Here is a 72,089-nt window from a genome sequence, read left to right as displayed (position 1 = left end):
TTCCTGAGGGATAAAGGGATCATGGGATACTGAAGGAGGAGCTGGGATGTAACACAAGTATAGAAAGTTAACCAGGTAATGAGTAAAAACCAACCAGGTCGTGCATGTGAAAGACCGGAGGGCTAGGGCTTCGATAGGAAGGCAGGACTTAAATGGGAAGCCAAGGTGGCAAGGGAGCCCCTTCTGATGATTCTGACAGGTCGTGACCTGTTTGGGCCGCCGCGGGAGCGGACTGCTGGGCAGGATGGACCTGTGGTCTGACCCGGCGGAGGCACTGCTTATGTTCTTATGCTTATGTTCTTATGTTCTTATGTTCATTGGCAGAAATTAATATGTACCATTGACTTTCACATATTCAAAAATTCTAATTTGAGTTAAAAAAAATTTTGAGTGAAATGAATCAAAAACAAATAATAGTAATTAACAAAAGATTTGGGGAGCAAAATCCAAATTTTCTGAAAGCAAATCTTTTTTTTTTCTTCACATCCCTGAATAATAATCACTGTGGATAACCAAAACCAGACTGGCTAGGGAACACCAAAGGATGGACTTGAGAAACCTATAAGATAAACAGACAAATGAAGGTCAGTGATTTGGACAAAGAAGAAATCCATAGAATTAAAAATGCCCATTGCAGACTAGGAACAAGGACATCTAAGTGACCTGAGGCACAAAATAGAAGGAGATGTCAAAGTTGGGGACAACAGTTTGGAATGCAAAATATACAATTTCAAAAGTGTTTTTCTCTGGATCTCTTTTGATATTAAAGCCCTGCAAATGATATATGCAGACTAGAGCAAATTTTCCAGAAATCAGGAAACCCAGTTCTGGAAGGTGCTGTTATTTGTATTCAACAGTGCAAACTAGCATTTGGGATTCTGCACAGAGTTTTCATTACCATTATTTGCATGGACTGTATAGAAAGAAGGTATGGAAAAGGCTGACCAACCTAATGCAGAGGCTAATGGACTTAGCTATGCAAAAAGATTGGACAGATCGATTAGTACTGCTTAGACATGAGAAGACTGTGATGGATAAAGACATTCAGTATGGTAAGCAATTCTCAGGGGAGAGTAGATTCTCCAAACCTGTTTCTTTTATAAAGTGGCAAATGCTTTAGGAAGCTTGCTTAACTATGTATTTTCTTTTTGCTAAAATGACTGTCTTGATAGCTGTTCATTGGTCTTTCATAAGGTTTCTTTTAAATCTACAAAGGAGATGTTGGAGAGTAGAAAATGGAGTATATTTTCCAAAACTGTTTCATTTCCAGTAATTCTGTGATTATAAAGCACCATATTGAAAGTTATCTGTGGAAATCTTTGGATGCTGTGTTTTTATAGTCAAAACACTGAACCAATGACAGTGTCATACATCTTCAGCCCACATGGTGCACTTATGCAAAACAAGTAAACCATATGTGCAATTCAGGTAAACCAGAATTTATTTTCCAAAACAAATATCAGCAAATATATAAATCTCAGCACCACTCTCACTTCCCACAGGAAGAGCCTTATGTATTCAGGCAAAACAGGGCCTTATAACCCTCTCAGTACATCCCAGGATGCACCGGGAACAGGAAGGCCTGCCATTTTGCATAGGCGGGGCCTGCTGGCAAGAGGGAGTGTGCATCCACCTTGCTGAATTTCTATAATGATACCTATAAAAGGTATGGGGGGTGTTCTTGAGCTTGGGGGGTGGTCTAGCCTGACTCCCCCAGCCCAGCAGCCCAGCAGGGCATTCTTTGGGGGACTTTTGTGGGGTAGTGGGAGGAATCAGAAGGAGGGGCCTTTGTGTTGGGGGAGTGTGGGAGAGCCCGGATGCACTAAAACGTGATGTTGCTAAGGTAGGAGAAAGTGGGCATCCCTCCTGCTGACAGTACAGGGGTCTTAGGTGGGGAAGGGGAGGGGGGTCCTGGCATGGAAGGGTTGCAGCATGGAGAAAAGTTTTGTGGGGGGGCCACCTGGTGGCAGGAGTGAGTGGTTATACCTCCTGCTTCTTTTTTTGTTTGGGGCCATTGTCGGTGGGCCATCATCGAGCGGGGGAGCAGCACAGCACCACTTCGGCATGACTTTTTTTGTATGGGGACAGATATTGTGCATATGTAACAAACACATACATCTATGTCCATCACAAAAAAAAGACATAGGGCAGACCTGTCAGTAATTTTAGATCCTTAGCGATGTTAGGGCATTGATCAGAATGATCGTTTTAATATTAATTAGCTCATTTTAATACTAATGAGGTTATTTGCATGGCAAAGTCAGAGAATGAATGAACGCACAGAAAAGCATATAGTGGGTCATTTTGTACGTCAGATCTTCATCATTTATAAATAAGTTAAATATCACTAGTCCCAGTACCGATCCCTGCAGCACTCCACTATTTACCCTCCTCCATTAAGAAAAATGGCCATTTAACTCTACCCTCTGTTTTCTATCTGATAACTAATTCCTAATCCACAACTGAACATTGCCTCCTATGCCATGGCTCTTTAATTTTCTCAGGAGCCTCTCATGAGAAACTTTGTCAAAAGCTTTCTGAAAATCTAGATACACTATAGCAACTGACTCACCTTTATCCACATGTTTATTCACACCTTAAAATAAGTCAAGCAAGTTGGCTGAATCCATGCCGACTCTGTCCCATTAAATCATGTTTGTGTATGTGTTCCACAATTTTTTTAAATAATTGTTTCCACTATTTTGCCCAGTCAGGCTTATCAGTCTGTAATTTCCTAGATCTACACTGGAACCTTTATTAAAAATCAGCATAACATTGGCCACCATCCAATCTTAAGGTACTACAGACGATTTTAGCGACAAGTTAGAGATCACTGGCAGCAGGTCAGCAATTTCATGTTTGGGTTCTTTCAGTACTCTGGGATGTATACCATCAGGTCTAGGTGATTTATCACTTTTTAACTTGTCAGTTTGGCTCAGTACATCTTCCAGATGCACCAAGATTTCATCACCCTTGAAAAGCATTAATGGTTCAGGTAGATCTCTAGGCAAAAACAGGGGAAAAAAACAAAACCACAAACTAAAATTTACCAAAGGCTGAGTGGAATTGTCCAGATCAGAATGATGTGCACTAATGAAAGTGTCCTCCAATGCATCTGATAATATAGGAATCTTTATTCATCCAATGACATAAAAATACATCCAACGACTCAATGACTCAAATCATGAGATTTAACGAACATTTGTTCAAAATAGCACACCAATCATGCAAGAAAGCCTCGTCGTCCAAGAACAGGCGAGGTTCTTTCATGATTCTTAAGCCTCTTGGGATGTGTTTGACTCTACAATATTGTAAAATAGTGGCGTAATGTAACTCATTTTGAATGACATTTCTCTTTAAATCAATAAAGTCAGTCCATTTATCAAATGTGGTCTCCGTATCCAATGTATCCATCTCAGGTTCAGAAATCTCATGTAGAAGCTTGTGTAGGCGATCCTCTGTGTAACTAAGAACATTATCTCAAGGGGCAAAAGACATGGTAACCCCAAGCAAATACAAAGGCAAAAACAGGGGAAAAAAAACCAAAACCACAAACTCAAATGTACCAAAGGCTGAGTGGAATAGTCCAAATCAGAATGATATGCACTAATGAAAGTGACCTCCAATGCATCTGATAAGAATCATGAAAGAACCTCGCCTGTTCTTGGACGATGAGGCTTTCTTGCATGATTGGTGTGCTATTTTGAACAAATGTTTGTTAGATCTCATGATTTGAGTCATTGAGTCGTTGGATGTATTTTTATGTCATTGGATGAATAAAGATTCCTATATTATCAGATGCATTGGAGGACACTTTCATTAGTGCACATCATTCTGATCTGGACAATTCCACTCAGCCTCAGGTAGATCTCTTACATCTTAGAAACATAGAAACATAGAATATGACGGCAGAAAAGGGCCAATGGCCCAACAAGTCTGCCTACTCGAGAACCCTCCCTCCAACTAGTCTGCCTGCTCAAGGACCCTTCTTCCCTGGAATATCTGTCGATTGAGCATAACTCCGTCTTCTTCCATAACTCCATCTTCTTCCATAAAGACCAAAGCAAAGAATTCATTCAGTCTCTCCTCTATGGCCTTATTCTCCCTGAGCACCCCTTTTGCTCCTTGATCATCCAACAGTCCCAAGGATTCCCTCATAGGTTTTCTGCTTCTGATGTACATAACAAAAATTATGAGTTTTTGCTATGAGTTTCTCTTCATATTCTTTCTTAGCTTTCTTTATCAATGCTTTGCATCTAACTTGCCAGGGCTTATGTCTCTTCTTATTTTCTTCATTTGGATCCTTTTTCCATTCTTTAATGAATGGTGTTTTTTGGGGCTCTAATAGCATCTTCACATCACCTTTTAACCATGCTGGCTTTCATTTTCTCTTCTTACCACCTTTGTTAATACATGAATACATCTGGTCTGGGCTTCCACACCAGGTTTACAGTTTTAACCTTTGCCACGGATCCTTTTAGTTTCTTTTAACCATTTTCTTCATGTAACATATATACTCGAATATAAGTTGTTCTGAATATAAGTTGAGACCCCAATTTTTCCTCCCAAAAGGAGGAAAAATGGTTGACCCGAATATAAGTCGGGCAGCTTAATATTCAAGTGTTCTGCCCTGCCAGGATCTGCACCCAGCGCCCCCTCCCTCACCTGTCAGGCTCTGCACCCAGCGCCCCTCCCTCCCCTGTCAGGTTCTGCACAAAGCCCCCTTCTTTTCTTCCTCTGTCAGGCTCTGCACCCAGCCCCCTCCCTACAAGGCACTGCACACAGCCCCCTTCCTTCCCTCCTCTGTCGGGCTCTGCACCCAGCCTCCTCCCTGCCAGGCTTTGCACACAGATCTCCTTCCCTCCATCCCTCCCTCCCTCCCAGGCTCTCCACTATTTCCCCCCTCCCTGCCCTGCCCTATCATACCTCCTCTGCCACTAGAATCCTTGGTGGATTTACAGGAGCCATTCAGGAAGCTGCTTAGCACCAACCAGCAGCGTGAAAGTGCACTTCTGCTCAGTATGGCTCAGCGGTTGGAGGCCAGAATTCCTGGCAGGCAGTGACTGACCGGATTAGCAGTGGGCAGGAGCGCAGAAAGGTCGCTCCTGCCCACTACACCTCTGGACCAGCAGGGATTCCAGCGGGAGAGGAGGTACGATGGGCAGGGAGGGGGGACACAGGGTGCAGAGTCTGGCGGTCTGGCGTAGGCTTGCAAAAAGTTTGGGAGGGGGCAACAGGGCACTGGACGCTGGCCCGAACATAAACAAGAATCCCCATTTTGGGGCTGATATTTTGGCCCCAAAATCCGGGTTTAAATTTGAGTATGTACGGTATATGACAAAACCCCTTCTGAACTGACTTAATATGCCTTTTATCCTTTTGAAGGTGTGGTCTCTAGAAACACACTGGATACTGTAAAAGTTATTTATCACCTTTTCACTGCTGGCCATTTGTCCCACTATGCAAGCAAGCATCTTTGTAGCTGTAGCCTTATCTATATTTTTGGTCACCTTAATATCAACAGATTGGATGACCTCAGATCCTACTTGTATGTACAGAAGAATGTCATCCCCCCATATGTACCACTCCCTTGGGATTTTGCAGCCAAAATTCAGGATCCTGAATGTTTTAGAACTAAATCTTAACTGCTACTCTATGGAGCATTCTTCAAGCTTCCCCCTTCCCTTCATCTACCCTGTTGCAGAGATTGCTATTATTCAAAAAAGACAAACTTTTCTGATAGCCCTTCTGCCGTATCACTTAACAAAAATGTTGCAAAGAACAGGACCATGATCCCTGTGACACAGCGAGGCTAATTCTCTTTTCCCCAGAGTGAACTGAATTTACTAGTACACTTTGTACTTTGTTGCTCCCCCTTAACCAGTTACCGGTACTAACCAAGTCAATCGCTTTAGAGTCCATTTGAAGTGTGCTCAGTTTATGTAGAACTATGTAGCTGAAATCTAAGTATACCACATCTAATGTTCTAAGTATGCCACATCTAATGCTCTTATACCACATCTAATGCTCTTTGGTCACCCAGTTTAAAGAACCAAACAAACCATATTTAACTGTGGTTTTGTAATCACTGAACTCTAGATGCTGATCACTTACTGTAATGCTAGAACTACTTTTTCCTATGTAAATATCAGGTTCATATTGACCACTGTGGATGAGAGCATAAGAATAGTCTTACTGGGTCAGACCAATGGTCCATCAAGCACAGTAGCCCGTTCTTACGGTGACCAATCCAGGTGATTAGTACCTGGCCAAAACCCAAAGAGTAGCAACATTCCATGCTTCCAATCCGGGGCAAGCAGTGGCTTCCCCCATGTCTTTCTCAATAACAGACTATGGACTTTTCCTCCAGGAAATTGTCCAAACCTTTCTTAATACCAGCTACGCTATCCGCTCTCACCACATCCTCTGGCAACGCATTCCAGAGCTTAATTATTCTCTGAGTGGAAAAAAAATTTTCTCCTATTGGTTTTAAAAGTATTTCCCTGTAACTTCATCGAGTGTCCCCTAGTCTTTGTAATTTTTGACGAAGTGAAAAATCGATCCATTTGTACCTGAAAAAATACTCCGTGATCAGAGTCTTGTAATAGATCACAATCTTCCACCAGAAATACTTCTCTTTGATTGCAATCCTATGAATGTTTTTGACTATATTCTGAGAGGCTCACAGATTATGCCAATATAAAGGAGTTCCATTTCCCTTCTCAAGGAGATCGCATAATGCCTCCTTTCTTCCCAGAATCCCTTGCATTATCATTCCTTTATTATTTCTAACATAACTATTTCTCTCACTTTTTTAAATTAACCCAATCTTTTCCGAAAAGAATGCAATCTGATAAGGCTGTCTCTTCTGACTCAGACTACTTACTGCACCCTCTCTGTAATAGCAACAATACCTTCTGAAATAAATTTCTTTTCAGCAGCAGTGATAAAAGAAATAGATCTGATAGCACGCAGTTTATGATTACACTAAGATTTGAATACTTTATATTGACACATTCATTATACATTGGGAATACTGTACATAGATGCACTGCTAAAACTCTGTTTTTAAAGAGAAAGAGGAGGTTTTAAGAATATTTTTGATGTTTCCTCATAAGTACTTTATATACATTTTATAAATGTTACGTACTATCAGACTTCAGGTTATAACACATATATGTAAACCACTTTGACTGTACCCCAGAAAGACAGTACAGTATACCCCCACAAATTTGAGGTTCGCGGACTGTGTTGCTTTTTTATTAATTGTATTAATAATTTAAATGCATTTTAAAAAACATCTATTTTTTCTATTCAGTCATTAAATAATACATTAATTCATTGTACATCTTATTTCATAATACATAAAAATATCAAGTTTCTTATGCAACTTCTCTAAGCAAACCCTCCCTTCCCCACTTCCCCCCTCCCACCCCGCCACCCTGGTGGGAGGATGTGTGCAGGAGATTCATGAAATATAAAAAAATAAGAACCTTCAGTTAGCTATGGTAATATCTTTATGGAGACTAATCCAAGTTTCATATGCCCCCCCAAATTATATTATAGCTATGAATTTGATTTCTCCGAAGAGCGGTCAATTTTGACATTTGTTGTATAAATTGAAGTTTAGTCAGCAATACTCGAAATGCCGGAAAATCTGATTGTTTCCAAGCAGATGCCAAGACAAGTCAACCTGCTGTCACTATCAAATGTATCCATTTCTGCTGCTTAAGAGGGAGATCATCTGGCCCTATATTCAATAAACAGCACCCCATAGTCTTAGGGATCATAATGCCTAATACTTCCTCTATAAAGGAAATCACTTTGTCCCAATAGGTCTGTGCTTTTATACAATATCACCATATATGCTCAAAGGTACCCACTGCTACACATCCTCTCCAACATCTATCCGATCCTTTTCTCGTGGACTCAGTCTTTCATGGTATTTTCTGACCGCCTCTTCCGGGAACTAAAGTCAGGCTACGCCAGGGGTAGGCAATTCCGGTCCTTGAGAGCCAGAGCCAGGTCAGGTTTTCAGGATATTCACAATGAATATGTATGAGACAGATTTGCATGCACTTCCTCCTTGAGATGCAAATCTATCTCATGCATATTTATTGTGGATATCCTGAAAACCTGACCTGGCTCCGGCTCTCGAGGACCGGAATTGCCTACCCCTGGGCTTTGACGCACCAGAGGCGGTTGGAAAATACTAAGAATAATCCTGCACCCGATTTTTAGCACCTGCCGCCCTCTCCTGCCTTCGATCCGCTTCTAAACTGCATTCGCAGCTGCTCCTGGAATGGAACCCCGTGAATTTCGGGGGAGTGCTGTATATTAAATCAAATCCATGACTCTTTGGCTCTTCAATACTTTACTTTTTGTATGTGGATGTTTTGGTTTTATTTCCTTCTACTACTACTACTACTATTTATCATTTCTATAGCACTCAAAGGCATATGCATCACTGTACATTTAACATGTAATAGTCCCTGCTCAGAAGAGCTTACAATCTAATTTGAACATACAGACAAGTCATAAAGGGGTTGGGGAGTTTCTTTCAGAGAGAATGTTGGATGGACATAGGTATCTTATGGTGAATGTGAGTTAGGAGTTGAAAACAGATTTTTTAAAAAAATTATTATTTCCTTAATTGGGACTTTTTATATAAGGATTTGGTTTTCATTATATTATTTATTTTTTACCAGCATATTGATCATTTTCTTTAATTGGTACTGTACACCATCCTGATAGGTTTCCTTTGAGCTTGAATGGCAGTTTAGGAAATGTTAGTAAGTACAATTTTAAAATAAATGCACCAGGTTTCCTTTAATTCATTCCTATGGACTTATTCCAGTACTTACAAGCAGCGTTCTCCTTATGAGCATGACAAACTCACACCTTTCAAGCCATCCACTGAAGCTGCACAATTTGAAAAACCGATCAAAACTGACATGGTAAAAGCATAAGAAAATCCCTGAATCTTAACCTTTTCCTATCGTAATAAATTTTACATTACGTTGGTTCCAATCGTAATTATTTTAGCAAAGTTTTGTATTATTCACTGTTATCATTTACGGCTATTGTAAACATAATGTAAATAAGTCATAAGTTTGTAAATTCAAATATTTTGTGTTCCTATCGTGTACTGTATGTCCCATGCCATGGGACATACGATGGCAATGACATTTTTGGAATGTCCCATCAGCCGGGATACACGATAGGAAAAGGTTAAGAAACATTTTTGAAATAATGAATCTGAAACATAAAGACCCCCACTTCGCATCTTAATTATCTGGCAATTATCTATAATTATCTGTATTTATTCCACAGAAAATGTGTGCAACAATATTAGCCTTATTTGTTTTGCAGATAAGCTGGGCAGCCCTGGGTCTGAGCCAGACGTAAAGAGTGGAGTACAAGGGGGTGCTGTAAAGTTCTCAGCCCAACCAACCAACTTCCTAAATTCTGAGCGTTATTTTGCCACTATAGTTGAAAAAAGTGTTATCTTATTTTGTTAAGTGCCAATTTGCAGAAACAAAATTCTATGCTTTGATATTGTTTCAGATCGTTGCATTGAACCATATCCATTCTCTTCTCGGTTGGGCAGAAAACTTTTCAGCACCCCGTCGTACAGGCAGCTCCTAGTCAGTCATGGAAACCATGGAGAATCAGAGCATGCGCAGTGCTGAGGATCCCTATGGCCCATCCTCTCTTCCTTGTGCACTTCCTGTTTGAAACCTCAATCTTTATTTTGTTCTCCTGACGCAGTGGGCTAGCATCCCGCGAAACAAGGCTGCCCTTGACTGTTGCCTGGAGGGGAGTTCTGTTGGAACAATTATTTTTTCCCTTCTCTTTGGAGTGTCGCTAAATTGTGCCTCGCTGCCCTGTGAAGCTAGCTCTTAGATCCCAGCCAGGAGAGCGACAACTGACAGCTAAGTGAATATTTTTTTAAGTGTCAGCTATCAGCTAATTAACCCCCTCCTTTACTAATGCATAGTGCGGGTTTTAGCGCCAGCAGCGGCGGTAACTGCTCCGATGCTCAAAGGAATTCTATGAGTGTCGGAGCAGTTACCGCCATTGCTGGCGCTTAATCCCGTGCTAGGTGTTAGTAAAGGAGGGGGATTACTGTTTCTCAGCAGTGTGTTGATGTATTTTTGATTTACTGAGACCAGAATAATATTTGTATATACATTGGTACCTTGGATTACGAGCATAATCTGTTCCAGGAGCATGCTCGTAATCCAAAATGCTCGTTTACCAAAACAAAGTTCCCCACTGGGGATAATGGAAACTCAGATGTTTCGTTCTAGAACCCGGGGTCTATACCTGTCGGGTGCCGGGTGCTGCAGCGCCATCTCCTCCATCTGCCTCCTCCGTGGGTCATCTGAAGAACCCCACAGTGCCGCTTCAGGGGGGGGGAATGCTAGCCGCCGGAGAACCTCACAGTGCCACTTCAGGGGGGGGGGATGCCAGCTGCCGGCCAGCCCTCCACGTCGGATGCCCCTCGCATGCTGGAGAGCCCCCACCCAAGCCCATGCAGCCAAGTGCCGCCCCACCCACATGCTGAGCACGACACGCACAACGCCAATGATTGACGCTGTGCGCGTCACACGCAACGTGCAGGCAGGACAGCACCCGGCCGCGCAGGCCCAGACAGAGGTCCTGCAACCTGCGGAAAGCACCCGATGTAGAAGGCTGGCCGGAAGACGGCAGAGGAATCCCCTGTAAGTGCTCGTTGATTGGGGCAGTGCTCGGTTTGCGAGTCAAAAGTTTGCTGAGTGTTTTGCTCGTCTTGCAAAACATTCGCAAACCGGGTTACTCGCAAACCGAGGTACCACTGTATTATTATTTATGGTGGTGCCTTCTATTATCTTTTTTTTTTTTTTTTTTTGGGGGGGGGTCTGAGCATAGAAATTTTCCTCTTTGAGGTACAGTGGTGCCTCACACAAAGAACTTAATTGGTTCCAGGAGCAAGTTTGTTATGCGAAAAGTTCGTTATGTGAAACGCGTTTTCCCATAACAATACATGTTAAAAAAAATAATTCGTTCTGTAGCATAAAATATGCTAAGATGACATAAAAAAAGATAACTTTTTTGTTATTATTTTTATTTAGATACATCTAAAAACATAATTGTTTTTTAAAACAACACACATTTTTTAAATTTAAAGACAGACTAAGTAGAGTCTAATTTTACAGTGAGAGAGGGCAGAGTCTCAGCGGCAAAAACTGGGACTTAACTGTTCATTTTTTTTTTTCTAGCATCAGGGAAGCGGCGAGAGTAGCTCCGCCCCCCCCAACGCATCAGCAGTAGGCGCCGGGCCCCTGCGAGCCGACGGACCGCCACTGCACAGGGAGCCAGGCGGAGAGAGGGCAGTTAAGCGCGGTGCCTGCGCGGAAGGATGCAGCTCGGGCGACTTCGTTGTGTGAAACGAAGTTCGTTGTAGGAAGCAAGACATGAAGTTCGTTGTGCGCAGCGTTCGCTGTGCGAGGCGTTCGTTATGCGAGGCACCACTGTAATTGTCTTTGAGGTAATTGTCAGATTTTTCCAGTCTAATTTGGCCAATGATAATAGCACTGTACTCCATAAGAGCACTGCTGTAGCAACCTTGTGTTGGTTCATTGCTTATTAAGTTTTTTTTGAGGCTATGTTTATACTCATGATTAATAATTGCCCCCTAACCAGTAATATTTTTCTATCATTTTTAGTACAGTGGTTGTAAGCCAGCTATTTTTGTTTTGCTAGTGAACTGCTTCACGGAAGCTGGTTCCTGAAAAATTATAGCCTGCTTAAAAGTAGGTGGTAGCGGCTAGCGTGAGGGGCATTTTAGCGTGTCCTAAGCGCACGCTAAAACCGCTAGTGCGCCTTTGTAAAAGGAGCCCTTAGCTTAATATGTTGTGAGTCAGAAAAACTGCCCTTTTAAAAATTTATCTTTTTTAAAAAAAATAAGATATGCATATGTCTCAGCGCTGCGCCAGCTCTACGCCACTGAGAATGCCTTTGCACAGATCACGTAAAAGTAGGTGCTATCTTATATGTTTTTACATTTTTATACTCCTACCTCCATACAGTTTTATAAATACCTGTTCCATGTGGAAAATATTTTTTGCATATGAGCAAAAGCTTCATAAAATTATCCCATAATCCCCCGATTCTATAAAGTTGGGTGCCCAAATAAGAACATAAGAATAGCCTTACTGGGTCTTACCGATGGTCCATCTCGCCCAATCGTCTGTCCTCATGGTTGCCAATCCAGGTCACTAGTACCTGGCAGAAACCCAAATATTAGTAACATTCTATGCTACTGATCCAAGGTAAGCAGTGGCTTCCCCCATGTCTGTCGCAATAACAGACTATGGACTTTTCCTCCAGGAAATGGTCCAAACCTTTCCTAAAACCAGCTACATTAATCGCTCTTACCACAACAGATGGCAATGTGTTCCTGGCCTTAACTATTGTCTGAGTGAAAAAAATATTTCCTCCTATTGGTTTTAAAAGTATTTCCCTGTATCTTCATCGAGTGTCCCCTAGTCTTTGTAATTTTTAACAGAGTAAAAAATTGATCCACTTGTACCCGTTCTACACCACTCAGGATTTAGTAGACTTCAATCATATCTCCCCTCAGCCATCTCTTTTCCAAGCTGAAGAGCCATAACCTCTCTAGTCTTTCCTCATACGAGAGGAGTTGCATCTCCTTTATTATCTTGGCCACTCTTTTAACTTTTTCTAATGCCGCTATATCTTTTTTTAGATAAGGAGACCAGAACTGAACACAATACTCAAGGTGAGGTCACACCATTGAGTGATACAAAGGCATTATAGCATTCTTAGTCTTGTTAACCATCCCTTTTCTAATAATTCCTAGCATCCTGTTTGTCTTCTTGGTCGCCACCACCACACATTGGACCAAAGACTTCAGCGTATTGTCTACGATGACAACCAGATCCATTTCTTGAGCTCTACAAGGTGGTCCCTAGCATCCGATAACTATGATTTGGATTATTCTTCCCAATGTGCATCATTTTGCATTTGTCCACATTCAATTTCATCTGCTGTTTGGACACCCAGTCTTTCAATTTCCTAAGGTCTTCCTACAGTTTTTCACAGTCCGCATGCGTTTTAACAACTTTGAACAGTTTAGTGTCATCTACAAATGTAATCATCTCACTTGTACTTCCAATTTCTAGATCATATATAAATAAGTTACATAGCACTGGTCCCAGCACAGATCCCTGCGGCACACCACTATTTACCCTCCTCCACTGAGAAAAATGGCCACTCATACCTACCCTACCCTTTATTTTCTGTCTGACCAATTCTTTAATTTACATATTGTTTGCGTTGGTTTTCGTGATAGTTCATTTTCTTTATATTGACTTTGGTTTTTGTTGTTACAGTTACATATTTTATAAAATACATGTGTACAAGGATACCCCCTTGTGGCATGATGTTTCACTTAGAACACAGCATTGTATGTGCAAGTTATAGAATAGGTCAGTTATGCACATAACTTAATTTCCACCCCCCACCCCCACCTTTTTACAAAGTCATGTTAGGCATTTTTATCGCTGGTCACGGTGGTATTAGCTCCAACGCTCATAGAATTCCTATGAATGTCGGAGCCAATACCGTCATGGCCCATGAAAAAAGGTCTAAGACAGCTTTATAAAGGCGTGTGTGTGTGTGGGGGGGGGGGGATAATTTGCCACTAATTGATACTAACAGCCAATAATTGTGTTTCATTGGTGTTTTGGTGCCAATTGGAACTAATTAGCAGTTATATGCATAAATGCACTTGGTTGGCATTCTACAAATAGTGCATGCAATATCCATAATTTACAACTACAAGGGGTGTGGAAGGCAGGTCTAGCCAAGCACGCATGTCCTAGAATACTAGCAGTTACCCATGTAACTACCATTGTTTTGGCTGGTATAAATCCTTGCACTTTTGAACTGGCACACGTTTGCACTTAAAGTTAGGTTCATAGCTGTAGAATTACATTAGTATTCTATAATGGCAATTAACACGGATCATTCTGGCATCTAACTTTAGGTGACCTTTTGAGAATTAAGCCCTATTAAGTACACACATTTCTAGATTATTCAGAGCCGAGGTGAATATATGCAGTAGCTTATATGTTCCACTAAGGTCCATTGTCTGAGTCAGTTTTATAAAGGCACATGGGAGCTTTTCTAACCTCTATAAAACAGAAGCCTTGTCAGAGTATGCACATTACAAAATTTTATCCATGATTAGAGCAGAAGTATTTATGTAATTCCTTATAATACAAGGCATCTTCTAAAAGTTGCTGCACTTTTTTTTTTTTTTTTAAATGCCCATATCTGGATGTCACATCTTTGAGGGGTGGGAGGAAGCCAGTGAACAGGGTCGGATTTTCCTATAGGCTAACTAGGCTTCAGCCTAGGGCCTCAAGATCAAGAGGGGCCTACATTCAAATTGTTAGCAAAATTAAAATTACACTATTCTAAAAACAGTGAACACTACAACACTGAACCGAAAATAAGGAGAAATTCTACGCTTCGGGATCGGAACCAGCTCCGGACGCAATGGGGCGCCGACTCGGCTTCTCCCTTTCTTTTTCTCGCCCTGGGAGGAGGATCAGGGAGGGAAAGACATCAGTCCGGAAACAGCTGGGCAAAGCCCAGCCCCGCGGGGAGAGAGGCAAAACGTGGATCCGTCAGGACAGGGCGGCCCAGACTGGCATCTGGGGGGTGGGGTGGGGTGAGGTGTTTCAGTGGAAAGGGGATGGGAGGCAGGCAGGCTGGCATCGGAAGGGGGGTAGGGGGGTTTAATGGAAGGCAGGCAGGCAGGATGGCATGGGGGGTGTTCAATGGAAGGGGGATGGGAGGCAGGTGGGCATCGGAGGGGGGGATGAGGTGAGGAAGGACGCACTGGGGGCACTATGGACATAGGAAGGGGCAATGTTGTGTGTTATGTTTGATTAGTTATTGTTACAAGTACTATATATGGTGCGGAGAATAAATGTCCAAATAAGTGTTCTCGACTTTTTTTATTTATTATCCGTGTCACATTTTTTATAAAGGTTAGTACCAATAACAACATGTTTCATTTAACATATTGATATATATCACAGTAATGATGTATTTTATTATCTCTCATGTAATTTACAAACTTAAAAATGGGAAGTGAAAGGGCCTCATAAGGAGAATAGCCTAGGGCCTCTTTTCATCTAAATCCGGCCCTGCCAGTAACCACTGAGGGATTAGGGGGTCATGCCTTTATCCCTCCAGTGGTCAGTTGGTCAGTTAGGGTTTTTTCTGAAAGTTGTGACTGAAACAGATCTAAATAAAAACATGCTTCCAATTTTTCTGTTTCATTATCACATAAAAACATTGGGATTTAAAGCCTGCCCAAGTTTCTCCCAAAAAACTTCTCTAACATGCTCCCTTAGGAATTAGATAAACTGCAGTGTAAAATGTCTCAATTCTGAGTTTCAAAAATTGCAACTTAGACATTTTTTGTGAGAAAAACACTTATCTGCCACTTTCTTTTGAATTGGTTTTCTCTTTTGAAAATGAGTGCCATAGTTTATCATCTGATAGGGACCAAAGCAATAGCACCGTGATTTCAAGACTCGTAATAGGTAAGTGGGAGAAACTTTCAAACAACTCAATCTATTAGGAACTTTATAAGAATGTTAATAATTTAGATGCAAGAAGAGTTTTATTATTTTGATTAGCTGTCGACTGAATTATTTTAAGGAGGCAAATTTTTCCCCATCCCCACGGGAACTCATTTTTCCATCTCGTCCTGGCGAGATCTTTTCCTGTTCCTACCCCATTCCTGCAAGCTCCGTCCTCATCTGCACAAGCCTCAAACACTTTAAAATCATGTGTTTGAGGCTTGGGTGGTTAAGGCAGAGCTTATAGGAATGGGACAGGGACAGCGACAAAACTCATGGGGATGGGACAGGGAAATTGAGTTCCTGTGGGGATGGGGAAAAATTTGTCCCCAAGTCATTCTCTACTTCATACCATATAGAAAGATCTCTTGTTTAATTTCCAATAGCTGGAGTGTATGCCAAAAGCACTTGTGGCAGTGCAGCAGTTACAGGAGATGGTGATATAATGATGTGCTTTCTTCCCAGCTACTAAACAGTGGAAATACATGAGAATGGGATCAGATCCGACTACAGTTTGCCAGAAAGTAATTTCTCAAAGCCAACAGTATATTCCAATATTCTTCGGCACCAATATCTGTGCCAATGCAACTGGAAGCTATGATGCTGCCTGCTATAAAGCTCCTGGACTTACTCGGTTTCATTGCATGGTATATAATTTGTTGCTGCAGCAACCATTAGAGAAAGCAGTGGATTGCACGTAGTTTTCAAAATGGACAGTTTTACAGTACCTTTTCAAAGTGTTTCCTTTATAAACTACTAGCATAACTGGGCACTTATTGTATGTGTGTACGAGGGGCCGCAGCCCACGAAGAGAATGATGTGGAGCCATGAAACTTACAAGTTATTCCACATTTTTCTTGACACTTTTCACTTCATTGAGGCAAATGTATCTAGTAAAGGGGCACAAGTACAGGGAAACCAAGCCATTGTGACATCACCGATCAGGTTGGCAGACTGAGGCATTATGACATCACAATACGAGAGGCCACTGAAAAGTTATCAGACCAACCAAGAAGAGAATGATGTGGAGCCATGAAACTTACAAGTTATTCCAAATTTTCATGACACTTTTTGTTTCAATGCAGAGCTGAAGGGTAGCCTAATGATCAGAACAGTGAGTTAAACATCATGAGACCCAGGCTCAAATCTCATTTCAGCTGTTTGTGGGTTTGTTTGTTTGTTTTTGGGGAGGGTTAATTGTGAGCTCTCCAATACCTAGCGTACCTGAATGCACACCTCTTCAATAGCCTTCAGGCTTGCAGGTATCTTATATATTTGGGTAAAATAGGTATTTTTGTATCCCCCAGAAGGTTCACAATTTTTAAAAATGCTGAAGTGGTAATTGAACTTAGGTCCCTTGCTTAGTTCACTGTACTAATAGTTAGGCTACTTCTCGGAGTTGCACAGTATGCTGCTCTGTAGAGTTGTCCAGAAAAACCTAATGTTGAAAAACTGTGCAAATTGAAGTTTTTCCCATGAATTTCATTGTACTTGACCAGAAAATAGTTTTTAAAAATTTTGTAAAGCCCGTCCTGCTTACATAAAGCTCGGTTTTTCTTAAAATTTGCCATTATTTTTGCTTAATGGAGCAAATTTCTTGGGAGTATGGCTATAACTTTTAGGTTTTCATACTTCATCAATGATACATTGATAAAGACATTTTATGTCAAGTTTGTTTTATTGAAAAAGAGCAATAAATCAGTACAATTCAGAGCCAAATTCTATAAACAGCATCCTGATTGTAGGAGGCCAACTGCTGCCTAACCAGCCAATCGGGAAGCACGTTTTTAAAAAAAACAAAACATCCCAAGGCAGGCCGCCTATATTGTAGGTGCTTCCAGGAGCCTAGGGAGGCATGTAGGCCCGACTAAGCTCGCCTAAGAACATAAGAAATTGCCTCCGCTGGGTCAGACCAGAGGTCCATCGCGCCCAGCAGGTTGGACATGAATGTGCCTTTGCTTGGAAATAGCCTTAGACGAGCATAGGCGGCCCTACTTGCCTCCCTAGGCCCGCGGTAGGCGCCTACAATGTAAGCGAGCAATTTCAAGCAGATGTTTAGGGGGTGGGGATCCTGTAAGAGGGACTGGGGATCCCTCCTGTTGGCGATGTTCGGAGGGTGGGTGTGGAGGTTCCGGCATCCCTCCTGCTGGCATTGTTCAAGAGGGGTTCTGGCAGGAGGGACTGGGCATCCCTCCTGCCGGTACTCTTCACGGGTGGGGTTGGGGGGAACGGGTTTCTGCTAATGTTATCGCAGCACGGAGATCCCTTGCCGCAATAAGCTCAGCGGCAACCTAATTCTCTAACAGGCGCTTGTGACATTGATGCCGGTTAAAGAATTGTAGTATTAGGCTGACTTGGGCATCTGTCCATGAGAACAGACATGATTCTATATAGGACGCCCGTGTGCAATTCTCAAAAGCCGCTTAGTTGGCTTCTGAGACTGGGCATCCTATATAGAATCCAGCCCTCAATGTCTTCTTGAGATAGTCAGGTTAAAGCCTGTGATGCTGTTCAACTCCTTGCAACAAGGCCCCCTCTCCCCCTTTCATCCCACGTGAGCCTTTCTTTAAAGGAGATGAACAACAACGCAGGCTTTATCAAGATTACCTCAAGAAGGCATTGAATGTTTGAGTGTTTGGAACGCCATTGGTAGATGACTACACCAAAGTGTACGTGTTTAGCTATCGGCAAAGAATGTTAAATTTCCATAATAAAGTGCAGATATCGAAGGTTCATTTAATATAATACTGCTGGATTTTTTTGCATAAAATATCTTTTATCATTACTTGATGACAGGAGAATGTTTTCCTATTCTTTTTGGTTGTAACACTGTGCTAGTGGGGTTCTAAGGAATCTGACCCAGTTGTTATAATAAATCTATTGGAGACTCTAGTGTTATTTCTGTACTCATTTACCTGTTCTTTTTCAATAAAACAGACTTGACATAAAATTTCTTTCTATCAATATATCATTGCTGAGTGTGAAAACATAAAAGTTATAGCTATAATAGCAAGAAATGTACTTCATTAAGCAAAATAATGGCAAACTCTAAGAAAGACGGAGCTTTATGTAACCAGACTCAGATTCTATAAATGGTGCCATTGTCGGTGGCCACCTTAAAAAGGCCGTCAATCACGCGATGGCACTGTTTATAAAATCATGGCTTTGGAAAAGGTAGGTGCTGGAAATGTAGGCAGGAGTTTTCATGGCCTACATTTCCAGTGCCTACCTTTTACGTGAATCACGCCTATGGAGGCGCTCTATGATGCCTAACGCCACTTCTGGAGTTAGCTAAGCCTACAGTGGCATTAGATTTCATAAAGTGCCTCCGCACCAGTACGCATCTATACTTTTCCTTTTGATTCTTTTTTATTTTTTTAAACGGCGTTTGCAACTTAATTTAAATGCCAGTAGGGCGCCTACCAGCACCTAACTTAAGGTGACATTTATCGAATATGAGCCTCAGTGGCTTTGAGGGACCCCAGGATGGGCTTTAAAAATTTTTTACAAATTCTTTTTTGATCAAGCACAAACAAATTAATGGGAAAAACTTCAATTTGCAATTTTTCCAACTTTAGGTTTTTCTTGACAACCCTACTGCTCCGTTACAAAAATCTATCATTCCTGGAGCTTATTTCACATTCAAGGGAGAGGGGATTAAGGAGGTACCATGTCTTTATTCAGTGGACAATTGCTCAGTCACAACTCCTTTCTGGACATGCCAAGTACCAGGTTTAAATATTGACGCCCATCATTTTAGACATGGAAGTCCCTTCCCCTTCTGTGATCGGAGTTGAACTTCCATATTATGGGCCCTCCCTAGTCCTGCTCGGACCATGCCTCTTTGCGATATGGACATACTTCAATGTTAGATGTCCATATCCTGCCTTTATAAAATTGGAATTTGGATGCTCATGCAATAAGCATGTCTAAATACCAGTTTTTAGATATCCAAAACAAGAATAGAGCTTCTAAATAATAACTCTTGCAGGCACTTATGTGACTTTATAAAATAGCCTTAAATTAGGCATCTTCCTGCCCTATTAATCTAGGCAAAGAGAGCAATTTTATAACAGGGTAAGCAAGGAAGGTACATCAATATAGATGCTGTGGTCATTTTATAAAGACAATGTACATGCCCATATATTTTTTATACCTTACCCTATTCACTGCCTGAAAACTCGTGCATAAAGTTAGGCCCGGAAGGGGCGGGGGAGGGGGGGCAGGGGATAGGGCTGATGCTAAACTATGGGTAGAGATGGTAACAATCGCAAGCAGAACAAGAGGGCCCACCACTAGAATCTAGGGCCAATGTGGGGATCTGGGGGTGGAAAAGAGATTTTCAGTCCTGTACAACTCTCCAGTCATGCTATATGGCTTTGTCATTCCACTGGGACTTGCGTGCATCTGAGAAGCTGAAAGCTGGTAGTTTTGCTACTAGAAGGGCCACCCAAAGCAGACAGGTTTCAGCAGAGATATCAGACTAATCATGTACCATCCATTTGGGCAGCAGCAGATGGGCAGTGTTGGAAGCGGAAGATCACGCTTGATGTGACAACGGTGACAACATGGAATTTATACAATCCGGCAATCGACTTCTGTATTCTGCCATGAAAACTTGATGATGTATCGTGTAATGGTGCGCCCGCATCTGGAATACTGTGTCCAGGCCTGGTCGCTGTACCTCAAGAAGGACATGGCGGTACTTGAGGGAGTCCAGAGAAGAGCAACTAAAGGGTATGGAAAACCTCTCATATACTGACAGACTGAAAAAGCTGGGGCTGTTCTCCCTGGAAAAGCGGAGACTTAGAGGAGACGTGATAGAAACCTTCAAGATCCTGAAGGGTATAGAAAGGGTAGACAGGGACAGATTTTTCAGATTATGGGGAACCACAAGTACAAGGGGGCACTCGGAGAAATTAAAAGGGGACAGGTTTAGAACAAATGCCAGAAAGTTCTTTTTCACCCAGAGGGTGGTGGATACATGGAATGCGCTTCCGGAGGCTGTGATAGGCCGGAGCACGTTACAAGGCTTCAAAGAAGATTTTGAATAGGTTCCTAGAGGATAAAGGAATTGAGGGGTACAGATAGGAGTAGAGGTAGTTTTAGGGATAGTCTGAGACCACTGCTCAGGCAATGGGCCTGATGGGCCGCCGCGGGAGCGGACCGCTGGGCGAGATGGACCTCTGGTCTGCCTCAGCGGAGGCAACTTCTTATGTTCTTATGTTTCTCAAGTCACTAGGACTCGAACATAAGTCGATGGCACTTATCATCATGGAAGGGAAGGAGACTTTATGTACTGCCTTTCTGTGGCTACAGTCAAAGTGGTTTACATATTATATAAAGCTAACTATTTTGTACTAGGGATAATGGAGGGTTCAGTAACTTGCCCAGAGTCAAAAGGAACTGCAGTGGGGGGAAAAATAAATCAACAAAATACATTTACTTGTGCGATTAATCTCGATTCAAATATTTTTCATTGTGTGATTGTGATTAAAATTTTAAATCAAAATGCAGTGTAAAGTAACTACTGTTACAGTACTTGCATTAGAGAATGACATGGAACAAATTTTTCCCCGTCCCGGAGAGTTCTTTGCCTGCCCCTGCCCCATTCCTGCAAGCTCTCTTCTCATCTGCACAAGCCTCAAACACTTTAAAATCATAAGTGTTCGAGGCTTGTGTAGTTAAGGCAGAGCTTACAGGAATGAGGCAGGTATAGCGATAAAACTCACGGGGATTTTTCCACTAACAAATAAAAATTGCATTTCAAAATAAAGATTTTGGGCCCGATATTCAGCCGGCACTGGGCCAGCGCTCAACCTATACACTCAATGTCGGACCGTTTCTGGTGACCAGCATTGAATATTTATTTTTATTTCTTTCATTTGTGCGTTGCACATACCTATACAAGCTCTAGGCAACATTACAGAGGAAAGGGTTAGAAGAGGGTAGGGAGGACTATGGAGGGCAGGAAGGAGTGGAGAGGAGAGAAGTATATAGAATATTTTATAGAAATTCCTAACTTTACAGATAAGAGCATCATCTATATAAATGATATCTAAATGAATTAAAGTAATATGTAAAAAGGAATAGAAGGGAGGAACCGTTAAACAAGAGAATCCAGTTAATAAAATACAAAGAATAGGGGTAAAAACAATGGAATGAAATTTAAAATAATTCATAAACTGGAAGAAAAAAATTGAAAAACAAAATCAAATAAGTCTGGCAGAAGTCCAATTTCCTGAAGCAGCTCTGTTGCCTCAGCATATTTTAAATAATCCCAACGGCAAAAGTCCAGACAGGACAGATATCAGCTCGGGCTTTCCAGCTGCTGCAGCCCCAACTCATCGCTTCCAGGCAGAAGATGCACAGAGATTTTAAAAAATCCAGCGCCGGGCCGCACTGCTCTCAGTGGGTGGCGGATGCTCATGGGCAGCTCCTGAAGAATACAGCACTTTGCCTACATCGGACAACTGGGAGGAGTCGTCCATGGCACGGTCCCACTCCACGGATCCGGAAACACCATCAGCCCCTCCCCAATGAGAGAGCAGACGCTGCCCCATCCTAGGCAACCACCAGCAGTGATCCACCATGCCTCCACTGAATATCTGTTGTTGTTTTTTTGACAGCCATAATTTAACCGGCTCAGTGAAAATTTGACACAGGTCAGTTAACTTAATAGCAGGCAAAGCTAGGACTGCTATATATTCAGTCTGAGTTTCCTGCTATGCTTAGCCAGCCAGTGCTGAATATTCATGGCTACCTGGCTAGCAGCTAGCTACTAACCACAATATTTAGTGGAGATAACTGACTGTCTCCTGCTGAGCATGCTATGTTATATTAATCAGGTTTTCTATTCCGCCTTTACCCATTCAGTTCAAGGTTGGATTACATTACAAGAGGTTGGGTGAGTTACCCAGAAAGTTACACTGGACAGTTTGACATGGGCTTTCAATAGAATTGCTAGTACATGTAGATCAATACAACTATTAATACAGTTAGATCATAGTTTCAACTATATACTAATTACAAGTACAAGTATTTCTTAGTTGGTTCTTTGTTTTGTCCCAGGAGTTGCATTAGGCAGTCTAAAATGGGTTTTAACAATTACCGTTTCAGTTACTTCAGGGTTGGCTCCCTGTCTTGGGATAGAAATGCTTTAAAAAGTTTTCTAAACCCGAGATAGTGGTCACAACAAGATCATAGTGCAAGTGGTAGTTGGTTCCAGCATTTTGCTAATTGATATTGCATGGATAAGGCAATTTGTCTGGTAGACTTTATATTGTTGTATGCTGGGAATTTTAATTCGAAAAGATTTCTGGTGGAATGTCTGTTGGAGGCACCCTGGAGAAGGGTGGCCAACTCTATTAGGTAGTTAAGATCTTAAAGGCAGTGATGCCCAATTTAAACGGTTATGGGCAGCCAATATAGTATAGTAGGGCTGCAGGTGAGCATTAATGGTTAGCTGGCCAAATGCTATTTAACTGGCCATGAGCCAGTTGGCCAGTTAAATAGCGCTAAATATGGGGGTGATGGCCTACAGGCAATTAAGTGATAGTAAATGCATTTAACATACTATCAACGAGAGACTAGAAAAGAACAGAAATGTGATAAAGAATGTTCAAATAACAGGACTTCTTACCTATTATAAAATTTATTAAAATCAGTTTTAGCTACATCTTGCGAATAAAATTATGTTGAAATCTGACTTTGTCTATATAACCAATTAACAGTGATTATCAAAAACAGCAAGATGCTAAGGGGTCCTTTTATTAAGATACAATAAAAAGTGGCCTTAGTGCACCCTAGTGTGGGATTTTCCCGCACACTAAGGTCATTTTTACCACAGCCAGAAAATGGCCAATTTTCCCCGAATTAATGGCCATGTGCTAATGTTACCATTAGTGCATGGCCATTATCAAAAATTAGCACATGAACCCTTACCACCACCTATTTTGTAAGTGGTACGGGCTCGCACGCTAAACCCACACTAATCAGTATGCAGTAATGTGACTGCGCTGATTTGTGCCATCATGCCCACTCTCTATCCCCACTCTCCATCCCTAGACATGCCTCTTCTGAGAAAAATAAAGAAAGAAATTGTAGCCTGTGGTTTGCATGCGCACATTGGGCTTTTACCACAAGACACCTCAGTGCATCCTGCAGTAGGCCCTTTTAAGCTGTGGTAAGCGTGTGTTAAGAACATAAAAATAGCCTTACTGGGTCAGACCAGTGGTCTATCAAGCCCAGTAGCCTGTTCTCATGGTGGCCAATCCAGGTCACTAATACCTGGCCAAAACCCAAGGAGTAGCAATATTCAATGCTACCAATTCAGGGCATGCAGTGGCTTCCTCATGTCTTTCTCAATAACAGACTGACTTTTCCTCCAGGAACTTGTCCAAACTTTTCCTAAAACCAGTTATGCTATCCGCTCTTACCACAACCTTTGGCAATGCGTTCCAGAGCTTAACTATTCTCTGAGTGAAAAAAAATTTCCTCCTATTGGTTTTAAAAGTATTTCCCTGTAACTTCAACGAGTGTGCCTTAATCTTTCTAATTTTTGACGGAGTGAAAAATCGATCCACTTGTACCCGTTCTACTCCACTCAGGATTTTGTAGACTTCCTGAGTGGAGTAGAAGGGGTACAAGTGGATCGATTTTTCACTTAACGCAGCTTAGTAAAAGGAGCCTTAATTAAGGTGCAGTAGAAACTTCTTTATCAAACAATACAATGCTAGCACCATATCTAAGAAAACAATCTACAGTGTTAGTCTGCCTTTCCAGTAAAAAGTAAGCAACCCTTTTCACAAAGCAAGGATGTTAATATGCAAATCAATTACAAGTATAGAGTTATTTCACCTTTTTGTTAGAATAAAAATCTAAAAGTAAGAAAAACACACCCACAAAATACTTTAAATAGTTATTAAGTCTTAGAAGTTCTATTAGCAATGGGTTCCAACAGAGGCAAATGTGGACATCTCACGGCGTATGGTGCTGAAAGGAGAGAGCTCCAGCTCTGTTGTATACTCATTGTCGTTGTCGTCACTTGTCACTGTTGAAGACTTCTGAACGCATTCATCACAACAGCAGCAGCAACAGTCCATAAAGGCCCGACTGAAAGGCTTACAAAGACAGAAGAGAAGGACTGGGGTCACACAGGACTTAAAGAACAACAGAAACTGGCTAATGAGATGAAGAAGATCCATTGTCTGCCTAGAGACCCCTGTGGACATATAAGTAGTCACAATATTGCTGATATTTTCAGGAATTACACAAAAACCATATAAAATAGTCAATGCCACCACTGTACAGTTCATTTGACTTTCCAGGTGAATTTGTCGCTTGTTTCCTCTCACACAAGCCTTCTCTGCTTTGCGGATTTTTCTCGCTGTCACCAAGGAACAGGTAATAGTGAAAAGAGTGGGCAAGCAAAAGTAGCAACCAAAGTACCACCAGAGCCTTGCACTGTTGTAAGTCAGAGCTAACAGATAGATGGTGTCTGGTAGTTCGGGAGAGATTTTTACCACACAACGTTCTTCAGGATGCATTCCGCTCAGTTCAAGATCTTCCTTCGTCAACTGGCGTAAGACGACTTCAGGCAATGCTAACAGAAGAGCCCCAACCCATATGACGGCTAGCTTGGCTGTGGTAGAGGTACAGTTCTCAATCATTTCATAGTACATCTGAACATTAGTGGCAGCACGAAAGCGGTCTATGCAGAGGGCACATAATGTAAATGTCGTAACTCCAAGAGAAGCAACCTATGGAAGAGAAAAAGAGGCATATATGTGTGTTATCAAAAATTCTTTGAAATGCAATAAATTGAATGAACACCAGCCTATGTCATGTTGTCAATTCCACTTAGGCATTATAATTAGGAATGTACTTGAGTATTTATAAAATGGATGGAAGGATAAAATATATTGCCAAAATAAGACAGCTAATAAAGCCCATAATTTTGGATCAACCATTCATTATAAGCGGAAAGTGGGGAAACTCCTGACTATACAACCCCCCTCATTTTTTTCATTAAAATTTGATGTAATTGCCTATCAATAAATTTCTAGGTGAAGTATATAAAATACAGGTTAAAAAGGGATTAAAAATGTTTTAAAAGCTATCCCCCTCTTTTACTAAGGGCTCATTTTACAAAGTTGTGTTAGGGCCTTAACGCGCGGAATAGTGCACGCTAAATTGCTGCACGCGCTAGACCTTAATGCCAGCATTGAGCTGGCGTTAGTTCTAGAAGCGTAGCATGGGTTTAGCGTGCGCTAAAATCCTGCGTGCGCTAAAAATGCTAGCGCTCCTTAGTAAAAGGAGCCCTAAGGCGCGCTAGCCAATTTAGCGCACACTAAATGTTAAAGCATCCATAGAACATAATGGACGCGTTAGCATTTAGCATGTGCTAAATCGGCTAGCGTGCCGCAGTAAAAGGACCCCTATACTGAGTTAAGATAGAAAAGCATCCTTAAATAAGAAACATTTTAGTTTGCCTTTAAATCGATCGAGTACTTTTTCCTCTCTTAGATGCACAAGAGGTTTTTAGCGCCAGCCGGTGTGCTGAATGCTCTATGACCATTGGAGCAGCGCATTCAGCGTGCTGACCAGCGGGCGCTAAAAACCTCTTGTACGGTTTTGTAAAAGGGGGGGGGAGTTATTAATTTCCAATTATGTAACATTATATAAGCCACATCAATTTAGGAGCCGGTGATTCTTTAGCAATTTTATAATCCACAGTCAATACTTTCATCATTCACAGTAAATTATACACACAGACCTATGGATGGCCTACAGGTTTCGTACAAGGTATTTTTCAAGTTGTAAGCCGGCTTTATAAATGACATTCTGTAACTCTGCTGTTGCAGCTTAAAAAGCGTTATTGCACTGAGGTGTCCAAGGTACATTTGCCAATTTGCATGCAGATACTGTGCACTAAAAAAAATATTTTTATTTTCTTGGAAGGGGGCCTGTTTGGGGGTGGATAGTGGGTGTGTCAGTGCTAATCAGTTAGCACATGGAGCACATGCCATGTTCTGATTAGTGCGGGGGGTTAGCATGTGAGCCCTTACCACCTACAAAATGGGTGGCAGTAAGGGCTCACACAATTTTTAAATATCTTTATTCATTTTGAAGCCAGATTCACATACTATTTTTTTTAATGGCTGCATGCTAATTGCACAATTAGCACATGGTCATTAATTCCAGAACTAGGAAAGTCAGAATGAAACTGTTTGCAGTCCATGAAAAATTCAGGGGTATGGAAAAGCAGAAATTGCACATAGGGATCTCCCGTATGAGGAACGGCTGGATAAACTGCAGCTATACTCACTCGAGGAACGCAGAAAGAGGGGAGACATGATCGAGACATTCAAATATGTCACGGGCCGTATCGAAGTGGAGGAAGATATCTTCTTTCTCAAGGGTCCCATGGCAACAAGAGGGCATCCATTGAAACTCAGGGGTGGGAAATTTCATGGAGATACCAGAAAATATTTCTTCACTGAAAGGGTGGTTGATCGCTGGAATAATCTTCCGCTACAGGTAATTGAGGCCAGCAGCGTGCCAGATTTTAAGACAAAATGGGATTGGCACGTGGGTTCTCTTCATAGAGGAAGGTAGAGGTGGGGTATTAGTGTGGGCAGACTAAATGGGCCGTGGCCCTTTTCTGCCGTCAGTTTCTATGTTTCTATTATAAATATGATTTTCTGAATACTTTTAATACTTGAGTACTGTATAAATGGATAAATAACTGAGCACACTTAGGAGGAAATTCTATAAAGTGGGCCTCCATTTAGACATACCAGTACCAAACACGGGATGCAGTGGTGTAGTGAAGGAGGTTGGCAGCCAGGGTGGTGGCGCCCTTCATCGCTGCACCATGTGCCCCCCCCTCCACTCATATTATAAACTGAATGTCCGATAAAAATAATATTGCCTTTAATTGAGCCTTAAATTTCAAAAACGAGCTCTCAGTGCGAAGATAGTAAGATAAGGAATTCCAGAGTATACCATAACTGAAAACGAAGAATTCCTATGAACATCTTGAAAGATGGAACAATTAACAACTGTTATTGAGAGGATCAGAGCGCTCTTTGAGGAGCATAATGAACTATGAGACTAAACAAAAGAAAAAAAAAAAAAGAGGGCAGACCGCTTGACAGTATCTGATAAGAAAGAATATTATATTTAAAAGGAATGCAGTAGGAAATGCTGAGCCCACTAGGTACAGAGAAAGTACCTTCATATAATATATACAGCGTTAAGTACCTCTAGTACTGCTATAGAAATGATTAGTAGACACTTCTCCATCCGGATTCGCGGGGGATAGGGACAGAGCCGGACTGCGAATGGTGAAATACCGTGAACATCTTCTGGTCCGGTTCTGACCCACCCCCGCCTCCCTCCTGCCTTCCCCCCAGCATCCTGGCCTTACCTGGTGGTCTAGCGGGCTTTCGGGGCAGGAGCGATCTTCCTACACTCCTGCCCCATGCAGTTCGCCAATAGAAAATAGCTGCCGTGAGTTCCCGTAATCTCTTGAGACTATGATGAAAACTCCCCACAGCCATTTCCTATTGGCAATCTACACAGGGCAGGAGTGTAGGAAGATCGCTCCTGCCCCGAAAGCCCGCTAGACCACCAGGTAAGGCCGGGACGCCGGGGGGAAGGCTAAACTGTGTGTGTGTGGGGGGGGGTGTCTTTTTTCCCCTCCCCAAAAAATCACGAATATGTGAAATCGTGATTGCCGAAACTGCGAATGAGGAGGGGGAAGTGTAGTAATAATGTTCCAGGCTAGCGTAACACACAGAAACCTTACTGTAAGATTCACCAACCTCAGTATCATGGGTTAGTAAATCCCCAGACAACTGGGCTACTTTACTGTGGGTTAGTAGGGTCTAAGGAACCCTTATTCTAAACTGCATTACCATTTTAAAGTGTTCAAGGCATGTGCAGATGAGGGCAGAGCATGCAGGGATGGGGCAGGGGCTGGGATTTAAATAGATCCCGCGGGGATAGGGACAAGTTTGTCCCCCATGTCATTCTCTATGTGATCTAGATTTAAGAGCAACCAACTAAGGAACCTCAATTTTTTTTTTTTTTTTTTAAGTTTATACCATTATCCATATTCTATTTGTTTCTCACTGCTGGTTTAAAGTCCACTGCACTAACCACTAGGCTGTCCATCTGCTCTGTGGTCATCCTGCTGCCAGATGTCCTTGTTGCTGCTTTTTTGCCATTCATATGTTGGACATTCCAGTTTGTAAAATGGTTGTTCGTGCGGAATGTTCTCAGCACACAGATGAAAAGTTCTGGTCTCCTTCGTTGTTGTTTTCGTGTCTCAGCACACAGATGTCCGTCTCTTGATGTATTTCCTGTTGGACATCCGTTTTAGGTGTTATGAGCTGGATGCTCATGATCTTCCACTTAAATTTAATTTATGAACGTAGATTGAACTACATTGAGCAGAGATGGATTTACAAACTTAATACTGTAACACCTTTTGGCTTAAACCAGGAAATGGAATGGATGTCTTTAATCTGAGCCCTGATTCGCTGCTGTCATGCTATGACTTAGCTGTAGAGGGAGGTTTAAATAAGGATCAAAAAACGCCACAGCCATCTTGAATAGAAGCCTTACATCGGGATGGTGAGGAAAACATTTCAAGTGGTAATTATTATCCACAAAAGATGATATGGATGATTTATAGTCCTTTTATTTGTTCAATGAAGTATTTTATATTGAATCTAATAAGAGTATTACTTATGTTTGCAGGGGACTTATTCTTGAAACATCCTCATGGCGAAACATGTCGGAGTGACAAGTCCCTTCCCGATATAAGCAGCATGAAGTCTTGAGATAAGTTTTAAACTTATATTAAATTAAATTATATTAAATTATATTATATTATATTAAATTATATAATATAATATAATAATTATTATATTATATTAAATTATATTATTTAAATTTAAGTGGAAGATTATATAGATAGATGCAGGTCTTATGACGAGGCTAGTGCCGATAAAGTTGATACTAGCACTGGCACTTTTGAAGACCGTGCAGAGAAAATAAAAACTATATGTGATACTGTATCATACTGTGGATTATATGTAGCAATAACGGTATCAAAATATTACCGGCCATTGGAGAGTTGTATTCTGACTTGGACATCCTTTTGAAAATGCCCCTTTGTGCCTCAAGATAGTAAGACCTCTTACTGTATATATTCAAATATAAACCGAGGTAACCTTTTTCCCCAACAAAAGGAGGAAAAAAGGTTGACTCGAATATAAACCGGGAGGTGGGGTGTGTGTGTGTTAATATTCAAGTGCAGTGCCTTGCCTTGCTCTGCCCCTGTTCCCTCTCCCTTGCTGCTCTGCTTGTCTCTGCAGCCTCACCCCCTCCCTGCCAGATTCTGTACCCTGTCCCCCCTCCTTCCTACTGACTTGCAGGCCACCACCGGCCTGTCATGAGACCTGGCCCAGCCGATCCTAAGAATTTTTACCTCCCTCCCGCCTCCTCCGCGTACCTTTAGTATTCCTCGAGAACTTGTGGCAGCCAATCAGCTAGCGTCTCTGCACAGGCAAGTACAAAGGAAGGTTGCTCCTGCCGCAATTCACCGCTGGACCACCAGGGATACTAAATGTATGCAGGGGAGGTGGGAGGGAGGTAAAGTTTCTTAGAATCAGCTGGGACAGGAGGTGGGAGGGATCCCTCCTATTCTGGCCACCGCTGGACCACCAGGTCTCACGGCAGGTCCAGAAAAGGCCTACAACAGGTTGAGGGGGGGGGGGGGGGGTTGCCTGACCTGACCTGAATATAAACCTAGACCCCCATTTTGGAGCCATTTTTTTTGCCCCCCAAATCTGTTTATATTCGAGTATATCTGGTATTTTTCTCTATAACAAATAAATAGCTGTACAATAATAAATCTTGGCTCATAAATGGTCAATGATATAGCTATAAAATGATCATGCAACAAATATGTGGTGTGATAAGCACTCTTTGCAAATCATGACATAAGTACGACATCAATTTTTATGGTTGGTCAACATGAGGGGTTTTTATGCAAGAAGATAAGCATATTATAATTTCTGAGACAAATGAAATGTTATGGAGCGAAAAAATTTCTCAAAATATTTCCTTAATAAAAATGAGGTTGATATTCAAAGTGAATTAACTGTCCAGAAACAGCTCCTGCCAAGTGAAATCGCTTGTTCCGGGCTTTCTGTCGATATGCAGCGGCACATAACTGATTAGTCCTGCTGAATATCGCCACTGACCACTAAACTTAAAGCCAGCTATTTTGAGAGTGGTCTGGGCCCGGGAAGGCGTCAGCAATTGTGCAGTTAAGTGCCAATATTTAGTACTTAATCATCAGATTGTATAAAAATCAGTCCTATCTTTAGTCCAGATGCTCAAAACCTAATGCCGGTGCTAGGAGCAATTATCTCCGGAACTGCACACATGTTAATGTACAATGCATACACAAACCCCTCCAGCACACATGCTAATCTGTATGTGGGGAATCAATGCACATTGTATTTAAATGTATTTATTTATTATAGGTATTTATATATTGCCTATCAAAGTTATCTAAGTGGTTTACAATCAGGCACTCAAGCACTTTCCCTAACTGGCCCAGTAGGCTCACAATCTGGGGCAATGGAGGATTGAGTGACTTGCCCAGGGTCACAAGGAGCAGCACAGGATTTGAACCCACAACCTCAGGGTGCTGAGGCTGTAGCGCTAGCCACTCCTTCCTCTAAATGCTTTGAAATGGATTCAAAACAGGTGAATAAAATATTCATGCAGGGCCAGATGCTGCAACCAACGTCGATATCGGTCGGCGTCTCCAAAACTAGTGCCAGTTGCATGTCAATCAAACACTGGTGCAGGTTGCAGAATCGCGGCCAGGTCAAACATAGGCACCGGAAATGTAGGTCATGGATTTGAAGGCCTAAATTTCTGGCAGCTAAGTTTGACACGAATCACATCTACAGAGGCGCGCGCTTAAGGTCATTTCCGGTGTCTGTCGACCTCTATATTTTTTTATATTATGAGCCCTGTGCCCTGTTATACATCTGTTGCATGATCATATTATAGATCTCTCATAGACCTGTCTGTGAGCCAAGTTTTATTACTGTATATCAGCAATTTGTTTGTTATAGAATAAAATAAAAAGGATTTTGTTATTTTGTAACAAGGTGTAATTATGTTTATAGCATCAGGTTGCATTCTGCTGTTGTTGAAGGTAAAGTAACAACTACAGGCTTGTCTGTTACAAAAATATGAGTCACAGATTTCCTGTCAGAACAGCTGACTGTAAAATTCTTCTTTAAAGGGAGTGAAAAGGAACAGGTGGGAACAAGTCAGATAAAGAGGAATTAAAGCATTATATATGGTTTAATACGAGGGACCGCTGAAAAGTTCTCAGCCCAGCCAAGCAGAGAATGATGTGGAGCCACGAAACTTACAAGTTATTCCACACTTTTTTTTTGACACTTTTTGTTTCAATGATATGAAATGAAACGGAAAAAGTGTCAAGAAAAGTGTGGAAGAACTCGTAAGTTTCGTGGCTCCACATCATTCTCTTCTTGGCTGGGCTGAGAACTTTTCAGCGGCCTCTCGTAATGGAATAGAAAAAAAAAAAAAAAAGTGGTAGTTTTCTGAAACCTACAGGGTTTTATGTTTGGAAACCATGTAGCTGAGATTTAAAGAATTAAACTGATAAGAACATAAGAAGTTGCCTCCGCTGGGTCAGACCAGAGGTCCATCGTGCCCAGCAGTCCGCACCCGCGGCAGCCCATTAGATCCATGACCTGTTAGGTGGTCCCTGACTTTTCCTATAACCTATATATCTCTACTTCTATCTGTACCCCTCAATCCCCGTATCCTTCAGGAATTTATCTAAACCTTTCTTGAACCCCCGTAGCGTGCTCTGCCCTATCACAACCTCCGGGAGCGCGTTCCATGTGTCCACCACCCTCTGAGTAAAGAAGAACTTCCTGTTCTAAACCTGTTCCCTTTCAATTTCTCCGAGTGCCCCCCTTGTACTTGTGGTTCCCCAAAGTCTGAAGAATCTGTCCCTGTCTACCTTCTCTATGCCTTTCAGGATTTTAAAGGTTTCTATCATGTCCCCTCTAAGTCTCCGCTTTTCCAGGGAGAATAGCCCCAGCTTTTCCAACCTGTCAGCGTATGAAAAGTTTTCCGTATCTCTTACCAATTTAGTCGCTCATCTCAGTAAAAAGAAATAGAACGTTAAAGAACATTCTTTTCTGAATTATTCCCTAAACTGTATGATGAACCAATTTACAGCAGGCATATGATGCCTTAAAGGGCTTTACTACCATTCACTAATTTTTGTCCGATAACATCCAATTTTCCTGTGTTTGTGGCAGAACGTTTACCACTACTAGTGGAAGAGTAGCTTACTGGTTACAGCAGCTACCTCAGCACCCTGAGGTAGTGAGTTCAATTCTCACTCCAGCTCCTTGTGACTCTGGGTAAGTCACTTATCACTTCATTGCCCCAGGTACAAAATAAGTACCTGTCTAAAATAAATAAACCACTTTGATTGAAACCACACAGAAAAAGCAGTACAGTGCTCCCCTCCGAATTCGTGGTCCCAGTCATTCACGGTATTTTTCCGACCGCGAATGACCGGGCAGGAGAGGGCAATTGAAGGAAATCACTCAGCTCCCGACTTTAGTACAGGAAGAGGCGGTCGGAGCATACCACGAGTGATTTCCTTCACTCGCTGGCGCTCCAGCTGCCCTCTCCTGCCTCTCTGGCTGCCCCCTGCTAAAAACCGTATTCACGGTTTTTCAACATTCCTGGAACGGAACCCCCGCGAATATCGGGGGAGTACTGTATATCAAGCCTTTCTACAGCCCTGCCATGAAGTAAACCCAAATGCTGATGATTGAGCATGTTTCAACTGGGAGATTACCAAGAATGTAAACCACAGCAATGCAGTAAGCTAATGATATGGATATTTCAAGGATGCCAAACTTGTGTGCTAATCAGAGGAAGTCTGATGGACATATGTGCACAAAGGTTCTGCAGTGAGGGTTCACATATCCAGAGAAAAAGTGCAAGTAAACATTTGCACTTGAGCCTGAACGTTGTTCTGTGAGGCAGATATTTATGTGCAGAACATGCCAGTTCATGCACTTTTGTTTCTTTTCAGATATGCTTACAGAGCTGTTATCCCCTTTTCTGTCTTTTAAAGTTGCAGATACTTGCTCAGGTTACAGAAAAAAAAAACAACAACACAAAACTGGCATTAGATTATTCCAGCCAACCCTTCTACACTGCCTCAGACCTGGTGATACACTTCCCCCTCCGTATTCGCGGTTTCACTGTACGCGGTTTCGGTTATTTGTGGTTTTTCGTGCAAAGGCTCCGCCCCCCAAATTTACATCACAGGAAGCCGCTGCTCCCAGCGATGCACAGAGAAAAATCGATCCTCTCAGCGTTGTACAGAGAAAATCACGGCACTTTCTTCACAGGAACAGGTAAGGTTATTCGCGGTTTTGTGTCTTTTTCCAGGCTTTTTACAGAAAACCTGCAAATAACATGAAAAGTTATTCACGGTTTTTCTGTATTCGTGGCCATGCTGATCCACTATCTCCGCGAATAAGGAGGGGGAACTGTACTGTTCGTTTTCATACATTGTGCATCCATGTGTACCATGCAAGCTAATTTCTGCGACGACACCCTGTCTGCTTTGTGCACCTGGTAACATGAATGCACAGCTTGTGGTAACTATGCAGGTCTGCTCACAGAAGCTTTCTGCATTGGCCCTTCTGAAAGGAAAGCCATAAAGCTCAATTACTTAAGGGTCCAAGTCAGGATGTACAAAATTAGCAAGGTATTTTTACACAAAACCCACTGAACATTGAGGCTTTGGTACAATAACTTAAAGGTCATGGAAAATATATGTCTTCTGCTTGGCAGTGTGTACAGAGAGCAACTGTTTTACAAAGAAACTCATTTAAAAAAAAGAACAGCTTCACTTGGGGCTTTGAATGTGTAGTGGTAGATCTTGCAAAGTTGGATCTCCCAGGAGATCCAATTAAAGAGCAAAGCTACAAACCACATTCTTTGTGTGTATTTGAGATGGTATTTAATGCCAAAGAGGTAAGCAGATTTGCCCTCTAAATCTCTTCTCCAAAGTCTGAGTGCAAACAATTAGCTGACATGCATGACTAGAAGCAGATATAAATGTTGATTGAGACAGCTTTTAAAGTATGCATGTATTGCTTTTGCAAAGTGGGCAATACCGCCCCCCCCCTCCAAGATTCTATATAGGTCGTTCAAAGTTGGGTGGCCAAATTTGAGTACAGAACCCATGTGGGCACACAAACAAATTAGACAGTTGGGTGATAACAATCAATTAATGGCATTAAGAGGGGATTCATTAAGGTGCTGTAAAAGTTCGCTCTTTACCGCATACTGATGTCCAGCAGGATTCAACAACCTGTGGTATCCCAGTACCGCAGGTTGCTGAATCCCATCTTATAGGAAAAATGCTGCTTGCAAGCTACCTCATGAGCAGCATTATACCTATGGCCATGAGCAATGCCCGGGGAGGGGGGGGGGAGAAGGGATGCCTGCACGCACATGTTGAGAGCCTGAAGCAAGCGTTCGCTACGGGGCTAAGGCGGGAGACATGTTAGTGAAGCATTTCCTCTTCTGCTGCGGGTCCTCGCTACTTTCTGTTTCCGCGAAGGCAGGACCCGGCCAGCATTTCCCCCAACAGTTCCTCGCGATTGCTGGTCGGCCGAAGCATGGAGAGGTTGGGGCGGCGTCGGCTTATGGGCCTGTTATTGGTGGCGGTTTGGGTCCTGGTCCCCGATGGCAGTTTGGTCCCCGATGGCAGTGGCAGTGTCTTGGGGAGAGGGCAGGGAGAAAGAAAGAAAAAGGGCAGGTCAGGGAGACAGAGGAAAGAAGAGAAACAGAAAAAAAGAAGGGAGGCAGGGAGAGAGGAACGGAAAAGTTGGGGGAGGGAATGAGGTGTGGAGGAGAGGAGCATACAGGCTGAAAGAAGGGAAGAAAGACTGGATGCACAGTCAGAAGAAGAAAGTGCAACCAGAGACTCATGAAATCACCAGACAAGGAAGGAAAAATGATTTATTTTAAATTTAGTGATCAAATGTGTCTGAATTATATCTACTGTCTATATTTTACACTAAGGTCCCCTTTTACTAAACCGCAATAGAGTTTTTTTAGCGCAGGGAGCCTATGAGTGTCGAGAGCAGCGCTGGGCATTCAGCGCAGCTCCCTGCGCTCTAAAAACTGCTATCGTGGTTTAGTAAAAAGGGAGGGGGGTATATTTGTCTATTTTTGTATGGTGTTACTGAGGTGATAGTGCATAGAGTCATCTGCTTTGACCTCTTTGAAAAACCCTGGAATAGAATGATGATATTACATTTACTATGGCGTACAGTGTGCGTTGTGTTTTTTTAAAATTTTATTGTGGTAGATCATTTTGACTTGGTCATTTTAAAAGTAGCTCGCAAGCCCAAAAAGTGTGGGCACCCCTGGCCATGAGCATCGGGCCATGTCAGGTCTTACAATAAAGTTGTTCGCCTGTAATTGTGACTGCTAGTTTATTCCATCTGTGGGCTTTTACACTCTTCTTGTACCTAATTTTCAGCGCCGTTTAATAATTCCTCCCTACATGCATACTTCTCAAGTTTGCTAAAACCACACACCCAGAACACATCTCCTTTAAAACTGTACATTGCATTGGCATACCCGTGTAAGTATTGGATTTTCCCAAAAGTGTTACTGACAAGCATTACAATACAAGTAAACCCACTAAGTACATATGCAAATATCAGATCACCCTTTTAAAAGAAACTGTAGTCACGTTCAAAAACTGACAGGGCTGAAAGGCCACCTAGGGTTGTATGTCACTATAAAATCCAGCAGGATAAGACCCTCAGCAGGAGAAAATAACTCTATAAGTAAGATTGTTTTCTCTGACATTCCAGACTTACACTAGTCGGCAAGGTAAATGCTCCGATGCTCACAGAATTTCTATGAGCGTCAGAGCATTTACCTCGTTGGCCCAGAGTAGAAACCCCTACTGCGGCTTTGTAAAAGGGTGTCTTAGGGTCTCCTAGCAGGGTGCCAACACTGCAAAATCTGTCACAGAACTTGCATTACCTTACAGCTTCCCAGTATGAACAGCTAAATGTAACACCCTCCCCAACCCTCCCCCCCTCCAAAATGGAAGAAAATCACTTTGAACTAAAAAGCTGGAGGATTTGTTTCTGAGAATGTTTAAAACTATGGTAAGGCTGGGGGTAGAAATTCCAACCCCACGGGGAGCCAGTAAGGAAGCCGCTCAGCGCCGAGAAGCAGCCCAAATCACGCTGCTGCTCGTGCAGCTCAGATGGCGAAGTTGGATCGCGCAGCTGGTTAGCAGCGGGGCAGGAGTTTGAAAAGCTTGCGCCTGCCCGCTGCACCTCCACCAGCGATCAGCAGAGGACCCGCTGCACCTCCACCAGATCGTCACAAGGTATGAAGATAGGGTAGGGAGGAGGAGGGGGGCAGAACCTGGTGGCGGCGGCCTTAAAAAATTCTGGGAGGGGGCACTGACCCGAATATAAACCGGGAACCCCCCATTTTTGGGCCAATTTTTTGGCCCAAAAATCCCAGTTTATATTCGAATATATACAGAATTCAAATTTCTATACCATTCTCCCAGGAGAGCTCAGAATGGTTTACATGAATTTAATCAGGTACTCAATCATTTCTCTTCTATTTATCCTGGTGGGCTCACAATCTATCTAATGTACCTGGGGCAATGGGGGGATTGGGTGACTTGTCCAGGGACACAAGAAGCTTTGTAGGTTTGAACCCACAACCTCAGGGTGCTGATGCTAGCTTTAACCACTTTGCCACTCTAGAAATCAAAATGTAGTAGAAGTGAGCCAAGTATAGGACAATGAAGCCATTATGACATCACTGATGAGGTTGGCTCTTAGACATTGGTGGAATGAGGCATTATGATGTCACAATACCAGCTCTGGTTTTCATACTATTTATTTATTCAGTTTTCTATACTGTTCTCCAAGGGGAGCTCAGAACAGTATACATGAATTTATTCAGATACTCAAACATTCTTCCTCATCTATCTTGGTGGGTTCACAATCTATCTAATGTACCTGGGGCAATGGGGGGATTAAGCGACTTGCCCAGGGTCACAAGGAGTAGTGTGGGTTTGAACCCCCAACCCCAGGGTGCCGAGGCTGTAGGTTTAACAACTGCACCACACTCTCAGAGAATTGTGATTGCTCTGCTAGTCTACTTGGAGATGTAGAAATGTTGTAGGTGATCCTTTTTCATTAGACTAACTTAACCCCCCCCCCCCTGTAGGATGTGCTAGAGGATTTTAGTGCGGGCTGGTGAGGTAAGTGGTCTGACGCTCAGTGGAAGTCTATGAATGTCAGAGCATTTACTACGCCGGCTCGCACAAAAAAACTCTAGCGTAGCTTCATAAAAGGGGCCCTTAATGTTTATATGACAAGTTTTGAGGATTATCCTATCCATTTAATCAGGGGAGAAACAATACCATTTCCCCAGGTACAAAACCAAACCAAACCCAAAACGTTAGATTGTAAGCCCACTAGGGACAGAGAAAGTATAGCGTAGTGCGGTAGAAATAATTAGTAATAATAATAATGGGGGAGGGAACGGAGACTTGTATACTGCCTTTTTGTGGCTTTGGCATTCAAAGCGGTGGGCACTGGAGGATTGATTGACTTGCCCAGGGTCACAAGGAGCAGTGCTGGGATTTCATCTCACAACCTCTGGGTGCAGAGGCATCAGCTCTCTACCAGTGAGCCACACTGGGTTGAAATGCTGCAGTACAAACTCATCTAGGTCTTAGGTTATCTGCATATGTTAGTATGGCTCAATGAAAAGGAGGATAGGGAGAGGTGATGGGTCAGGAACACTTTACAAATCTAAGGCCCTATATCTGGGTGAGAAAGACAATGTTTCCATTGAGCCCTTTTCAGTGGCATTTCAGAAAGGACTGGAATTGAGATATCCAGGTCAGGATATATCATGTTTCACTAGTATTATAGAACAGGAGCTTCTGTCTTACTACTTGTCTAAAGCACACATTGAAATAGACATTTTTGCACTGGTTAGATGGGACAAGAGCATTCATTTTATATACAGAAATACCGTATTTTTCATTCTATAAGACACACCCATCCATAAGACGCACCCCCCTCCCCCCATAGAGGAGGAAAAACCAAGGGAAAAAGATTTCCTCCTCTACAGGGTGGTGCGTCTGGTGGTCTGGTGCTGGGAAGCCTGAAGCAGTCCACCTGCAGCCTGAAGCAACCCGCCCGCAGTCCACAGCCCGAAGCAGCCCGCAGCAAAAGGAACCTGCCCATAGCCCGAAGCCACCCGCAGCCAAAGGAGCCCACCTGCAGTCCACAGCTCAATGCCGCCCGCAGCCCGCCCTCAGCCCAAAGACGCCTACAGCCTGAAGCCACCCGGTACCTTTTTAAAGTTACCGTGGTCCAGCGCTCTCTCCTGCTGGCTTTGGTAGCAGAGCGTAACCTTTGCATTTCCTGCCTGGTCCTGCATCGCTCAGAAGGGGGGGGGGGGGGAGAAGGTATATTCGCTCCATAAGATGCAACCACTTTCTCACCCCTTTCTTTGGTGTGGAAAAAGTGCATCTTATGGAGCAAAAAATACGGTATCTAAAATATAAAAGGAGTGAAATACAAGTGCATAAACCTTTAAGAACCATTACATGTCCCAGGTACAGATTGTGAGCCTGCCAGGACAGACAAGGAAAAATGCTTGAAGACATGAATAAATTCATCTAAACGGTTCTGAGCTCCCCTGGGAGAATGGTATAGAAAATTAATTAAATAAAATAAATAATGAGCAATAATTGGCTGCTAAACAACCAATAATTGACATTCATTGACACAAATTAGGATTTGTGCATCTGGCTGTGCTCCGATTCTATAAATCCCACAGCATCCAACAAAATAGTGGGGGGAAAAATCCCATATAAACTCTTGAAAATAACCTTCGCACACTTAAACTGAACCCTCCAATATATCGGAAGCCAATGCAATGCCCTCAACAATGGAATAACATAATCGTATTTGTTTTTTTACCAAAAATCATATTGGCCGCTGTGTTCCGAATAAGTTGTAATCTTTTCAAGTTACATTTACTTAAACCAATGTAAAGGGAATTGGCATAGTCCAGATAAGCTAATATTATAGCCTGAACCAATATAGTAAAGTGATGTTGTTGGAAAAAAAAAACAACGAACCCTCCTTAGCATCTGTAAACTAAAAAAAAACATTTTTTTTAGATATGTTATTAATTTGGTTTGTCTCAGAAAGGGTGGAATCCAAAACAAATCACAGGATTCTAGATGAGAATTCAATCTTTTAGAGAATCACCCGAACTTAGGGCTCCTTTTACAAAGCCGCGTTAGCGGTTTAACACACGTAATAGCGCGCGCTAATTTGTTGGCCGCGCTAGCCGCTAATGCCTCCTCTTGAGCAGGCGGTAGTTTTTCAGCCAGTGCGGGGGTTAGTGCGTGCGATAAAGCTGCTAACGCAGTTTCGTAAAAGGAGCCCTTAATCTTATAGAAGAAGGTAAGTTGTGTGTAAAAGGACCAAACCATAACAATTTGGTTTTAGTGGCATTTAACTTCATACGCACAAAAGAAGCCTAGTCTTAAAGTCCTGAAATACGAGAGTTAATATCTACTGTTAAATTTGATAATGATGGATCAACTTCAAGTAAGATGAAAATATCATCAGCCCCCTCCCCCCTTCCCCCTAGTTGTTCACTACCACGAGCAATAACTTTAACGTGCTCCTCCCGAACGCATCGTCTCTCCCACTTCCGGGTGCCATGCATAGGAAGTGACATCAGTGGGAAAGATGACAGGGTCACGAGGAGCACATTGAAGTTCTTGTTCGCAGCGGTGAACTGGAAGGGGAAGGGGGCGCATGTGCGGCAGGGGAGAGCAGGGAAGGAGCGGGCAAGCTGGAGATGAGGGCGGGGGAGTTGCCCCACCACCCCGGGCGCCTCTCACCTTCGCTACGCCACTGAATGCGAAAGCATTTTGCACCTCCTAAGTAGGAGGTGATAAGTACTCCCATGTTAATTGTCTGCAAGTACCAGACACTAATGGTAACATCACCGCATGACCTGCAATAACAAAATAGAGGAAACGCCCCTAAAAGGTGTCAGATTAAATCTGGGCTTAGTGCTCAGTGAAATCATGCACTGTAATGCATTAAGGGCTAGATTCACTAAGCAAACCGATCATGTACCGATTCACTAACCTTCCTCCAGACCCCATCCGCACACGATCCGATCTGCGCATGCAAATAAGTAAAAAGGCATGTAAATTTCTTAACGCGTCGATTCATGAAACCATTCCGTTCAAACCGACTGGCCTTTCCTGTCCAAAAAGTTACGACTGCTGAGGACTAGTCGTTTACAGCCTCGCCGACAATTTCTGCCTAGCAACTGACGCGTGCATGTTAAGAACCCCATTAAAAATATATATCTACCTCTCCAAAAATCCAAAATATATCAAAACTTTTAAATATATATAAACTTTCATGTACATAAGCGTTAGAAATATTCTTTTTATGTTTTTGGAATGCGCTTAGTGAGCACAGGAGTAAATCTCAGATTTGTAATGCGCATGGTGAGAAAATTGCGGATTAACCCCGTTCCTTCCTTGCGCATTGTACATTTCAAATATCAAAGCCAAATTTAAAAAAAAAATCCAAAATCAAATAAAACTTTTATGGGCCAGCTATCCCTCCCCCCTTCCTTCCAGCTGGATTGTCGCATGCATGTGACGTCAGGGTGTCGCTAGTGTTTGCTAAGTGCTTCACGGCAGATAGAGCCGCCCAGCCTCCTGGGATTCGTAGGCTGTATATAACAGCTTGCAAAAGTACTTCAGAAAAATAATGGTTGGTAAGAAGACTTCCTTATATTTCCTTTTTTACGACAACAATGCTTTGCGGTAGGCGCATTTGGAGCCCGCTAATGACGTCTGCGATTAAACCACGTCCCATTTCTACGCAGTGAAGTCCAAAAGAGCTAGCGCATGCGTTATGAGCTTCAAAACCAACAAGGATACAGTGCGCACGTGCGTCGATCGATGTTTCAGCGCTAATAGCGGCGTGTTTACGATTGGATCATTTGCACGGACTGAATCGATTGGCTACAATGACTCAGAAATGGATAGGATACGAATCAGATAGATTTCGGGACTTTAGTGAATCCTGCCCTAAGTCCAAATTCTAGTGCACTTTAATTAAAGGGCCCCAAAGTTATTTCAGTAAAAAGGTGTTATCTATAACTTGTTTTCTGACCCCTTTCCATCTATTGTTTCACAACAGCTGAAAGAAAATCTCTTTCCAGTCTCTGTGGTACAGAAACTAATAAGTCCCAATTTAAGGGCATGCAGTTTCCTGCAAACAACATACAAATGCTAATTTCTTTTAGAAAAACATACTTATCAGATTACCCTTTTTTGCAAATAAGTGGCACTGCTTATAGTCCTCCTTCTGTGTAATGCAGCTAGCCCTCTGTGAACCAGAAGACTGTCACCAACTGAAGCGTAACCCTCTCAGCACAGACACTGTCGGATAATGACCGGCATAAGAGCAGTTTTCAATTACTCTGCACTGTCTTACTTACTCACATGTCTGCTGTGATATAAAATTGACACATCAAATGAACAGGAGTCAGCAAGGGACCCTAGCTGTAATGCATGATGAAGAACGGCCATAAATTACCAACCCATGAAAAACGTGGCCTTCCAACTTCCAAATCGTGCACAAAACTTTATGAGTCATATCGAACAACACATTTGGTACGGCTTACTAACTGACCATGACACTGAAGAAAGCTGTATTTAAAACAATACATCAATACTCATTACTGTTCATTTGATATCCCCTCTCTCTAGTGATATATACGAATATATATTCTCTGCAATGTTTCGAGAGGTGATTCTTGCAAGTCAGCATTGGAAAGAAGCCTATACCTGTCTTTTCACACCACCTGCAACTTCTCTGCAATGAGTTCAATAGCCAGATCTTGAGACCTTGTTCTCGGTAATGCACTCATGTGTACGACTCCCCTAATGGCCAACCCATCCTGATGCCAAATTGACAGTACTATATATTAAACTTATGTGGGAGCACATGGATGTCCTCAGCAAGGTTGCCCAGATTTGGGGGCTAAAATGCAGGGTGCTGAGCGTGAATTCTATTTTGGCCTTTGAGCACCCAGCTTCTATTTTCAAATAAATCAAGAGTTGGCATTTGTGCACTAACATTTAGGCCCAGATTCTCTAAACGTTACCGATATCGGCGGCCGCCTAAAATGCGGCTGCCAATCACGCGGAGGTGCTATTTAGAGAATCATGTCTTCATGAAAGATAAGACGCTGGAAACGTAGGCCAGGGTTTTCAAGGCCTACATTTCTGGCGCCTGTCTTTGCTGTGAATCATGCCTACGTAGGTGCTTTACAGCCACGCCTATAATGGCGTTAGGCACTGGCAGGCGCTTCCAGAGGCGCAATTCTGGTGCCTTTTGTTTTGGGACCAGTAGGCGCTTTACATTTAATATTGGTTGCCGTTTCAAATGATGTTTTCCAATTAACATACCTACCTACCAGCACCTACATTGAGACGCCTTTTATAGAATTTCAGCCTTAGGCACTATCCCTTATGTCATAGTGCATTACATCTAAATGCACATTATTTTTATTTGGCCTTTTTAAACTGACGGGAATTTGGGACTTCAATCTGCATTTATATATTCTTATATTTTTTATTTTCATTTATTTTCAATTAATTTATTTTTAATTTTATTTTATTAATTTAGATTGTTATATATTATGTATTAGGAATGCTACTTTTTTCTTTTTCTTTTCTGTTTAAATTGAATTCTTTTCATAATTTTGATTGAATTATATTGTAAACCGCTTTGATCCTTTTGTGGCTTTATATGCGGTATATATAGATTTTAATAAACAAACATAGTGCACAGTTAATGCAAGCAATGGTGTAGTAAGGGGGGCATTCCACCCCAACACAATTTTAGTAGGGGAGCTGGCACCCCTCCTCCTCTCCACTCCCGCCTTTTCCCACTCCTCTCCTCAGCACGCGCGTGCCCCCTTTCCCTTCCCCCATACCTCTAGTTGTTCACTTCCACGAGCAACAACTTTAACGTGTTCCTCCCGACTGCATCATCTCTCTCGCTGACATCACTTCCAGGTGCTATGCATAGGAAGTAACATCAGTGGGAGAGACGACGGGGTCATGAGGAGCACGCTGAAGTTTTTGTTGTTCACGGCGATGAAGGGGAAGGAGCTGGGGGCCAGAGACTAGGGTGGAGGGGTGCCACCACTGTGGACACCTCTTATCCTCGCTAAGCTACCAAATGCACCTTATGTCAGTGGTCTCCAAAATGTGGCTCCATTACAGCCCTCAAACAATTGGCTGAAATGCTCTTCAAACCTGCAAATGCATTACCGTATTTTTCGCTCCATAAGATGCACCTGACCATAAGATGCACCCTAGATTTAGAGGAGGAAAACAAGGGAAAACCCCCATTCTGAACCAAATTCTCCCTACCAGGCTCTGCACTCAACCCCACACTCCTTGTCAAGCTATGCACCATGTTCCCCCTCCCTGTCAGGCTCTGTACCCTGTCCCCCCTCTGGTGGTCAAGTGGTAGGCCAGGACAGGGCAGAGGGCAGGAAGGCCTAGTGGTTGGCAGGCAGGTAGGGACAGGTCACAGGGAAGGCAGGCCTAGTAGGTGGCAGGCAGGTAGGGACAGGCAGGCCCCGGCTGCCCCCCTGTACTTATTTTTGTCCAGGCCCTCCATCGTACCTTTTTTAATTCTGGTGCCCTCCATCGCTGGACGCGGCTGCCTTTCTTACGGAGAGCGGCACACAAGGCTGCTTGCCTCCTCTTCTCTAGTGCCAGAGCAGTGCACAAGGCTGCCTGCCTGGTCCCGTGCTGCTTCCTGCGAGAATAGTTCTCACGGGAAGCGGCGCAGGTAACAGCCACCATGTCATTCTCTAGTATGAACCTCTTTCCTCTTTAGTTCATCCCCAAAAATTGCATTAAAGTCTAATTTGCAAATAATGCAAAAATTGACATTTGGAAGGTCCCATTTAGAATTTGCCTTAATTATGAGCTTTCCTAAATCTAAGTTCATTAATTTTGATATTATACTAGTTTGTATCTTACATAAGGTAAATCTTGAGGTGTGGTGAGATGTGGTGAAAACTGACATGTTTATGTAAGGAGCTGTGTTTACTATGTTTCTGTTATGTAATTTGTTGGAAATGTTGTAACTATGACCTGGACCTGAAAAAAAGAGCAACAATACATAGAATATTACTGATAAACAGCCACTTTCAGCAAATGCTCTGTTAGATGAACTGAGCCTATACATATGTTTCTAAGTAATCCTATGAATGGACTTGGGCTTCTGAATTTCATTGCCAGATGATTGAAAACAGAAGCCTACAGAAGAATCATAGAATAGACACTTGTAGATATCTAAAGTTCTGCTAAAGTAAGGCAAAACTGATTTATAATAATAATAATAGCAGTTTATATACCGCAGGACTGTGAAGTAGAGAATGACACGGTGACAAAATTCATTACCGTTCCCGTCCCCGCGGATAACCGCGGGAAATAATCCCATGTCATTTTCTAGTGTCTATTTCAACCTCGGTCCTTCTACACCAGCATTCTTCAAAGCAAAGCTTGTGGGTCAGTGGTTGTGCCCAATTATACTCTGATTCTTCCCTATCTCTTTAAAGAATGACATGAAGATGGTTTCCCGTGGTTATCCGCGGGGACGGGAGCGGTGATGAATTTTGTCACCGTGTCATTCTCTACTGTGAAGTTCTATGTGGTTTACAATGATTAAAAAGAATGCTACAATTGAGTAGAACTTACATAGTTGGAGGTTAGTTGTTGTAGGAGAGATTTTGCAGATCAGCTACCTAGGTAATTCAAGAACAGATATGTTTTTAGGTGTTTCCTAAATTCACCATAGTTGTTTGTATGCCTAATTAGTTTTTCTAGGTCTTTGCCCCATGATGCTGCTTGGTAAATACAAGGAACAAGTTTCCTGCTTGGTCAAGTTGAATGTGGAAGAGAATACAAACGGAGTTCATTTGGGGATTCTGGAAATAACTTTTCCATTATTGTGATGGGACGAGTCAACAAGTGAGTTACTAGCTCACCTACTTTCACTATTAAAGAGACTTGGACAGCCACATTAGCATGAAACATTTTGGATCCTGTTACTGGCAATGTTTAGGGTCCTAGTCAGTAAATAACCTGAATGGTGACCAGATTGTGGCCAGCTGGCCACAAGGAAGGTTGGTACAAATTATGGCTTGATGCCCGGAAACAAGCATGTGATTGGAGTCTTTAGAATTATGCAATGCCTAAAAGAAGCAAGTTTGGCACCTTCATATTAAGTAGGTCATTTTTTCCCCTATGTTATCTGAATAAATAAGATGCCTATTGTCCTTCTGTAAAAAGAGATTCAATGAACAAGAAGAGAATTAAAAGATCTGTGTGCTCAGTATTTTAAACAATAGTAAACAATAGTGATCTCACCGAGTGAGACTATAAGAAATATGTGTGTTGGCATTAGTTCAACAAAATTTCCAAGTCACATGAATAACTGGAATTACTCTGCCTGCATACTCAAACTGCAAGAACAAAACAAAAGAAAAATCAAAATATAAAACAAAAACCTATGCTCAGAAAACTTGGGAGGGGGTGGGGAAGGGAGACCTTTGGCTCTGTCCTTTGTATATCTAACCCCTAATTCTATTAACTAACATGCACAATTTTACATTTGGAGCTAGAGTCAAAAAAAAAATAGTGCTCAAACATCAGTGTCAAAAAAAAAAGTCGATCAAAAATCGGTGTAACACTGATCTGCCCATACACCTCCCATGACCGCACCATGCTATTTTCAGCTGCGTGCCATAGGATTTGGCCGCACATTGCTATAGAATAGCATATAGGAAGATATTTGTACAAATCCAAATTGGTGACATTTTAGTACTCAATTTTTGGCAGTAATTTAGTTGGGCGCACAAATTGGATTGGTGCTCAAATATCAACACCCTTATTTGGGCTCCAAATCTAGTAACATTGTGCATGCAAGTTATAGGACAGTGTCAGTTACACACATAACATATTAGCTGCTGATTGGCATTAACAATTATTAGCTATAAATCGGTGTTAATTGGTGCTGACCCTAATTAGCAGTTATGTGCATAACTGCCTCTACTTGGGAGTCTGCAAATTGTGCACACAAAATCCATAGCATGCAACTGCAAGGGGGAGGAGACCTGGGAGGGGCCTCAGCTGTTCAGGGGTGTGTCTAGCCAGTGGCGTAGTAAGGGGGAGCAGATCACCCCAGGCGCCGGCACCTCTCTACTCCCCCATGCCACGCTCGTGCCCCTCCCCTCTCGTACCTCTTTAAATCCTCGCCAGCACTCTGGCCTGCTGCTCGCGCCAGCCTGGCCCCCTCTGAAATCGCTTCCGGATCCAGGGCCAGGAAGTGATATCAGAGGGAAAGCCAATGCTTGCGTGAGCAGAAGGCTGGAGAAGCTTCTCGCGTTGGCAAAGATTTACGGGGTGGTGGCAAGGAAAAAGAAGGAGTGTGGGGGGTGGGGAACCATTGTCCCAGGTGCTTCCTATTAGAAAATGACACGGTGACAAAATTCATCACCGTCCCCGTCCCCGCAGATAACCGCGGGAAACCATCTTCATGTCATTCTTTAAGGAGAGAGGGAAGAATCAAAGTATAATTGGGCACAACCACTGACCCGCAAGCTTTGCTTTGAAGAATGCTGGTGTAGAAGGACCGAGGTTGAAATAGACACTAAAAAATGACATGGGATTATTTCCCGCGGTTATCCGCAAGGACGGGAACGGTGATGAATTTTGTCACCGTGTCATTCTCTACTTCCTACCCTTAAAAGTTAGGTGCGTAACTATGGACTTATACTTGTTTTCTATAATGGCCCTGTCATGCATAATTGCCATTATAGAATTTGCTCTTAGGAGCTGATGCTCTTATGCGCTTGGTGGCACCCAACACTTGAGAGGGTGTTTCTATGGGCGGAGCTAAGCACGATTCTCCAAAAACTTAGGCACCTGAAACGTAGGCCTTTAAAACCCTCGCCTACATTTCGGGCGCCTAAGTTTTTACATAGGCGCTACTAGCCACAATTCTGTAAACGGCACTTAAGCGTGATTGACACACGACTGGCGGTGGTTTTTTTTAGGCACCAGTTGATTTAAGCACCGTTTATAGAATCAGCCCCTTAGTGTGCGCCACTCGGCGCTTAATTTTAGGCAATCTTTGGAGAATTACCCCCCTCAGTCCTCCCCACGTTCAAATTTTGCACAAGGGAGGCATTTGTGTGTGGCTGGACAGTAGCATAAATCTTGAGGTCGTTTAGTGCCCACAAGGTTCCAATTTGTGCCGAGGCAGCCATTTTTTTTCCTGTGAGCGGCTCTGTGTCCCCAAAACTGGCAGCGCATGTTCTCTTGCCCACATTATTTCACAACGGTCGCTTGCACGAGCCTAGTTATGGCAGCTGTCGTGCCTAATCAAAACCACTTTGAGCCTCCAGCAAAGGCTACACGACAGAATACTGTGCCAACACATAACCCAGTTCCTCATTACGTAAAAGTTACCTCAATATATGGTACGATTTTGCAGGAGAAGTCGTCCAGAAGCCACTTTTTGGCGAGCTCATGAAAGATGACCAAAGGCAGACAGAAGAAAATGATCAGAAAGTCCCAGAAAGCCAAGTTGGCTAAAAGAGAGTTCGAGATACTCCTCATGTAATAGTTGTGCCACACTATGCACATAACAGCCATATTGCCCATTATCCCCACGATAAATATAACGACCGAGAGGCACATGACGGCGTAGGCACCGTAGGAATCTTCCGTGAGGGGGTAGAAAGGATTCCTCAGCTGAGGTTTCTTTCCGGTCTTATTTCCCGGTGCCAGCGCCTGATTGATATCCGGGAAGGAGGCAGAGTCGTTCAGGGGGAGGGCACGGACCCCTGCCTCCCTCGCAGCCGAATGGCTCTGAAAGGACTCGTTGACGTGCCCAGCCTCGGTCTCCAGGGCTGCAATTTGTCCTCTCTGTTTCTTGTCGCCGGTGCCACCGACTCCCCTCTTTCTCCTTTCCCTCAGCCGAATTCTTTGACCTCCCGTCCTGGTCTCCAGTAATCCTCTCTCCCCGGCTGGACTCAACTTTGCCTCTGGTCGGGCCCGAGGCCGGGGGTCGGGCCGCCGTCTCGCGCGGCGGCTCTTTCCCGCGCGAGGCGCAAAGGCGGCGGCGGCGGCCGCGTGACTCGGTGTCGCTTGTTTCGCCGGTTCCCGCAAAGCGCCTCGGCCAGCGGCGGAGCCCGAATACGACACCGGCTCGGCAGCGCTTCCTTTCCTCCGCTCCGCTTCGCCCGGGGGGGCGTGCAGCGCGCGACACCGGCTTCCCTCACAGGGACCTTCGCGCGCCGAGCCGGCCGCGTTCGAGCGCAAATCTTGCGCGGCCCCTCGCGCCGCCCCGGCCACGGTCCACAGAATCAGAACCGAAAGCGGCAGCGGCGGAGGGCGTCGCATGGCGACGAAATCCGCAGACCTCCCCCCTCTCCCCAGTTGCAAAGCCGGCGAAGAAGTTGGGGGGGAGAGAGATCAAGACATGGCACCTGAGCCCGGCCTCCGGCTGCGCGCAAAGGTGACGGAAACAACTCCTCAAGGTGAGACCGGTGAGATCTTGCTAAAGCATCACGCCGGGAGCCCTTCCGTGTAAGTTCGACTCATCTCCAGAAGAGTTCACCCAAACCAGCTTCAGAAGAAATAAATCAAAATACCTCAGGCGGGTGGTGTTATTCTAGTCAGGGCTTTACCTGATCTGGAAAAGTTGAGACACGCCTGTGCTTATTAAAGCTCAAGGCAGCAAACGCCCCTACTGGGGTGTTTTGTGTTTTTTTTTGTTTTTTTTTTACATCATGCCTTTTTGTTCATTGGACTTTGCCTGCCTCTTCCTGTCCCTGCCAAGCGCCTAATATCTGCTGCCTGATTGCCAGCAGCGTGGAGCTTGCAGGGGGGGGGGGGACGCTTTCCGCGAGCTGGCAGCTCTCCTTCGCCCCTAGAATGCGCAGTGAAGGGTGAGAGGAAGCCCCCGGGGGGGGGGGGGAGTAAAGAATGGCAGCAAAGTTTCCGGGAGGAGGTTGATGCTGAGCCTGCATCAGCCTGTCGCTTTTTGTCTGCTAAGGCTCGGCTCCTCTCCCTCCTCCCCGCCGCCTCCTGGGTGCTCTTGGGCTGTTAAGGAAACGACTTCCCTCTGGAGGCTGAAAGAAGAAGAATCAGGGGAAGGTCGACGCAAAGATCGACTCCGGTGCAGGCTGCAGCTTCCCGGGAAGCAGAAGGGGGGAGGGGGGGAAGGAGGGGGGAGCACTGCCGCCCTCTTCTACGGGCTGCAGTTGTGCAACAGCTGGCAGGGGCAGCAGAGCTATCACCACCAGGCCGATAGTGGTGGATACCTTCACAGTTGTGCGATTGTTACCAACTTTCAGCATATCATGCAATAGAGCAATCGTCTTTATTATACTCGCACTTGGTATGTATTTAGTCAGATTTGAAGTTGCATTTACTGGGAACATTTTTTTTTTCCTCCCCCTGCCTGGAGGCGCATCATTTAGAGTGGCATAAGGAAAAGCGAAAGGTCACGTCAAGGAGGCTTCATTCACCTCCCCTGTTTCATGTTAAAGAAATGAACCACTGTTAGTGTGCAGAAACACCCCCCCCCCTCCAAAAAACAAAAAAACACCCCAAAAAAACCTGATAAACCTATGTGGTCATTAAGTAACTACAAGCAACGGCTGTATTTATAGAGGCTGTCTTAAATGTGCTCAATTATTATTATCACTGCTTCAAACCTATTCACATCGCACCAGCAAGGACAAAGACCACGCCCTCTTGGTCTTTTCCCGCCTTCTTCAAGTTGTCCTTGTACCATTTGACACGAGTTTCCTCTGCTAAGGGAAAGGGAGTGTGGATTTAGCTCACACCTTTATTGGATAGTGGCTCCAGAAGAGGTGCACACAAGTACAATATAGGGCATAGACAGGGGGTGGGTAAGCAGAGTGGGCAGACTTGATGGGCTGTAGCCCTTTTCTGCCGTCATCTTCTATGTTTCTATGATAGTAAATCACTTTATTACTGCCCCGCTGCGATCCCTGATGTGTTTCTCAGGTAACCCCAATCTCTCATGTATTCTCTCCCCATTTATCTCCAATCTCTCCCTCATGTGTCTCCAATCTCTCCCCATCTTCTCCCCATGTACCTACAATCTATTATGTAATTTTCTCTTCAAGCACTCTGTAATTTGCTGATTGTCCAGCCTTCTTTCATTGTGAACTGCCTAGAAGTCTTTTGACTATGGCGGTATAGAAAAATAAAGTTATTATTATTATTATTACAATAGATATTTTCCAGTCCACCTTGGGGGCTGATACATTAAAATGCTTTGCATATCAGTTAGCTAAACACTAGTGCAGAAGTTTGTGAGTGCCCTAAATAAAACAATAATGATAATAATACGTTTTTGCCCTCAAAAGCTTTGCATAGACACCAGCCACAGCACATAAATCCCCAAAACCTGCACACAATGCTGGGATTCAACACAGGAGTCTGAAGAGAAGTAAAATGCGGTCTTATTCTTCAGTGGTTAGCTTTAGTGAGAATTTCAGGTCTGTTTCTTCTCTTCAGTGCAAATATATCAAGACCCGCCACATTGCTCAAAGTTCTGTAAAGAGCATGGATTAAAAAAAAAATGACAGAACTGAAGGGATCTGCTGGAACAAAGAGCAAAGTGCTGAACTGTACAGAATTGCATGTGTGCACAGGTCTGAATACAAATTATTATATCAGCACTTGGCATTAAATCTGCACATGTGCTGTGATGCAACTCAATACATAAATATTTGTATTGCAAAACGTTTTTGCATAGAATAGCATGCCAGCACATGTCCAGATGTACTTGAATGCTGATACAATTATTTTGTGCTCACACCTGGATGCAAGATAGAGTAGCTGCTAATGCATAAGTATCCAGTATGCTCTCCATGTTAGCACACATTCTCTACACTCAGCCTATTTGCATACTTTTGCATTAAGAAATCATGTGCACATAGATAGCACTAACTTAAGCTTAAGTTTGTACAGGGGGGTGCTGAAACGTTCTCAGCCCAACTTCCTTAATTCTGAGCATTATTGTGCCACTGTAACTGAAAAGAGTGTTACCTTATTTCATTAAGTGCCAATTTTCAGAAATAAAATTATTTGTTTTGACATTGTTTCAGATCATTGATTGAACCATATCCATGTCATTCTCGTTTTAGTCGGGCTGAGAACTTTACAGCACTCCTTCGTACCTGAGGCAATGATTTGCCCAAGAATCACAAGGGACCACAGTGGGATTTGGACTCTGGCTTCCATACTACTGCTCTAACCATTAAGCTACCCTTCCACTGCTAAAAAAAAGGTTGGCCCCCATTGTCAACCTGCTCCCCTTCCAGTCCGTACTCTTCCACAGTCTAGCACTTTCCTCACTCCCATTCAGCATTGCTTCCCCACTTCCCCTCCCCCATTGTGTTCATCTTCTCTCTCATTCCCTATTACCCTTGACCGTATTCTCTGACAGGGCTGGCTTAAGTACTATCTTGGCACAGTTTGCACTTCAGAGACGCCAATGCGTAAAATTTTGCGTGATTTGTTTGTCTTATTAAGTTCAGTTATTGTCCCCCGAGGAAGGTGACTTTGTCGCCAAAACTTGGATCCTAGTTGGGACTACATCTGATATTTCTAATCAAGGACTTGTTGGACAATTATCATTGTCTCAATAAATATATATGTAACTGTTGGTTGGTACAGACATTTCTCTTGCCTCGTTATTGCTGGTTTAAGTACTATCTTGCCATGCTTACATACTATCATTGCTGATAATTCCACACTATGCCAGACATTCCATGCTATACCACACATCTAGCATATATTTATTATTTGCAGGTATGTATTGTACTATCATGTCTTGCACTGTCATGTTCCTGCCATGCTCCTGTATGATTTGTCTGCATACCATGTACTGCCATGCATCCTAATACACTGCCATGCTCTGTTACATACTGCCTTACCACACATCATACTGTCAGGCACTATAATGGACTGTCAAGATCTATTAGTCATTGCAAAGTCCTGTCATATCCTATTAAGTATTGCCATGCTTTTTGACTTCAATCATTCTCCCTTATGTATTGTCTTATCATGTCATGAACAAAAATGTACTATGATGCTCTACATTACTATACCCTGTTCTCTTTAGTATGTAAACCCTGTTATGTTTTATTATATACTAGTCTTTAAGCCCGTTACATTAACGGGTGCTAGAATAGATGTGTCTTGTCTCTCTCTCTCCTTGGCTGCTTTCTGTCTGTCTTTCTTTCTATCTCTTTTTCCTCCGCTGTCCACCACTACCCCTTGTCAGCTCCCCCTGTCCAGCAGTAGCCCTTCTCCCTTCCTTTTATATCCCCCGTGTCCAGCAGCATCTCTTCTGTGCTCCCCGTCCCTCTTTCCTGCTCCCCCGTCCATCAGCAGCTCTTCCGTGCTCCCCCTGTCCCTCTTCCCTGCTCCCCAGTCCATCAGCACTTCTTTTGTGCTCCCCCTGTCCCTCTTCCCTTCCCCCCAGTCCATAAGCACCTCTTCCGTGCTCCCCCTGTCCCTCTTTCCTGTTCCCCCGTCCATCAGCACCTCTTCCGTGCTCCCCCTGTCCCTCTTCCCTGCTCCCCGGCCCATCAGCACCTCTTTCGTGCTCCCCCTGTCCCTCTTCCCTGCTCCCCAGTCCATCAGCACCCCTTACCTGCTCCCCTGTCCAGCATGTTCGTTTGCAGCCTGGTGAGGATAGCGACCAGCTGTAGCAAATCTCGCAGGCCGATATGCACCTCAGTAGCAAGTTCCATCTGACGCGATCGCGTACGTCAGAGGAAACGTGCTACTGAAGTGTTGAGCGGCCTGCGAAGTTTGCTATAGGCCACCGCTATCCTCACCAGGCTCCTTTGAAGAGCGGCGTCGGCAGCGGTACTGGGCAGTTTCACAGTAGTGGCGGCCATCGCGGCCAGCAGTCGTGCGGCGATGATGCAGCTCTGGCGCCGCTGGGAGAGAGCTTGCCTGCGTTTCCTCCAGCAGCAGCGGTTGGTGATTGAGGGTGGGAAGAGGGGAGTGGCCAGAGTATTCCCTGCCGCCGGGTTCTAAAATGGAACACGTCCACGGATCACACACCACGGCGGCAGGGAACACGAAACCCTAAGTGCGCATGCACGCTTAGGGTTTATTATATAGGATGTAAACTTGTAACTTGTTTTGAGCTCTTCTGAGAGGACATGATATAAATCCAAATAAATAAAGGAATTGTAGTGCTCTGAACCAGCTTGCATCAGCAGCACCCCTCCCCCTCCCTTCCATTATACAAGATACCAGTAGTAGTAGCCTAAAAATAGCCTGCCTTCAATGAAGCTCTGAGGCTTCCCTTTATTGCATTCTATCTCTTCTGATATAAGTTCCTATGTGTGGGACATGACAGTGGGAAGACCCAGAGCCTGGACAGGGCAACCTCTTTTCAGGCTGCTTCTGCTAGCAACCCACATACAGTTTACTTGACAGTGAAGTGGGGACGGCGGGGATGGGGGGGGGGGAGAGAACGAACAATGCTGGACTCATGAAGAGGAGGTACAGAGGCAAGAGTGGCGTTTTACTAAGGAGGGAGGTTGAGATGTCAGACCTGTGGGGAGGAGTGGGAAGAGAAGGCTTAATCATTATACTAGGTGATGTCAGAGGCTAGGGATCTTGGCACCCTTTATTGCCAGTACCCTGAGCTAGTGTTTCACCTGGTCCTATGGTTAAGCTAGCCCTGTCATCTGGCAATATATTCCACAGCTTGATTATTCATTGAATTAAAAAAAAAAAAACTTATTTCAATTTGTTCTAAATCTGCTACCTCTTAATTCTATGGACTATTGCCTAGTCATAGTACCGTCTGAAAACATAAAAAAAATTTCCCTATTGACCTTGCTCATGAATTTGTAAACTATCATATAATTTCTCAGTCCACCGAGCTGAATAGTTCCAATCTGATCATCCTTAGTTTAAACCAATCTATCCCCTATATCATTTTTGTTGGTCTTCTCTGTTTTTGTCTTTTTTAGGGGATGTGGTGGGGGAGGGGGGGGTGACCAGACCTGAACAGAAACTTCGAGATGTGATGGCTTTATGGATCTACATAGAGGCATTATGATATTCTCTGTCATATTATCCATTCTTTTCCAAACAATTCCCAACATTTTTTTTTTTTTAATTGCAGCTGCAAACTGAGTTAAGGATTTCAAGGTATTATCCACAACTCTAAGATACCATTACTAGGTGGTGACTCCTTGGGTCTGATATTTAGACAGTGGGAGGAAGCTCAGCTACCTCCTGTGGATATTCGGTGCTGGGGTCATATCCGTCCGTCCACTGGCCTTGATTATTTATTTATTCATTTTTGTATACTGTTCTCCCAGGAGAGCTCAGAAAGGAGAGCCCGAGAGTCTCGTCTCGATGGGCGGCTGTAATGCGAGGATGGAAGGCCCGCACAGCCTCCCATGGAGACGAGCGCTCTACGCGAGGGTGGGGGTAAGAGGCAGGAGGCAGCTTAGTGATAGGCAGGGTTTTTTCCTGCCGCGGGGCTGCCTCCTTATAGGCGAGGCGAGCGGCTAACGGAGGGGGATGGAGTTTATAAAGCCGGGACCTCGGAGGACTAGGCGTCTTCCTGGGTCCTCCGAGGCGGCTTTTCCTGCTCCCGCCCCATATTTGTCTGGTTTGGGAGGTAGCAGAGTTTCGGTTGGCGGTTATCCCGAGCTACGGTATGGTGGAGCTCATCAGGAGATGAGTGGGGGGACCGGCAGGGAGCCGTGCCCGGGTTCTGGTACTCTGGTTAAAGGGGCATGTTGGGACATGCCACCCCCCAGACCCTTGCTGGCATGGCAGGTTCGGGGGCCGAATATTATTGGTATTGGTTTAAAGGTAGCTCGGGAAACTGTTTTTTGTTATGTAAGTGTTAAATTAATGGTTTGCTAATAAACAGAGCTGCGACTATTTATCCATAAACGTGTGTGGTGGTTATTGGAGGGGAGTTTATGTAAGGGTGGGGTGGAGGAGAGAGAGCGGGCCAATACATATCCCGCTGTTACAGTTTACATGAATTTATTCAGGTACTCAAGCATTTTTCACTGTCTGTCCCGGCAGGCTCACAATCTATCTAATGTACCTGAGGTAATGGGGGGGGGGGGATTAAGTGACTTGCCCAGGGTCACAAGGAGCAGCGTGGGTTTGAACCCACAACCTCAAGGTGTCGAGGCTGTGGCTTTAACCACTGTGCCACACTCCAGATCTTATCTGGCCAAAGCAATATTCAGCAGCTGGCCAGCTAAGGCAATACTGTGAAAGATAGATCTGCTTTTTAGGCCAATCTATTTAGCTACTAGCCTTAGCTAGCCAGCCACTGAATGTTGGTGGCGACCAGCTGAGCCGGTGAGCCAGATATTCAGCGAGAAACAGCCAGCTTTCGCACACTAAATATCGGTGAATGAGTGGTACTTAGTCGTCCAGGAGCTTTTCCTGGCCAACCAAGTACTGCAGAATATCGGCTGGTCCAATTATTAGACAAGACTATGTGATTGCCTAGGGCTGCAGTTTCTAAGGGGCAGGAAATAGCGGCTGCACTCAAAGCAAATGTTCACATTAACTCAAAGAGCCATAATAAATACTTTTTTGCCTCATTACTGAGGAGGCTGGCTACGACATAACTCCAGCTTTACATGGAATATGACGCTGGAATGTAGCCGCTGAGGTCATAAAAAATTGAAAGTACTTACTCCAGATATTTACTTATTACTTCAAAAGTTTATTAATGAACTATACAAAAAAGCTTCTTTAATAGTGTGGAAGAGTGCAGCACTGACTGATTGATTTAAATTTCTAACTGGCATAGTTACAATGTGTGCTACCACTTACACATACTTTATCATGGTTATCATGATTTATTCTACTCTTAAGTCCAATTTATGCAGTGGAGTCTAGTCACTAATCTGTATCCATGGTATACTAATCTCTATCTAATTTTGTTAACTCTCAATAGCACATGCTTGTAAATCTAGAAAACATACACCCTAATGATAGAAAGCAGAGGACAAAAATATGAGCAAGAATTCAAACCAAGGTTTAGTGGAGCTTATTCCCGATGCATTACCATATTATCTTTTAGATAGTTGGATGGTACCCAAACTTTTAAATATAATATGAAAAGCGACATTCAGTATGTCAAATGTTCCATATTACTTAATGACTGAAAAGATCTTATCACAATTAATCATTTCATGACAGGCTCAATCATTTTATGTAAGTAATCACATTTTCTGATGAAGGGGTTATCTTATTTTTATGTAAGGTGGTATTCTCCACTATTCACTTCTTTTACCAAGATTAAATAATTGATCCCATGGATATAGATTTTTTGAAACTGGAAAGTTTTGTTTCGACATACTTATCTAAATGTTTTCCAATAACCTACTCAAAATGAGTCATGATATGATTTGTGAAGTTGTTGTACACTGTGAACTGAAAAATTAAAAAAAAAAATCACACCAAAATGTTTTTTTTGTCATATCTTCCACAGAACTCGGACGATGTCTATAGTAGTTATCTGGTCACTTTGGATACCTTCTGGACACTTAGACCTGGTTTAAGATCGCAACATATAAGTTCCGTCCAGGCAGCCTCGTAAAACTTTTGATTATCCTTGCAGTATGACTAAGTCTAGGTCAGCCCACATCCCGCCCTCACCACTCCTCCAAAAATGCCCCTTTCAGCTCTGGGTGCACAGCAGCATTCAGAGGCCTAAAATGTCCCTGGATAAGTCTAAAAGGCTGTTTCGTCCAAGTGCCAACTTGGGTGGGTTTTTAGACATATTTCCATTGCAATTATGATCCCCTTTGCTTATTAGCCCAACAGTGACTCAACCGTTTCACAATTATGCTTCCTCAGGGGTAATGTTCAACATCAATATGCTGAATGTTACCAAATCTTTCATTCTTATTCTGGTCTGCTTTCTTATGGGTGCTAAGAATCAAAATATGTGGACAAGATTATAGAATAGGGATAGTGGAGAAGGAATGAACAGAAAAATCCCAAACAGAATGATGGTCCAGGATTAGAGGTAAACCAGTGAAGAATGATGTCAATGATTCTCATGCCTTGTCAGAACTGAAGAAAAATAGAATGGTCTATCCAATCAAAGGCAGGAAGGAGAAGGAGACAGGTCAAGGGAAATAAGTAAGACTGAACTGCTCTGGTTGATAAATGTTCTAATTTCATTGAGCATTGCTGTTAACAGAGATTCAGTGCTGGGACTTGATGAGTTTGGAAAGCAAGAAAGCAAGACTTTTACAGGAAGGGGGTTAGTTGTAAGAGTACTATCTTCTCCAGTATCATTGGAAAGGAAGGGTAAATTAGAAATGGGGTGATTATTTATAGGGCCATTTGGTTTATGAATGGGCCTCTTTTTGTGTTGCCATTGTGCCAGGTGACCCTCATCCAAGGCAGCAAGGGAACTACCAAAGTAGAGGTAGAACCACTGTACTATGTCCCTATATAACTTTAGGCTCCAGAGACTGGACTCATTTTCTATGAGCTAGGAGCTCATTGTACCAAGTGCACACATGTAACCTCTCACAAACTGATAGATATAATCATTTGTGTAGCTCTCAGTTCTAAATACTGGATAGCTCCCATTTTTCTTACTGCATCTTAGCTTTGTTGATTTATCTGCATAATATTGTGAAAGGGGAAGGGATGTTCAAACTAATGCAAAGTTGGTCTGTTGGTGTCTTCTGTGTTTGTCAGTGATCTGCAAAGGAACTACAAAAAAATCAAAAACAGGTTAACCCACTTGCAGAAGTAAAAACCTAATTGACTCTTGCTACTGTCTCATATATGATATTGTATATTTTCTAGCCCTTTGCTATTAGGAAGAGTATGAGCCTGTGTAAATCTGGATAGGTTACTATGTCCACTGGTGAGGCTACTGGGAGAAGCATGCAAATAAGCCTTCTAGTCTTTGAATTGTAGAACGAGTACGGAGGTTGTGAAAGATCAACCTAGATGGGTCATACTGTCCTCTGGAGTCTTCTATGGAGACTGCTGGGAAAAGTATGCAGATGAACTTTGTAATATCTAGTATATGGTATTTTCATTTTGTGATGAGGGGAGGGAAAGCCTAAGAAAATGGTAGAGTCTCATTGATATATCTTTCTTTTCTGGATTCCTCACAATTTGCTTTTCCTCAGTCAGAGAATGAATCAATGTTAAAAGCATTGGAGGTTGAAAATACTGTGAGACTGCTGCTAGAGGTCATGGCAAGCCATTTTGGACAAGGAGCTACCATGGGCAGGAACAAGTGAGTATTGCTCTTGCTGTTAGGATCCCACTGGATCCCCAAAACTTTTCACAGTTGTCCTGGAGGGAGGGGGCTATGGTGGTGGGAGGTGATGGAGATGGACTTGGTTGTCTCTATCCTTAAAGGTGATGGGTGGGAGGGGGTTTGGCATTGCAGGGAAGGGAGGGGACCCAAGGAAGATTGGGGTAGACAATGATATGGAGACAGGTATCCATGGGATGGGTATAGGGATAGAGCCCGCGGTGATAGACCAAGTATGGGGACATGAACTGAGCCCACAGGGACAGGGACAAAATCTATCCCTGTGTCATTCTGTAGAAACTTGAAACTAGTATCAATACGTAAAAACTTTACATATCTGGCAACTGAATTCGATGATTAAAAAACTGCAGAAGCTGCTTTTGGATTTCAATGAACTACTGTCAAATGACATCATTTGTGTCTTGTCTGCCATCTGCAATGTCCTTCCATCATGTGCCCAGCTGCTCAAGCATCTTACTGTTATTGGAACAGATTCATCCATTATTGTTGGCATCAAGGAACATTTCTAACATTTAATGGATACTTATTTTCCTGTTCATCCACTACACAGTTTAAGTTCTCTTCTACACCCATGTCTGAAAAACAATCCAATTATCTTCCCGATAATGTAAAAAACATACGCAACTGAATCTTTGGGAAAGTTAGAAACATAGAAACATAGAATATGACGGCAGAAAAGGGCCCAAGGCACAACAAATCTGCCCACTCAAATAACCCTCCCCTCTAAGTTCTTCTTTGAAGTGAGCCCACGAGTTGATCCCATTTGATCTTAAAGTCAGTCACGTTACTGGCCTCAACTACCTGAGGTGGAAGATCATTCCAACGGTCAACCACCCTTTCGGTGAAGAAGTACTTCCTATTGTCACTATGGAATCTCCCGCCCCTGATTTTTAGCGGATGCCCTTTTGTCACCATAGGGCCTGTAAGGAAGAAGATATCTTCTTCCACCTCAATACGGTCAGTAATGTATTTGAACGTCTCTATCATGTCACCCCTCTCTCTGCGTTCCTCGAGAGAATAAAGGTGCAACTTACCTAGTCGTTCTTCATAAGGGACATCCCTAAGCCATGAGACCATCTTGGTGGCCAATCGTTGAACCGATTCCAATCTTAGAACATCCTTCCGATAGTGTGGCCTCCAAAATTGTACACAGTATTCCAGATGTGGTCTCACCATGGACCTGTACAGCAGCATTAGCACCTCGGGCTTTCAGCTGACAAAGCTTCTCCAGATGCAACCCAGCATTTGTCTAGCCTTGGATGAGTTTTTCTCTACTTGATCGGCTGCCTTCATATCTTCACCAAAATCAGATAGAAATGGAAGGCTCTGGTTGTGATTTATATACAGTTGTACAGAATATTGTCCCTTTTAATCCTATATAATAAAACGCTAGCCGCGCATGTGCACTCCAACTTTCGTGTTCTGTATTCCCTGTTCCATGTTCTGTAGGTCCGTGGCCAAGCAGGAGTGCATATGCGCGAGTCCCCAGCTCCTACCTACACTAGCAGCACTGGCCACCATTGCTGGACTCCCTGCTCTTCGGTAACTCAGTTCTCCTGACGTCTTGCCGCCCCTCCCCCTTCCCGTGGTCCCGACTCCAAACCTGCCTACTCCAGCAGCCTGCAGTACTCTGCACAGGCTGCTTCGGGCCCTTCTACTGCCCTGATTTCCTCTGGCATGTCTCTGATGACATCATCAGAGATGCGGCAGAGTAAATCAGGGCAGTAGAAGGCCCCGAAGCACCGTGTGCACAGTGCTGCAGGCTGGAGTCGGCAGGTTTGTCGGGACCGTGGGAAGGAAAGGGAAGGGGGGGGGGCGGCAACGGACTAAAGAAGCTGCCTAGACCGTGAGAAGGGAAAGGGGGGAAGGGAAAATGCTGCTGCTGCACAGGGAAGAGGTGTGGAGGGAGGGAAATGGAGAGGGAGGGAATGCTGCTGTGGCTGCACAGGAAAGTGGGGGGGGGGGGGAGAGAAATGCTGCTGCATAGGAGGCTGGGAGAGAGACAGACAGATAGAAAGAAAGACAGACAGCGGGAGGAAGGGAGACAGAAAGAAAAGAAGAAAGACACAGGGGCAGGGAGAGACAGAACAACAGACAGACAAAGGGGGCCAGGGAGAGAGACAGACAGAAAGAAAGATAGCGGGAGGGAGAGAGAGACAGAAATAAAGAAAGACAGACAGACATATATTCTAGCACCCGTTAATGTAAAGGGCTTAATGACTAGTACTTTAATAAAAAGATTTAAACATAAAATCATAAATATTTGAGGCTTATGCAAATAAGGGCAGAGTCCGCAGATATGGGGTGGGGATGGGGACAGAACTTGCAAGGACAGAAATGGATCCTGCAGGGATAGAACAGGAATGGGAACAGTGCCCGCAGGGACAGGGACAGAGTGTGGATGCAGACAAACTTTGTCCCGGTGTCATTCTCTAGGTTGGGGTAGCAACTCGGAATTAACCAGGTTCTCAGTTAGCTTTGTGGTTAAAGTTAGGACAGCCATTTTGCTATCTTAACTTTTGCCACTTCCTAATTGGTTAGCATTCCGAATACAGCAGCTAATCAGATTCCAGCTCCTCCCACACTTGGCAAACAGACAACACTGGCACTAACAAGACAGTACAGGGGTGGTCTGTGACAAATCTATCCAGATAAGTGCTCCTGAATTTTAGCACTCCTGCCCAGTAAAATCATTTTGAATATCAGGCAAATGGATTGCTTCTATTGCAAATAATGTCAGTCACTGTGAAATCATGTTGAAAAAGGGAGCTTTATTGCTCTTTTCAAGGACTAATGCAGTGCTTTTTATATTCATAAGAAAACGGAACATCTTTGTTTATTTAAAGATTCTCAATACAGAGAAGATCCTTCTTTTTTTGTGTGTCACTACTCTCACGTTTGCTCAGTTTGGAAAGCATCTATCTTTTAAAGAGCAGACCTACTCAGTGCCAAACAAATATTTTGAAAGAAATTATAGATTTGAACAAGAAAACATATTGCACAGAAGTGATACATCATCTCTTTCCTCTGTCCCAGCAGGCCTTAACTACTTAGATCTTTCTTTGTGCATAAAAGATGGTTGGGATCGAGGGAAGGGATAATATATCACTATTTGAATGTCTGAAGAATTTGTTACAAAGAAACAAAAGATGAAGCTAAAGTCATTTCCATTGTACAGCAGAGATTTTTAATGACAATTATATGCTTGTTTGACTTGTAAATGAATTGTTTCATTATTGGTTATAGATAGGAACAGGGATTATGCAGAATCAGTTAACCTATGGACTGGGTAAGGCTCTGGCGAAGGACATTGATGGTAACAAACACCAGACCCCTTAGTCTCTGATGTCACTGGGCAGAGGCAAGCACAATAGCAGACACAGAGACAGCTTAGGACTGTCCACAACCTGCTCCATGTCCCCACTCCCCCATGACTTTTTCCCTTATATGGTACCTGGAATTCCCTAGTTGTAGTATCACAAGACTACCACTAGGGTTGGTAGAAGCATTTTGAAGAAGGTAGCAGCTGGGGCATGGGGATAACTAGTGTCCCTGGATTCCTGGGAAGAGTTGGGTTATTTGGGAAAGTGGTTGGGTGGGGTGGGGGAAGCTAGATGGAGGGAAAAAAGCTGGGGGGGGAACTTTGCAGGGGGATGCCACTGCAAAAGATGATTCAGAGTGCCACATTCCCTTAGAAGACACTGGCATTTAATTTGTGCTTTTGGTTCAGAAAATTTTATGCACTTAAAGATTGCTCTTTAAATCAACTTTTACACTCATAAAAACTTTGAATTACTGCATGTAATATGTACTAAAATATTTTTACACACTAATCAGATTTTATATGCATTGATTTCTAAAAATAAACCAAAAGAATATTTAAAATCTGGCCTCAAAAAATTGAAAATAATCCAAATATAAACCAAAAATGTTGTTTGTGTACATTCCTACTTAGAAGAAGTTATGGAAGAATATTGTACTGCTAATTCATCACTTAGATATGTTCCAGTCTCTAACCTGGTGTTTTGCAAATGGTTTGGAAACAAAAGTCTGAACTATGTAGTAGGCTGTCATTTGTAAGCTTGATATACATTAAAACATAATGATCAGAGACAAATGGACAAAAAGCAGCAGTCAGAAATGAATGCACTCATTTCTGCTTCTCTAGACTTTTGATATCGCCAACCACCTTGAGCTGCAGCACGATGCATCGGTTTTGCAACCAAACCTTTCCAAATAAGCTGTTTCATATGCCTTTTGTGTTCTCCATCTAAAAAGACTACATTATCTTTCTAGACGTCCTATAGTCTCAGCATAAATGTCAGAGCTGGCTACAAATACAACTTGAAAGACAGGTAGAGCGCAAACCAGTATCAAAAGAAACCTAACCTATTCATTCCATAAATGAAAATACGTGCAATTGCAAAATCTTAAAAGACATTGTCGGTGGAGACTAAGGAAGTACAATAATGTGCAGAAAAGGTTTTGCTATATAGCAGGAAAAACAGTATTCTCAACATGGATTTCAGCCAATAGTCGGCTGGCAGTGATCAGCAAGTTTTTTTTTTGTTACCGCCAGCTTTATTCACAGATATTCAATTCTGGACCATGTTTGGGCACTGGCACAGAATAACCAGGCATACATGGCTGGATAATACTTTATAACTGGATAAAACTTCTCAGTATGCAAATAAGCAAAATATATATCTGGCTTACAAAATAAGTAGTGTTCACATACACTCAGAATTGTGAAATTTGACCAAGAGTATTAGCTCCTATAGCCAAACCCACCGACCCCATCACTGTGTATGACTTATTTTGAAAAAGAGCTTGAAAAGGACATACTATTCAAGTGCTCAACTAATTTTCAATGGCAAAAAGAGAGAAAGAAGTTCCCACTTAGCTTTCAACTGTGTCAGCAGGTCCCGACATGGACCATGTTTCGAAATTCTTTCTCAAGGGACCCAGAGGGTGATGTAAACTGCTCAAAATGCCAAGGAAATAAAAGTAGTGTGATACGGGCAAAACACCTTGTAATCATATACATAACGTAACTTTGCTTCACTGCTTCAAGCAAAGGTGTTTTGCCTATATCACACTACTCTTATTTCCTTGGCATTTTGAACAATTTTGCTCTCAATAATCATAGAAGAGCTTCATCAGGAACAGTGCACTGTGAATGAAAAACTAACAAATAACACACAATTATGTACTATAAAAGAATATTTTATATTTCCAAACTCTCATAAATAAAGAAAGCCCCATGAACCCGCCTAAGATTATAAAACCTTATTGCACTTTACTTATTTAACATTTTATTATTTATTAAATAACCTTAAATGTGCCATTTTTGTTTTTATTTTACCTTATACTACAACTTCTTAACAACTTTTTATCCTTTATTTCAACTTTTTTTAAAAATTTTTTTAAACCTTTTATTCACTTTTTTTTACTTTTTTATTGCAGCCTGTCTATATTCAATAGTTACTATTACTTAAAAATCAAAATAACCAACCTGATGATATAGCTTTTTTTCTTTTTATTGTTGCAACCGATCAATATTCAATAAAATTAAATTAAAGAACCACAGTGCTGTTATTCTGCACTGTTCCTGATGAAGCTCTTCTATGATTATTGAGAGTGAAACAGAGATCTTCCGTCATTTTAGAAACATAGAAAATGGTGGCAGAAAAGGGCCATAGCCCATCGAGTCTACCCCTGCCAATTATCCGCCCCCCCCTGAATTTATTCCCTTAAAGATCCCACGTGAGCATCCCATTTTCTCTTAAAATCCGTCACGTTGCTGGCCTCTATTACCTGCAGTAGGAGTCTGTTCCACTGATCCACCACTCTTTCGGTGAAGAAATAATTTCTGGAGTCGCTATGAAACTTCCCTCCCCTGATTTTTAGTGGATGCCCTCTGGTGGTTGAGGGACCCACGAGACAGAAGATATTATCTTCCGACTCGATGCAACCCGTGATGTACTTGAACGTTTTGTTTGGTCTTCAGCTGGCCGGGTTAAGAATCTACACCCAAGCTAAGTATTTGAATAACTATAAATATAATAGTAGCTAAATATAACAAATTGCACAATAAGATCAAAGTAATTGAAATAAAATAACACAACAAGGAGTTAAAGGACCACTGATAGCTCACAAGTTTAGTTATCTGCCTAGACTTGGTCAGTTGGTACATAACTGTGGCACTTGAGAACCTAATAACCTTCCATTTCAATCTTTGGATATTGTGCAGGACTCATGTTATAGCCTATTTTTCTGAGGATTTCAGTGTGGTTCACAAGTTTTTTGTAGTGATTTTGAGTGATATATCATATTGTCAAACATCTCCATGCAGCCAGTTGTTGAAGTAGAGGAAACTGTCATCCAGCGAGATCAAGATCTCCGTGATGAGACTTGGCAACACCCAGCCTTCAATCTTTTAGGAGTGTGCAGCCCAAACTTTTCATTTAACATAGTTTCAGCACACACTGCTGCTCAATAGCATTCACTGTTGATTGATAGAGTGCATTACTGATTGATAAATAGCGAGCACCACTGAGCAACAGTGCACACGTCTAAATAAATGTGCATACTATTGATGACATAGGAAACATGCAAAATGTTAGGTTTTACCTGTTCTTTCAGATCAAAAATGATTTTCAGCAACACGGAAAACATGTGACTTCAAATCTGTACATCTTTCTTTTGCCTAATTTTTAACCAAAAGAAAATTAGGGCATCAGATATGCAATAAATTAGGCATTTAGGCCTCAATTCTATATATGCCACCTAAAAAAAAAAAAACAGCGCCAACTAGTGTGCTGCTAAGTATGATTTTATAAAAGTTAGGTGCACTATTTAGAATTACACTTAGCGCCACCTAAGTGACTTTAGGCATCATTAGAGATCCATTTATGCCAGGATTTTCTTGGCCTAAAACCTGCTCTAAATTGTGTGCACAATGGTTTCTAAGTCAAAAACAGGCACCATGATCCATCCCTAACCACACCCACTTTTAACTAGACGCTTTGGAGTAGACCCCCTACCTCTTTGTGAGAGGCGCCAACCAAGATAGATGCCTAACTTCCAATTAAGTCCAATTAAAGCTAATTATGAGGTATTAATTGTCAATTATCAACATCAATTTAATTAGTTAAGTTTTAAGTTAGGCGCCTACATTGGCTATGCACACTGATATAGAAACATGATGGTAGATAAAGGCCAAATGGCCCTTCCAATCTGCCCATCCGCAGTAACCGTTATCTCTTCCTCTCTCTAAGAGATCCCATGTGCCTATCCCAGGTTTTCTTGAATTCAGACACAGTCTCTGTCTCCACCACCTCTTCCGGGAGACTGTTCCGTGCATCTACCACCCTTTCAGTAAGAAAGTAATTCCTTAGATCAGTGATTCCCAACCCTGTCCTGGAGGAACACCAGGCCAATCGGGTTTTCAGGCTAGCCCTAATGAATATGCATGAGAGAGATTTGCATATGATGGAAGTGATAGGCATGCAAATTTGCTTCATGCATATTCATTAGGGCTAGCCTGAAAACCCAATTGGCCTGGTGTTCCTCCAGGACAGGGTTGGGAACCACTGCCTTAGATTACTCCTGAGACTATCACCTCTTAACTTCATCCTATGCCCTCTCATTCCAGAGCTTCTTTTCAAATGAGAGACTCGACTCATGCGCATTTATGCCACATAGGTATTTAAACGTTTGAATCATATCTCCCCTCGCCCACCTTTCCTCCAAAGTATACAGATTGAGATATTTAAGTCTGTCCCCATATGCCTTATGAAGAAGACCACACACCATTTTAGTAGCCTTCCTTTGTACCTTCCATCCTTTTTATATCTTTTTGATGGTGTTGCCTCCAGAATTGTACATAATATTCTAAATGAGATCTCACCAAAGGGGCATCAATACCTCATTTTTCCTACTGGCCATACCTCTCCCTAGACACCCTAGAATCCTTCTAGCTTTCACCATCGCCTTTTTGACCTGTTTGGCCACCTTAAGATCCTCACATACAATCATACCCAAGTCCTGCTCTTCTGTCGTGCACATAAGTTCTTTACCCCCTAAACTGTACTGTTCCCTCGGGTTTTTGCATCCCAAATGCATGACCTTGCATTTCTTAGCATTAAATTCTAGCTGCCAAATTTTACACTATTCTTCAAACTTTGCCAGGTATTTCTTCATGTTATTCACACCATCCTGGGTGTCTACTCTATTGCAGATTTTGGTATTATCCGCAGAGGTAAATCTTACCCTATAACCCTTCAGCAATATCATTTATAAAAATGTTAAAAAGAACAGGTCCAAGAACAGAACCTTGAGGCATACCATTGGTAACATCCCTTTCCTCAAAGTTATCTTCATCGATCACTACCCTCTGTTGCCTTCCACTCAACCAGTTCTTGACCCAGCCCGTCACTATGAGACCCCTCCCGAGAGCAATTGATTGCAATCCATGTTGCCTTAGTCCTGTAATCCACAGGATTCCAGAAACTTCACCATTCTCTATTTTAAAAGTGTTTCCATTAATTTGCTTACCACAGAAGTCAGACTTACTGGCCTGTAATTCCCTACTTCTTCCTTACTTCCACTTTTGTGGAGAGGGACAACATCCACCCTTCTCCAGTCTTCTGGTATCACTCCCGACTCCAGAGACTGAAAAGGTCAGTCAGTGGAGCCACCAGAACTTCCCTAAGTTCCTTCAGCACCCTCGGATGTACACCATCCAGCCCCATTGAATTGTTTTCTTTTCTTTTAGCTAGCTCTTCACAAACACAAGCATCTGAAAATCGATCAGGGTCTACCACTCCTCCATCCCTATTCATTTTTATCTTTTGTGGTCCTGCTCCCAGACACACACTTTACACAAACCAATTAGAGGCATTTCCAAGAGCATCAGCATGGAAAGACTTGCATTTATTTGCAGACTTTTAAAAATATACACTTATGTGCTAGAAATCCAGAAAATAAATGCATGCTAAAACACAGGAGTACATGTGTACTGTATGTATTTCTGAGTTAATTTTCAAAACAGATGTGTGTGCATATTCTCACTTTTAAAATCCAACAAAGCCTGAATTGGGAAAACTATGAATACACTTTTTTTGCATCTGTCCAGTTATAAAATTACACCTCAACTATAATAGTGCATCAGCTAAATGAGATAAATTGTATACCTCCACTGAATGCATCATCATGGCAGAGCTAAAGTAATTTATGAACTTCCAAGCTTCCAAGTTTTATTTATATTTGATATACTGCACTGGTAATAAGATCTATGTAGTTTACGTATTAAGAACATAAGAACATAAGAATTGCCGCTGCTGGGTCAGACCAATGGTCCATCCTGCCCAGCAGTCCGCTCACACGGCAGTTCCAAGGTCAAGACCAGTGCTCCAAGTGAGTCCAGTCTCACCAGTTTAGCATGAACTTGTCCAACTTTGTCTTGAAACCCTGGAGAGTGTTTTCCCCTATAACATACTCCGGAAGAGCATTTCAGTTTTCTACTACTCTCTGGGTAAAGAAGAACTTCCTTACATTTGTATGGAATCTATCCCCTTTCAACTTTAGAGAGTGCCCTCTCGTTCTTCCTACCTTGGAGAGGGTGAACAGTCTGTCTTTCTCTACTAAGTCTATTCTCTTCAGTATTTTGAATGTTTCAATCATGTCCCCTCACAGTTCTTCTCTTTTCAAGGGAGAAGAGGCCCAGCTTCTCCAATCTCTCACTGTACGGCAACTCCTCCATCCCCTTAACCATTTTAGTCGCTCTTCTCTGGACCCTTTCGAGTAGTACCGTGTCCTTCTTCATGTACGGCGACCAGTGCTGGATGCAGTACTCCAGGTGAGGGCGCACCATGGCCCAGTACAGTGGCATGATAACCTTCTCTGATCTGATTCGTGATCCCCTTCTTGATCATTCTAGCATACTGTTTGCCCTTTTTCGCCACCCACAGCGCATTGTGCAGATGGCTTCAATCTACTTGTTGATCAGAACTTCCAAGTAAATACAATCTGTATAGAATAGAAAGTATGAGAAAAAGGGGCAGACCAAAGGACCATTAAATCCAGTATCCTGTTTTCCAAAATCCTTACAAGCTTTATTATTTTCTTATAAGAAAAGTGCTGTATTCTAAGATTGCTTTTTAACATGGGTTTCCTGAAGCTGTTGTTTTCTGAATTGCACAATAAATCCCATTTTTGCCGGTGTATTTCCCTTATCTGTCTACATTTGCCATGCCTCTAAAGGATCTGGGCCACCTTCCAGATACCATTCACCAGACTGTGAGTCTGTTCTGTGAGCTTTGTTTGATATTTGTTCAAATCATAAAGGTTATGTAGACCATTCTGAACCTCTTTTCCTCTTAAAGCTTACTGACTTGGAAGCTAACACAGTAAAAGGTTTGGAGCCAGTCCACTAAAATTGTTCTCTCCTTCTTTACCACTGTGCTTTAGGGAGCCGTATTTATTCCTCTTAAATCAATTGCAGGGAGGATCATATTATGCTAAAATTAAGCAACATTAAACGTAAATGAGATGCATTAGTAAATAAAACAGCATGATTTTCTGATACCATATAATTTACTTCCCTCCATATTGACTGTTTCACATCTTAATGTCCTAGTTATATCATCATCATATGTAATTTTGCTTTATAATATTTTTGAAGATTAATGAGTCATAACAGAACAGTTTTAAATGTTGTAGACTGTTTCATTTGATTTGTATGTTTTTGTAATCCCCAAAGTTTTGTTATGCAGTGGAAGAATGGAGGAAACAGGCCATGGAAGGGAAGAGGGAGTAGATGGTAAATATGGTGATGAGGTGTTAGGAAAGGGGAGATTATTGGTAGGGTTACCATATGGCTCCAGAAAAAGGAGGACGGATTGGGACATCCGGGTTTTACTTCCATTGCTGTCCTCATTGCTTCCATTGGAAGTAAAACCCGGGTGTCTAAATCCGTCCTCCGTTTTCTGAAGCAATATGGTAACCTCACAGTTTTCAGAGCCTGCTTCAGAAATGTGGCCCTAGTAATGGCATAAGGTATGTCATTGGAAATGACAGCTCATCCCTATTCAGGGATAGCACCATTGAATATACGAATAAAGTAAAGCACTAGTGATTGCACCCACGCTTAAGTTTATGTGCTGGCTGGGCCGTCCTCCCATCTCTATTTTGCTTCTTGTCAGGTTTGATGGCTCGGTTTTTCTGTGGGTGGTAGATGTAAATTAAGTCCGGCACTTTCAAAGAATAAACATAGGAGCATCTGGAAACTACACAATACCGAAGGAGCTCATGAGAATGCATCTTCCACATAACAACTAAGGGATGTCAGACATGTGAAAATAAGCAATGTCGTATAGCACTTGACAGGAGGCAACTCAGTACGCAAAGGTTTGCTCAAAACGTATCTGCATACATAAAAGGAAAAATCAGTCAGGGAAAGAGGTTTTTGCTTATGTGAAGCTGAGACTCATAATACAGAGGTCATTTATATGGCTAGGCAAGTGGGAAAGAAATTTATTTATTTCATTTTTTTATATACTGTTTGTATCCTAAGTGGTTTACACTGAATAGTAATCTCTAAGTATTTTCCTGGTATGTCCTGGTGGACTCGCAATCTAACTGTGGTAACTGGGGCACTGAAGGGTTAAGCAGCTTGCCCAGGATCAACAAGAAGTGGCACTGGGATTAAACCTGCAATCTCATGATGCTACTAGGCCACTCCTCCTGCTACATCTTCACATAAGCAGAAATAGGGCAAAGAAACTCTCTGAAAAGCCGAGAGTGGAGTGATTGAAAATGATGTCTAAAGGCACTATAAAATAATCACTCAGATGTTCATAATACCATGCTTTCAACTATGTACAACTATTAATGAGTCTTTATGCTCAGAGAAATGGAGGTGTTAACAGGGAGAACCCCAACACTACCACCTCACGATGCTTGGTGGGGCAGCACTCGCAAAAGGGGAAACGTCTGTAGAAGAAGAGTGAGAGAGCGACAGAGGATAGAAACCCACCAAAACAGCCATTGTAGTATAGCTGGAAGTTATCCCGCGCCCACATGCTTTGAAATTTTTTCAAACCCTTCATTGGTTCCCTGAGGCAGGAACGAAACGTGTCACGTCGGAACCTGCAAGTTAAAAATAAGTTTGCTCTTCAGACCAACTACATAACGTTCATAAATTTAAAAAGTGTATCCTTGTGCACCAATGCTTTACAACTGGTTTTTGAAATATGCGATGATTGGGCGGTGAGGTGGTAGTGTTGGGGTTCTCCCATTTCTCTGAGCATAAAGACTCATTAACAGTTGTACATAATTGAAAACATGGTATTATGAACATCTTCACATAAAGCACTGCTTAACACAGAGAAATGGTTTTCAAAATTTTCTCTGGCAAAAGGCTACAGTTCCAGCAATGGCCATAAGGGTCCAGTATAACAAATAGAGTGGGTGAAGGGCTAATGAGAGCTGCAATACCAGCAATGGTCAGAAGATGTCAGTATAACAAATGTTTGAGGGGGTGTTGAAAGTTCTCAGCCCAACCAAGCAACTTCCTAAATTCTGAGCCTTATTTTGCCACTGTAGCTGCAAAGAGTTATCTTATTTCATTAAGTGCCAATTTGCAGAAACAAAATTCTATGTTTTTGACATTGTTTCAGATAACCATATCCATGTCATTTGATTCTTGGATGGGCTAAAAACT

General features: G+C 42.8%; 1 protein-coding gene across 1 annotated transcript; it reads right to left on the bottom strand.

Moving 5' to 3' along the window:
- Positions 1 to 24,277: 24,277 nt before the first annotated feature.
- GPR37 (G protein-coupled receptor 37) lies at positions 24,278 to 49,753 on the bottom strand. The gene is made up of 2 exons (XM_033957549.1): positions 48,460 to 49,753; positions 24,278 to 25,429 (listed from the first exon to the last, which is right to left on the bottom strand). Exons 1-2 carry the CDS (start codon positions 49,393 to 49,395, stop codon positions 24,611 to 24,613), a joined length of 1,755 nt encoding a protein of 584 aa, XP_033813440.1. The 5' UTR covers positions 49,396 to 49,753; the 3' UTR covers positions 24,278 to 24,610.
- Positions 49,754 to 72,089: the final 22,336 nt, after the last annotated feature.

The sequence above is a fragment of the Geotrypetes seraphini genome, chromosome 9 (assembly GCF_902459505.1).
Source record: "Geotrypetes seraphini chromosome 9, aGeoSer1.1, whole genome shotgun sequence".
NCBI classification, from domain to species: Eukaryota; Metazoa; Chordata; class Amphibia; order Gymnophiona; family Dermophiidae; genus Geotrypetes; species Geotrypetes seraphini.
The sequence above is the reverse complement of the archived record's forward strand: the minus strand, read 5'-3'. Positions and strand labels throughout refer to the sequence as shown.

Excerpts from the sequence above, each read along its gene's own strand:
- GPR37 (XM_033957549.1), bottom strand. The coding sequence starts at position 49,395 with ATGCGACGCCCTCCGCCGCTGCCGCTTTCGGTTCTGATTCTGTGGACC. Across the intron at positions 25,430-48,459 it reads AAATCGTACCATATATTGAG|GTTGCTTCTCTTGGAGTTAC; the intron begins GTAACTTTTACG and ends TCTCTTCCATAG.